The sequence below is a fragment of the Oncorhynchus kisutch genome, linkage group LG6 (assembly GCF_002021735.2).
Source record: "Oncorhynchus kisutch isolate 150728-3 linkage group LG6, Okis_V2, whole genome shotgun sequence".
In the NCBI taxonomy this organism is placed as follows: Eukaryota; Metazoa; Chordata; class Actinopteri; order Salmoniformes; family Salmonidae; genus Oncorhynchus; species Oncorhynchus kisutch.
Genome location: NC_034179.2, coordinates 69,638,577 through 69,710,665, shown reverse-complemented (window position 1 = coordinate 69,710,665; position 72,089 = coordinate 69,638,577). Strand labels below are relative to the sequence as shown.

At 45.2% G+C, this 72,089-nt stretch overlaps 2 protein-coding genes across 2 annotated transcripts in view; one reads left to right on the top strand and one right to left on the bottom strand.

The window, feature by feature from the left end:
• The window catches only part of 42sp43 (P43 5S RNA-binding protein), a 3,647-nt gene extending 2,770 nt beyond the window's left edge, over window positions 1–877 (top strand). Inside the window, exon 9 of the mRNA XM_020484674.2 lies at window positions 365–877. Coding sequence (XP_020340263.1) covers window positions 365–664 — 300 coding nt within the window. The 3' untranslated portion in view covers window positions 665–877. The remainder of the gene's footprint in view (window positions 1–364) is intronic.
• Window positions 878–19,585: 18,708 nt separating this feature from the next.
• On the bottom strand, window positions 19,586–44,128 carry LOC109891916 (SH3 and cysteine-rich domain-containing protein 2). Its single transcript, XM_031827293.1, has 10 exons — window positions 43,775–44,128; window positions 32,412–32,506; window positions 31,003–31,093; window positions 29,993–30,111; window positions 29,542–29,611; window positions 29,309–29,397; window positions 29,098–29,186; window positions 25,955–26,006; window positions 25,244–25,381; window positions 19,586–24,786 (listed from the first exon to the last, which is right to left on the bottom strand). Exons 1-10 carry the CDS (start codon window positions 44,091–44,093, stop codon window positions 24,688–24,690), a joined length of 1,161 nt encoding a protein of 386 aa, XP_031683153.1. The 5' UTR covers window positions 44,094–44,128; the 3' UTR covers window positions 19,586–24,687.
• Window positions 44,129–72,089: the final 27,961 nt, after the last annotated feature.

Genomic DNA, 72,089 nt, shown 5'->3' with positions numbered 1-72,089 from the left:
CTATCCCCTGTGGGCTTGAGCCAACAGTGGGTCTACTGTGTGGTGGCTTTGGCCAGGTGACCATTGATCTGTATGTGGCCCTGAACCATGTCTTTGAACCATTTGAAAGCAGCATCCTTTAGATGTCTGGCAGAATCTATAGCAGCTTTGGGCATAGTGGGGCTCGGGAGGGGGGGGTTACTCACACAATGTCGCTCTTGTTCAGCTCTGAAGCCCCTACAGGAACTGAAGTCCTAATATAGGCTTCCTGTCTACTGGGCAGTTGGGAGTTAATGACCCTTCTGAACAGTTGTAGTGGTGAATTGTTCCCCTAGACATTTTATACCTCAAATCAATTTCTGTCCCATCGTGTTTTTCTCTCTAGAAGAAGCGCAAGCGGCCTAAGAAGGCCTGGCAGAAGCGTCTGGAAGGTCACCAGCTGCCCCTGGTGGAGGACGACCTGCGGCGCCTCTTTGCCTTGCGCATGAGGGTGTCACGACGGGCCAAGGTTGAGGTTAACCTCTCAGGCCTCTTCAACGAGCGCAAGATCCCCCACTTTGTCGACTCGGAGGTCAACCTGCGTGACCTTTTCAGCATCAAGCCCCCTCACCCCTCCTGCCCTGCAGAGCGAGTCCCTGTGAAGGTCACCCACCCAGAGGTCACTGATCAAAGGTTGAACTTGTAGCCTGAAAGTGTCATAGTACCATTATGTTGTAAATGCTAGTAAAGTACCATTGCTCTTTTAGTTGATCTAAACTGAGGTTTTGAATGATTGAAAATATAATTTTTTATAGTGCATATAAAGCAACTGGTCTTTGTTTTCCTGTATAAAAGCACTTGTGTTTTGTTTGTCCTATGCATGATCATAGCTGACCCAATAAAATGTTTTTGCGGCCAAGTCATTGTTTGTCTAAATGTTTAGGTCTGGGGAAGATGGGACTGCCACCTAGTTTCTCTCACACTAAATCAGTAATGACATATCAGGGTGGTCAATTACCCTGCATCAGTCCTTAGTGTAAACCACAAGTTGGGTCGTGTATCTCAGGGAGGTAATGACTGTTGCGGTTCAATGATGCAAAATAATGCAACCTGAACCCGTCAAGCAAAGTTTTGGAACAGAAGGCGTCTCGTGCGATGTCAGTTTACTAGTGCCATAACAGGTGTGCAGGTAGACTTGCATTGACGTGAACTTTCCCTTCCAACACCCAATAATTATGAACAAAAAATCGGACCTATGAGTAACGAGTCCCCCACCATTGATTCATCAAAGCGCAGGGCTCTGCTCGGGCACCAGGTCCAATTCACTAGGTAACTCTTTATTCCGAACACCCGCTAGAGGGGGAGAGCTGAACGACGGCAGTATAAAATCGTCAGCTTTACAATTGTGCCTATTGAAAGACTGCAGAATAATTGAACTGCGAAGTCTGACCAGTGACATTGATTGAAGGAAGAGATGGTATCAGACATTTCTCTGCCACTTAAACTGAATTGCTGTGTAATATGGCTAGCTTTCTAGTGTTCGTTCCATCAGAACCTCATCACTTCAGCTGACTGGTAATGGCATGTCTGCTCGATTGCTTCCTACAGAGCGCTCTCCCTGTCATGATTAAAGCACAGCACATTTCCAGCTGAACTTGTCCAATAAAGCTATTCTGAACAAATATAAATACAACAATTTCAAAGATTTTACTGGGTTAAAGTTCTATGGAAATCAGTCATGTAATAACTTCATTGGGCCGTTGTCTATGGATTTCCCAGAACCCCATCGCCACCATAAACTAAACTGTACCTTATTTATATCGCGGAATCTGTAACTCTTCAGCTTCACCTCAACAGTTTGAACCACTTCTTACCCTGTCAACTCACCAGTTGTTTAAAATGGACTGAGTGCAGGAAGACAAAGTTGTAATCATTCACATTAGGTAATGTGTACTCTATACAGAATGAATGGCTTGTACGGAGATCCTCTTTCACACACTGGTGTACCATCATATTCCAAGGTGTGTAATTGTCCAAGTCCTGTGTTGTGGCTGTAATATGGCTGGGTCCAGTTTGACATTTCAAAGCCTTTGCTAAGCCCCTTTCCAGCCTACTGTTGGAGCTCTATTGAAGTCATTACTTTTGTGTTTTTCTGCTGTTGTGCTCATTCTCCAGGGCTCCTCCTGCTGCCTCAGGCCATGTCAGCTCGTAATCCTTCACATAAACCTGGCCTATATGTCTGCTGCTCTGCTGGCTAACGACCCACGCTCTCTCTCCACTGTGTTTGTGGTGGTAGTGTACAAGCGTTTATAATTACTTTGCTTTTGGTGCTTTGTGTGAAATGTGTTTTTACAACAGATTAGTCCATGTCTTTGTTGCCCTGGTGTCCAAAGCGTAATTGAAATATAAATGATTCGCCAGTGTTCAGGGTGATACAGGGTTAATTATAAATTGTGTGAGTGTTTGAGGTCTTTCAAAACAATGTGTTGCTTTGATGATTGATGATTTATTTTAATGAGACATCAGGGGGTCTCAAGAATTTACCGTTGAAATTCAGCAGACTAGCTGTTTGGAAGATGGGCCCTGGCTGACTCCATGGTAATAAAACATTTAAAATTCAGCATATATGCACAGACCACAGAACAGTTATTCATCTATCTTTTCATATAGAATGCTGAATATATTTAAGCAATAAGGCCCGGGGGGGTATGATATATGGCCAAAATACCACGTCTAAGGGCTGTTCATAGGCACGATGCAACGCAGAGCCGTGGTATATTGGCCATATATCACAAACCCAGAGGTGCCTTATTGCTACTACAAACTTGTTACCAACATAATTAGAGAAGTAAAAAATAAATGTTTTGTCATACCGGCGGTATACAGTCTGATACACCATGGATGTCAGCCAATCAGCAGTCAAGGCTCAAACCACCCAGTTTATAAATATATATATATATATATAGTACCAGTCAAAACTTTAGATAAACCCTTGAATGAGGTAGGCGTTTATTTTATTACTATTATCTACATTATAGAATAATAGTGAAGACATCAAAACTATGAAATAACCCATATGGAATCATGTAGTTACCAAAAAAGTGTAGAACAAATCAAAATATATTTTATATTTGAGATTCTTCAAAGTAGCCACCATTTGCCTTGATGACAGCTTTGCACACTCCTGGCATTCTCTCAACCAGATTCACCTGGAATGCTTTCAAACAATCTTGAAGGAGTCCCCACATATGCTGAGCACTTGTTGGCTGCTTTTTCAACTTGTTTGCCATAATAAGGACTTGGTCTTTCACCAAATAGGGCTATCATCTGTATACCCCCCTACATTGTCAAAACACAACTGATTGGCTCAAACGCATTAGAAGTAAAGAAATCCCACAAATGTACTTTTAACAAGGCATGAAGCCGGTTGAGAGAATGCCAAGAGTGTGTAGAGCTGTCATTAAGGCAAAAGGGTGACTACTTTGAAGAATCTCAAATTTAATTTGAGACTGGCCAATAAAAATAAAAGATGAAGATGTGCAAAAGAACACAGACACTGGACAGAGGAACTCTGCCTAGAAGGCCAGCATCGCGGAGTCACCTCTTCACTGTTGACGTTGAGACTGTTGTTTTGCGAGTACTATTTAATGAAGCTGCCAGTTGAGGACTTGTGAGGCGTCTGTTTCTCAAACTAGATACTCTAATGTACTTGTCCTCTTTCTCAGTTGTGCACCAGGGCCTCCCACTCCTCTTTCTATTATGGTTAGGGCCAGTTTGCGCTGTTCTGTGAAGGGAGTAGCACACAGCATTGTACGAGATCTTCAGTTTCTTGGCAATTTCTCGCATGGAATAGCCTTAATTTCTCAGAACAAGAATAGACTGACAACTTTCAGAAGGAAGTTCTTTGTTTCTGGCCATTTTGAGCATGTAATAGAACCCACAAATGCTGTGCATTTAGTCTAAAGAAGGCCAGTTTTATTGCCAGCTGTGCTAACATAATTACAAAAGTGTTTTCTAATGATCAATTAGCTATTTAAAATGATTAACTTGGAATAGCTAACACAACGTGCCATTCGAACACAGGAGTGATGGTTGCTGATAATGGGCCTCTGTATGCCTACAGAGAGGGAAAAAGCTATTTGATCCCCTGCTGATTTTGTACGTTTGCCCACTGACAAAGAAATGATCAGTCTATAATTTTAATGGTAGGTTTATTTGAACAGTGAGAGACAGAATAACAACAAAAACATCCAGAAAAACGCATGTCAAAAATGTTATAAATTGATTAGCATTTTAATGAGGGAAATAAGTATTTGACCCCCTCTCAATCAGAAAGATTGTCTGGCTCCGAGGTGTCTTTTATACAGGTAACGAGCTGAGATTAGGAGCACACTCTTAAAGGGAGTGCTCCTAATCTCAGTTTGTTACCTGTATAAAAGACACCCTTCCACAGAAGCAATCAATCAATCAGATTCCAAACTCTCCACCCTGGCCAAGACCAAAGAGCTCTCCAAGGATGTCAGGGACAAGATTGTAGACCTACACAAGGCTGGAATGGGCTACAAGACCATCGCCAAGCAGCTTGGTGAGAAGGTGACAACAGTTGGTGTGATTATTCGCAAATAGAAGAGACACAAAAGAACTGTCAATCTCCCTCGGCCTGGGGCTCCATGCAAGATCTCACCTCGTGGAGTTGCAATGATCATGAGAACGGTGAGGAATCAGCCCAGAACTACACGGGAGGATCTTGTCAATGATCTCAAGGCAGCTGGAACCATAGTCACCAAGAAAACAATTGGTAACACACTACGCCGTGAAGGACTGAAATCCTGCAGCGCCCGCAAGGTCCCCCTGCTCAAGAAAGCACATATACAGTGGGGCAAAAAAGTATTTTGTCAGCCACCAATTGTGCAAGTTCTCCTACTTAAAAAGAGTGGAGAGGCCTGTACTTTTCATCATAGGTACACTTCAACTATGACAGACAAAATGAGAAAAAAAATCCAGAAAATCACATTGTAGGATTTTTAATTAATTTATTTGCAAATTATGGTGGAAAATAAGTATTTGGTCAATAACAAAAGTTTATCTCAATACTTTGTTATATACCCTTTGTTGGCAATGACAGAGGTCAAACGTTTTCTGTAACTCTTCACAAGGTTTTCACACACTGTTGCTGGTATTTTGGCCCATTCCTCCATGCAGATCTCCTCTAGAGCAGTGATGTTTTGGGGCTGTTGCTGGGCAACACGGACTTTCAACTCCCTCCAAAGATTCTCTATGGGGTTGAGATCTGGAGACTGGCTAGGCCAAAACCTTGTGAAGAGTTACAGAAAACGTTTGACCTCTGTCATTGCCAACAAAGGGTATATGACAAAGTATTGAGATAAACTTTTGTTATTGACCAAATACTTATTTTCCACCATAATTTGCAAATAAATTAATTAAAAATCCTACAATGTGATTTTCTGGATTTTTTTTCTCATTTTGTCTGTCATAGTTGAAGTGTACCTATGATGAAAAGTACAGGCCTCTCCACTCTTTTTAAGTGGGAGAACTTGCACCCACTCTAAAATGTGCATTTTTGTCACACAACACAATGCCGACAGATGTCTCAAGGTTTGAGGGAGCATGCAATTGGCATGCTGACTACAGGAATGTCCATTTGAGCTATTGCCAGAGAATTGAATGTTCATTACTCTACCATAAACCTCCTCCAATGTCGTTTTGGAGAATTTGCCAGTATATCCAACAGGCCTCACAACCACAGACCACCTGTAACCACGCCAGGCCAGGACCTCGACATCCGGCTTCTTCACCTATGGGATTGTCTGAGACCAGCCACCCGGACAGCTGATGAAACTGTGAGTTTGCACAACCTAATCATTTTTTGCACAAACTGTCAGAAACCGTCTCAGGGAAGCTCATCTGCGTACTCATCGTCATCACCAGGGTCTTGACCTGACTACAATTCAGCGTCATAACCAACTTCAGTGGGAAAATGTTCACTTTTAGTGGCCTCTGGCACAAAGGAATGAATCCCCGTTTAAACAGTACCAGGCAGATGGTAGACAGCGTGTATGGCGTTGTATGGGAAAGCGGTTTGCTGATGTCAACGTTGTGGACAGAGTGCCACATGGTGGCAGTGGGGTTATGATATGGGCAGGCATAAGCTACGGACCATGAACGCAATTGTATTTTATCAATGGCAATTAGAATGCACAGAGCTATCGTAACAAGATCCTGAGGCCCATTGTCGTGTCATTCATCCGCCACCATCACCTCTTGTTTCAGCATGATATTACATGGCCCCATGTCGCAAGGATCTGTACACAATTCCTGGAAGCTGACATTTTCCCAGTTCTTCCATGGTCTGCATACTCACCATACATGTCACCCATTGGATGCTCTTGATTGACATGTACGACAGCGTGTTCCAATTCCCACCAATATCTAGCAACTTTGCACAGCCATTGAAGAGGAGTGGGACAACAGTCCACAGGCCACAATCAACAGCTGCAAGAGGCAAATGGTGGTCACACCAGATACTGACTGGTTTTCTGATCCTGATTTTTTTAAGGTATCTGTGACCAACAGATGCAATCTGTATTCCCAGTCATGTGAATCCATAGATTAGGGCCTAATTTATTTATATCAATTGACTGATTTCTTCATATGAACTGTAATTCAGTCAAATCTATAAAATTGTTGCTGTTGCGTGTATATTTTTGTTCCTGTGTATTTTTGGTCAGTATATTTTAAACAGCAAGATTTTCTCTGTTGCCCCAGGCTGTGGCACATGCTGTTTCCACTAGCGTCATCGTATTGGCACAGCAGCATCATCTCCCACGAGAATTAGAATTGTTTCAAGCACAGGACACGGCTGGCTGGTTTGACCTGCACGTTTGGGTTTGTAGCGCTGACAAGAGCAACAGCGCAGATCCGAATCACACACGCTGTTAGTCGCAGCCAGCCCTTCTCCCATCAGACCAGGCTAAAATGCCACACTAATTATTCCAGCCAGTCATGACCTTTGAAATAACATGCTGGACTTCACTACTTCCCTATTTACCTCAAACAGTGCAGTGAAGGCACAGAGCTCTATACTCTACTCTGGATCCATCTCAGCAGGGAAGAATAGGATGGTGGGATCCAATTCATTATCGATTTTTTGATTGTCTCCCTGCCAATTGCAGTTTTGCCGATATATGGATTGAAATGAATTTAATTGAATAGATAAGTGGTGAAGTGGTGATTGGAGCAATTTGTCATGGTGACTTCACACATGGCAATGCATAAGCAGTGTTGTTTCTGTATATGAGATGTAGAGAGAGATACAGACAGGCGCAGTAGATGGAAGGAGCTGATTCCTGATTTGTGGTCAGCTCAATAAACTGAATGAATTTGCTGCTGTCTTGTCATCATGGTTCCATCCCTCACTCACACTAGCTTCTTTATAGAGATGTCCAGCAGGCAGGACAGCTGTCGTTGCACTAGATGAGTAGCTAGCTTGGCTTACAGAATGGCTGAGTGACTGGGCTGAAGTCGTAGTCGGTTTAATGTCATGGTTGGATGTAAGGATCGCTGAATTAATAGATTGTACATTGACTAATTGGTGAATTGATTGATTGGGTAATCTGGTACCACTAGGACTGACCTGAGAGCTGTAACAGAGGTGAGGAGGAGAGAGTGGGTTAGTGGGTAGCCTATAGTCAAATCCTCAATCCTCTTTGCTCAACTACACCAAACAGGTCATCTACATTATGTAACAAGACTCTACTGAACCAGCTATCCACTGCAGTGGTGGAGCAGCACTATGACATGATATGAAGGTTTAAATAACTTTGTCCCACATCCTTCTGTCTCAGTTGGAGGTTGATTAAGGAGAAATAGGACAATCAGAGGAGGGTAGTGGCTACGGTAGAGCCGAGCATTACTTTCGAGAACCCTGTGAAACGGACAAGGACTTAAATTTAAGTAGGTTAGCTTCACCCTTATATAGCTCTACTACCTCAAGAATAGATGACCCACAACTGTGAGAGACCTCTTGTCCCTCCATCCCTGGCCCAGTTTGAGAATATAGTAGCTGTCGTGAGTAATAACATAGCTTCCTAACTAGAACCCAGAACAAATTCTTACCCCTTGTTCAGGGGCAGAACGATAGATTTGTACCATGTCAGCTCGGGGATTTGATCTTGCAACCTTTCGGTTACTAGTCCAACGCTCTAACCACCAGGCTACGCTGCTGCCCCAATTACAAACAACATTTTAAAAAAGTATCCTACTTAGTTCTCCCTGAATGAAGATGCATTCCTGGAAATGTACAGTATAGATTTATATTATTATTTATAATATTATTATATATGATGTATTTACACACACACACACACACACACACACACACACACACACACACACACACACACACACACACACACACACACACACACACACACACACACACACACACACACACACACACACACACTGTTGCCAGTGTCTTCTGTCTGTGTTGTCCGTTTTTTTGGTTCTTTTATTTTTTTATCCCCGCCGCCGTCATGCCGTCATGCCGTTATTGTAAATAACAATTTGTTCTTAATTGACTTGCCTGGTTAACCCTTGTGTTGTCTTAAGGGTTAAAAATGACCCGCCACTATGTTTAACAGCAGAGAAAACACTAAATGATATTTTTCAACTTGACATTTTATGACTTTTCATAGAGTGACCCCAACATTAGAAAAAGTTAAACATCGCCTTTGTTCATATTTCCATGAAAGCTGTATACCAGGGTACAAAGATTGTCTTAGGGCCATTTTTGACCCAGCAGTTATAAAACCACAAAGGCAAACACACACACACACACACACACACACACACACACACACACACACACACACACACACACACACACACACACACACACACACAATGAGAAATTCAGATTATGATGTCCAACAATGTATGAAGCAACTGCAGATTTCTCCTTTAAATAAAGTGTTGAATTTTCAGGAAGTGCTTTTAACGATCCATATGTTCAATCCATATGTTTAAGATGCCAAAGTTCATACTTCTGTCACATGCCATAATGCTCAGTTAGGAAACCAAACTGTTCAGAATAATCCCTCATATCAACAAACTATAAAAGACAGTGATGCAAACCAATGGAGAGGCAGAGTAGCAGACGCTTCATGTTGGCATTCAGAATCAATATAAACCCTACTTCCTTCCTGTTTGTGAAATTGGCTTCGATGATTGGATATCTGGGCAGGGGGGCTGGGTTCCTAGGAAACAGGAGCCAGCATCACAGCAGGGATCAGGACACTGAAAGCCACCAAAAAGGGGGCAGAGGTTCAGGGTGATGGTTTACTGGGGAACAGCCAATCACTTCCCTTGGAGGGGTAAATAGTGAATTTGAAAAAACATCATGTCCCAATAGAATATTGTCGATCAAGTTGTTTTTGTCTTGTCTGTGCTCACTCACCACTCACTTCCATTTTCCTACATCACTTTTCTGTTTTGGTGCGTTTGTTTTTCTGTGGTTATCTAGTGGCTCTGGATCCTGGATGGTGTTCACATTGTTCAGCTGTATTCCTGTTATAACAAACCAACAAACTCTCCTTTCTCTCTCTCTCTCTCTCTCTCTCTGTGTGTCTCTCTCTCTCTGTGTCTCTGTCTGTCTCTCTCTCTCTCTCTGTCTCTCTCTCTCTGTGTCTCTCTCTCTCCCTCTCTCTCTCTCTCTCGCTCTCTTTTAATTTCAATTTAAAGGGCTTTATTGGCATGGGAAACATATGTTGACATTGTCAAAGCAAGTGATATAGATAATAAACAAAAGTGAAATAGTGCTATCTGCTGGGGTGTCTGTGGTTATGCTATCTGCTGGGGTGTCTGTGGTAGTGCTATCTGCTGGGGTGTCTGTGGCAGTGTTATCTGCTGAGGTTTCTGTGGTAGTGCTATCTGCTGGGGTGTCTGTGGTAGTGCTATCTGCTGGGGTGTCTGTGGTAGTGCTATCTGCTGGGGTGTCTGTGGTAGTGCTATCCGCTGTGGTGTCTGTGGTAGTGCTATCCGCTGTGGTGTCTGTGGTAGTGCTATCTGCTGGGGTGTCTGTGGTAGAGCTATCTGCTGGGGTGTCTGTGGTAGTGCTCTCTGCTGGGGTGTCTGTGGTAGTGCTATCTGCTGGGGTGTCTGTGGTAGTGCTCTCTGCTGGGGTGTCTGTGGTGGTGCTCTCTGCTGGGGTGTCTGTGGTAGTGCTCTCTGCTGGGGTGTCTGTGGTAGTGCTATCTGCTGGGGTGTCTGAGGTAGTGCTATCTGCTGGGGTGTCTGTGGTAGTGCTCTCTGCTGGGGTGTCTGTGGTAGTGCTCTCTGCTGGGGTGTCTGTGGTAGTGCTCTCTGCTGGGGTGTCTGAGGTAGTGCTATCTGCTGGGGTGTCTGTGGTGGTGCTATCTGCTGTGGTGTCTGTGGTGGTGCTATCTGCTGTGGTAGTGCTATCTGCTGGGGTGTCTGTGGTAGTGCTATCTGCTGGAGTGTCTGTCTGCTGGGGTGTCTGTGGTAGTGCTATATGCTGGGGTGTCTGTGGTAGTGCTCTCTGCTGGGGTGTCTGTGGTGGTGCTATCTGCTGGGGTGTCTGTGGTAACTAGAGGCATGTCTCGTTTTCTCCCAGTGGCCAGTGTGTAGAGGGGAACCCTAGAGGTGTGTGTTTGACACAACCACCAAGGTGAGAGAGAGGAGAGGATACAGCTATACAGGAGGCAAGTAAACTGGATCCGGAAATAACATTGTAAGAAATGTAGTAAGGATGAGAAAAATGCCAGATAGCAAACAAGCTCACATTACAGCCTGCATGTCCTCCTCCGAGAAATGATTGTATTTATTTTTGCAGTTGCATTAAATCTCTCTGGTATTCTGTCACTATGTCAGTGAGGTGGTCAGCAGAAAGAAAACATTTGGAGAGGAGAGAGACAAATGTTTGTTGAGGTGTATCATTAATCAGAAACGAGGTGAGGAGGAGAGAGCAATGGAGATGGATAGAAATGGTCTTTGTAAACAGAAGAAAAGAAGAGTGAAAGTAATGGATAGAAGGAGAGGCAGAGAGATAGTCTGGAGTATTTGAAGAGTAGACTGATAAATTAGGACAGAGAGGGACTTTGTGAGAAAAAGGTCATTGACAGCAAGACAGAAACAGGGCTTGATGTGTATTGTTCACAGATTTCAAACAGTATTTGACACCCTGGGTTGACTCCTCCTGTCAAATGTTGAAATGACCCTAAATGTAAAATTGAGAAGGTTAAGGTTTGGGATAGGGCTAAAACATAAAGTTTAAGCACGGATCTTCTCTGGGCCCCGACGGACAGGACGGAAATTGATTCGGAAGAGCAGGAGGAGGCGAGTTTGATAAGGACTCTTTCAGAAAACAAAGGACCGAAGACACTTTTAACAAAGTGACGTTTTAACATGTTTTTCACGTCTTAAAATGTTTTACTTTTGTTTATACACATTTTAAATGGCTTTTACAGAATTGGATGTTTTACATAAAAAAGTACTCTTACTGTATTTATTGGTTTTAACAACATATACTTTTGAACAAACTTATTTTTAATATTCAAATTCTGTGTTTTATTCTTTCACGCTGTTATTATGTGTATAAAATTATGTGCAAAAATATATGAGCTGTTTTAAAGGAAATGAAAAAAATTATAAAATAAATAATAATAATAATAATAATTCCAATAAGGTTTGGGTTCTGGTTAAAAAAAAACATTTTTAAAACAAGTGTTCACCACTGGGATTAAACACACAACCATGTGATCCAGAGTGATAGGATCACACCATCCGCCACCGCTATCCACAACTGCCATAACAAAAACCCAAGCCTACCTGATGGTAATAGTGCTCACTGTTGTCCCTAGGGGCCGGGTTTTTAAAGGCATTTCCTGACGACCTCAGGATGTCCAATTTCGAAGTCACTCTTGAGCAATCTGCATGGTACGCTACAGCCCCACGAGGAGGCTGAGGCTGAACTTCATGTTTCATTAATACAGCGCAGCACGCAGGGAGAGAGGAGGCCGGGTCACCTCAGTTAAATTAGAGGAAATGTATTGAACAAATTACACGCAGGGTAATAATGACAGACCTGAGACCTCCAACACTGCCCCTGGACACCACCACTACTGATCCTGACCCAGTCTGTATCAGACCTACAACAACTAACCCTGCCCCTGGACACCACCACTACTGATCCTGAACCAGTCTGTATCAGACCTACAACACCTAACACTGTCCCTGGACACCACCAGTACTGATCCTGGACCAGTCTGTATCAGACCTACAACACCTAACACTGTCCCGGACACCACCACTACTGATCCTGGACCAGTCTGTATCAGACCTACAACACCTAACACCAGCACTACTAATCCTGGTCCAGGGACAAACCTCAACAAACTAGGGTTAGGGTTAAGGGCTTAGGGCTATGGCTATGGTTAGGGTCGAGCTCGGGTGTGGACCAAAAAAAACTGACTGAGCTGATCTGCATCCTTACACTGAAAACAATTGACATAGATTACACTTAATTCTTGTCTTTTGTTATCTGATTGTCACTGGATCAATTCAGTAGGTAGGTTGATCTTGAACTTAACACAGGTCGTGACAGACCAAAAAAACAGTCACCAAACTGAAACCACAACACACAGAGCCCAGTCACATCCAGGCAGGATGTCTGATATAACCTGTGACTTGTGTCCATCTAAGGTACGACTTCTCCCCTGGCGTGACTCCTGCTGTTCACAGCCACAGTGGGAGTCAAAGTCAAAGGGACAGTCTGCCATGAGACATGTCTGTCTGTCTGGGAGTGATTGGTTATGCTATTTACATGTACTCACTCTCCCACCAGCTGTCACACAATACTACCACCACCAGATACTCTAACATAACATTGTTAGACTGACAAATATATATATATACTGTCTACAGAGTATAGAGGGTCTGTGTGGCTGGTACAGAAATAGACTAAATAACGTACATATTATAATCTGATCTGTTTGTTATACAGTTTCAGTGTCGCTGTTTAGCTGAGCTGTGCTGTGCCTCTTCCTGTGCGACACTGAAACTGGTCCCTGCGGTGTGTGCTTGGAAGTCCGGTGTCACAGCCATTTCATTCCCCTACGGCTTGTCTCTCCTCCATAAAGTTAATATATCCTGCTGATATTTGTCTTTGGTCAGAAATAGACGCGCGACAGGACCAGGGGAGAGGGGAGGCAGAGCCACGATCAAAAGATACAACTATCCATTTCTTCCACTGACTGAGATGAGATCTGATTACTTTCACTGACAGATTCACTTATCGGAGAATTAAATTATGGTTGCATGTATTCGTGCATGTGTGTGTGTGTGTGTGTATGTGTGAGAGAGAGAGCAAAAGAGAGAGATACAGGATTGTGAGAAATATATATACTGCATTGCATGTGTTACTGTGTGGGTGAAATATGGGGATAGCCTAATGGTATGTTGTACAGGAAGAACTAATTATGCTTCTGTCAGCAGGTGTCAGCCATACAGGCCTGTGCGTGTATGTGTGTATGTGTGTGTATGCCAGTGTTTGTGTGTGTACGTGTGTGTGTTTTTATGCCTGGATGTGCCTGTGTGTGTAACCTCTGATTACCTGCTATATTTAGAATAGAAACTAATTTAACTAGCGTTTCATTGTTGCGTTTGCTTTGAATCTCTGACAAGTTGTTGTTTCCATTGTCTATTTATTGTGCTTCCTCCTTTTCTGAGAATGGAAAAAGAGAAAATTGCATCAAGGACTATTAGCTGCACCATGGAGGGCTGTAGTTGGTAATTGCCCATTTTAAAAGGACCCATGAGCACCAACATGTAAAATTCATAGGAGCATGTCAAATATGTTGTCAAATGAAAGCTAAGAGTCCATATTTTTGAGAAATTAAGGCAAATCCAATTAGCAAAATACAAAAATCCCCATAAAAATCCATCCGTTTAAGCTAGACATCTGTTTTTTTCATTGGTTATGTCTCAATCCACTGCATCTGCCTATGTCGCACTTTCGCATCTGTGTTGAAAGGTAACAGAGATAGAGCGGTGTTGGTCAGACCATGAGGCATCCCGAAAACCGGTCTTCTCACAAAGCGTCCGAATGGTGGCCTACAAACAACTATGACCCCTCTGTGCAAAGGTGAGACTCTCGCGGACATGCACATGTCGGTTATTTTGCTATAGGACCCCCACAGGCCTCACAAGACTCCCCCGGTACCAGTTGAAAAAATGAATGGATTTTTGAATATGGAGATTACATGGCTGGGGGGTGGGGGGGGGGGGGGGGGATACGTCAAGGGGTCTTAAAATTCAAAATCAAATAGCAAAATTATCCTTGGTATGACCTTCTTAAAACAATTCCACATAGCTTAGTAGAACCTCCCCTCACCCCCCTCAAAAAAAGTCAGTCATGGAATTTCAGCAGTTGAATTGCCTACAATGGGCAATCATAGAAGTCACAAACCACAATTGGGTTCACAAGTTTGGACAACACAGTACAGTAGAGTAGTGTAAAGTAGAGTTTAGTTCAGTACAGTACTGAACTATCACAATTACGTTATTGTGGAATTTCCCAGTTGTATTGAGTTGAATGACTGTGTGTTTGACACTCAATTCCATTTAAGAGACAGCAGAGAGAGAGAGAGAGAGAGACGGGGCACTGCTTTTTTGTCTCTAATCACTCACTATAATAAACTAGAGATAAGGAGAGAGGAAATGTACTATACTGTATAAGCACAAGATAATAACGATGACACAACACTACTGAAGTCCCAGTGAGGTGGACACTTTGACTTTAACCTTGTAGGTCTAATGAGTGTGTTGTGTGTCTGTGTACATGTGTTTGCAGTTACGTGTCTCCGTATGTGTATTGGAGAAAGTCGTATCAGTTAATACCTTCTCCTCCCATTTAGCTTTGTCCTCTCACTCCTCTCATGCCTTCTTGTCCTCTGGCGTTTGATCTGCTCTCCCTCCTCCTCTGTTCCATTTTCACGCCCCCTTTCTTTGGTGATGAAAAGTTTCTTCTGCTGAATGCAGAGCCCTGTGATCAAGTCAGTGTCCTCAAGTCCTCCATTTTGTCAGTGTCCTCAAGTCCTCCATTTTGTCAGTGTCCTCAAGTCCTCCATTTTGTCAGTGTCCTCAAGTCCTCCATTTTGTCTGTGTCTTCAAGTCCTCCATTCTGTCAGTGTCCTCAAGTCCTCCATTTTGCCTGTGTCCTCAAGTCCTCAGGTGATACAGTTCATACTCACACGCCTAACTAAGGCACGCACGCACGCACACACGACACACACACACTAAAGCAACAGTGTGAAGGCTGAGAGAATAGGAGCAAATGGGAAAGTACAAAAAAGGTGAAAAGAGAGTGTAGAAGACAAACAACATGCCACACCAGATGATGCGCCATCCGCCAGTATGTCCAGGCTCTCCAGCATCTAGGACAGAACAGAGACAAGCACACAAACAAGCTATTCGTCTGTCCAGCCAGTCAGTGCCAAAAGGTTGTCAGACAGTGATGGTAACAACTGCATGAGGCTTTTAGAATAACGATTTCAGACGTTTATTCAGGGGCCACAAACAATGTGTGCCACCCTGAGGACCAGTCTGTCTGTGTGGGACTGGCCAGTACTAACACCACCGTGCAATGTCTCAGACACAACCAGATTCATAAAGCCTGATAATTGCCACTCGCTGTCTGTTTAGTACCTTTAGAGTCACACATTAGTCGAGTTGAGCCTGAACAGCATCAGGAGATGAGCTATTATTAATGAATAATTTCATATTCAGTGCCCTCTCTCCTCTCACACCTTCCTCTCCTCTTGCTCCCCCTACCCCTCCCCCTCTTCTCATCACCTAATGTGTCGGGGTGAATATAGATGAAGGCTTAACGGAGAACTCCTTTCAATAACTCCGATCACAAGTCTGATCAAGAGAAGGACCATATTAACTATGAACAAGAGGGAGTGAGTCAGTCGTTCACAGTCAACAGTGATGAATCAGAGAAAGAGAGGGAGAAGGGAAGAGAGAGAGAGAGAGAGAGAGAGGAACGGAGAAAGAAGGAGGCTGATGTGAAGGAGAGAAACAGACATTGAGAGAGAAAAGAGAGAGACTGAATGAGATAAAGTGAGGGATGATATGAGAGAGAGTGTGTCTGTTTGTACGAGACCAAGGGCGCAACTTTCACTGGGGACAGGGGTGGGGACACATTACGAAATTGCATTTTTGTCCCCCAACCCCACAGTTTTATCATTGGAATGTGATACAACACAGGTCAATTGTGTGCTTTAGGACCATGCGGACGCCGCCTCCAAGTGGTCAGGTTGGCTGTTTGGAGTGTTTATTCGACTGGACAAAAAATATATATGTCCCCCCACTTCTAAAACCAAAGTTGCGCCCCTGTACGAGACAGTGTGGGAGGGATTGAATAACATCAGTGTGAGAGACAGGCAGACAGAGACGGAAAACAGAGGAGAGGTGGAATTGTTTAACTACAGGTTTCTGTCCAGTCATCCCCCACAGCAGAGTAGCACAGTTCATCAGTTGGAGGAGGACACAGAGGGCCTTGACTCACAACAGATGGGAAGCAGGCGTCACAGTAAAGTGCTTATAGAAGCTGGTGAGCCAATGATGATGAATTACTACTGTAGTGGTGGCTCTTCTGGGTCAGGACAGAAACTTACACTGAGTGTACAAGACATTAAAGGAAAACTCCACCCAAAAACTATCTTTTGGTATTTGTTTCATTAGTCCATTGTTGACATTGTCCCAAAATGTTTTGCTTATCAGCAATCAAGTTTTCAAGTAATCTAACTTTCAAAATACAGAAGTCAACCCTATATGATGCATTTTGGGGATGATTTCTGTATTTATAATGGTTTTTGTATTTTCTCCCCTTTTTCTCCCAAATTTCGTGATATCCAATTAGAATCTTGTCTCATCGCTGCAACTCCTCAAAAGAGTTGCGAAGATCGAGTCATGCGTTCTCCGAAATATGACCCTCCAAACCAAGTTTCTTAACACCTGCTGGCTTAACTCAATGTGTCAGAGGAAACAACGTTCAACTGACGACCGAAGTCAGCCTGCAGTTTCCCGGCCCGCCAAAAGGAGGTGCTAGAGTGCGATGAGCCAAGTAAAGCCCTCCCCTAACCCGGACAACCCTGGGCCAATTGTGCGCCGCCCTATGGGACTCCCGGTCACAGCCGGATTTGACACAGCCTGGGATCAAACCCGGGTCTGTAGTGACACCTCAAGCAGTTACATATCTTGAAAACTTGATTGCTCACAAGCCAAACAGTTTGGACTAATGAAACAAATAACAAAATATTGTTTTGGGGTGGAAATGTTTGTTTAAGACCAACTGCTCTTTCCATGACATACACTGACCAGGTGAATCCAGGTGAAAGCTATGGTCTCTCCCTCTCCATCCCCTCCCGGAGGACCTGAGCCCTGGGGCCATGTCTTAGGACTACCTGGCCTAATGACTCCTTGCTGTTCCCAGTCCACCTGGTTGTGCTGCTGCTCCAGTTTCAGCTGATCTGCCTGCGGCTATGGAACCCTGACCTGTTCACCGGACGTGCTACCCTGTCCCGGAACTGACAGTTTTCAACTCTCTGTCACTACTGCACCTGCTTCTCGAACTCTGAATGCTCGGCTATGAAAAGCCAACTGACATTTTCTCCTGAGGTGCTGATCTGTTGCACCCTCTACAACCACTGTGATTATTATTATTTGACCCTGCTGGTCATCTATGAACGTTTGAACATCTTGGCCATGTACTGTTATAATCTCCACAAGGCACAGCCAGAAAAGGACTGGCCACCCTTCAGAGCCTGGTTCCTCTCTAGGTTTCTTCTTAGGTTCCTACCTTTCTAAGGAGTTTTTCCTAGGCAACATGCTTCTACATCTGCATTGCTTGCTGTTTGGGGTTTTAGGCTGGGTTTCTGTACAGCACTTAAAAATAGACATGTTTTATTAGTGTAACATACTCAGTGTATGTTTTCACCTTAGGTGTAGCAAACTATCTTGGCCTTAAGATCAGGTTTTGCACAGGCCAGCGAACGTTCTTCAGATAGCCTTCCATGCAGCCTTCTATCTACCTTAGTAGGGTTCCCAGGCTAGCTTTGCCCTATCACGCTCACAGAAATCCGAAGATCAATTGGTACAGTGGACAGCCTGTTTATTCCCCTCGGGAGACGTGTCCTGCATACATGCCATTCATTCATTCTGGTTTGTAAGTTATGAACAAACATGAACCCATTAGGACTCCCAAAACCGGAGGATGTTTGACAGTCAGTGACATAACATAGAGCTTGTGATTAATTTCTTTTGAGGTGAGAATTTCACTCGTTCACACTTTATTTGGATTGTCTGGATGCTCCATCTGTAGATACTCTACAGATGGCCATACTATCAACAAACTATCTGTTGATAAGCAACTGCTTGCTAAGGTTACGTTTAGCGTTAGGTTTAGAATAAGGGTTAGGGTTAGTAGATAGTTAGTTGAAATGTTCCTGATAGTTTGTAGAGCATCTACAGATGGACTATCCAAATAAAGTGTTACCTTTCACTCTGATATGAAGCTTCCTCTGGCACCTCTCTCCCTCCCTCCGTCTCTTTCCACCCCCCCCCCTCTCTCTTTACCTCTGCTTCTCTCCCTCTCTGGCCTGTCAGATCTCTTCCTTTCAGCAGGCTCATTGTAAACTAGGAAATGACATCACAACCCCTTACTATTTGTGTTCCTTGTATAAGCATCAAAATATTTAGCCCGTATATTTGCGTTTGTGTGTGTGTGGGTGGGTGCCACTAAGTACTGTTTCACTCAGCATGCCTCCCTCCATGCTCTGCTCCTTATACACTAATTAGGCAGATGATGGCTACTACAGGCAGACAAGAGGACACCAAAAGACCCCTGCTGCTGTCACACACCTCTGCCAACGAGGCTGCCCACACCACACATTCACACACACTTATACACACAGGCATGCACACACACATACAAGCACACACACACACACGTGCACACACACAATAGAGAAAGGCCAGATTGCAGTCATTGGCAGTCATAGAAGTAGGCCCCATTTCAGTAAAGCTTTTGTTATCCCTATACTTAAACAAGGAGTCTGGAATACCATTGACTTTTCCAAACCTACTGGATTTCTGCACACAATCCTACCCTGCAAAATGAAGTGTAGAGGTTCTTTCACAAAAGAAAGAGATGTGTTGGAGGAGAACACAGTGCAGGTATTGTTGTACTTGTCGTCTATTTGAGGTTTAAAAAGGCTTCTGAAGTTTGGAATTTCCACAAATAGAAGTCAGACTTGATTTTCCCTTGTGAAAAACATACCAACAACCCATTTAACAACAACTATTTATTATAATCCAAATAATAAATCACATTTCCTGTTGCGGCAGGATTATTTTCCTGCTGTAGCAAACTGGCTCAAATTAAGATCCGACATCTGTAGAGTGGAAGTGAGTGACAATGATGGAGTGAGAGCAAAGAGGACATGATGCTGGTATTACAGAGTAAAGTGGCTAGACGAGGGAGAATGAGAGCAGAGGCAGTTACTCACACAACACCAGAGTTTCATTTGAGGATAAAGATTTTTTTTTATTGAGGCATGTGTTCTTCCAGTGATATTAACTAAGGCTATATCCCGCACACACACACTAAAACATACACTTACTGTGCAGAGCCTTGTCTCCCAGAGCCTTCATCTTGATAGATCATCGTTAGAACTTTCTTACGTTGTGTCTTCAGTAGCCGAGTTGTTTTCCCAGAGCCTTCGTTAGTAACGTGGCTTTTAAAAACCTTTCGCAGGCCACTCGTGCCCTTTTGCATCACTTTATTCACAGCTCTCTGCTTAACACAGCCTAAACATCTTGATTCTATCTGTCTGACTGTGACAACTTCAAAACGAAGTTAACTACGAATACAAAGTTACCAAAGTATTTGTTAAAGACGGGTCAAGGATACAATTATGCTTCAAATGAAAAGCCAGATGACTGCTTTAAAAGACACATAGCCTATATAGGCCATGTAGCCTATTTCAATCATACTGAAATTAATGTAATGTTCAATCAATAGAGTTCTATTTTTCCACAAGGCTACTATCTGTAATTTTTGCCTCAATGTGTTTCATGATGTGTGACAACACTTGCGCAATTAAGTGCCCACTCTGTGATTTAGTGCATTAATATTGAGGAAGCATAATAAGCCTGCATCAGTAGCCTATTTGCAGCCATACTGTAGGTGGCAATATCTCATAGGAGGTGATCCATTGTCAGGATTGTGGGATAATTATAATTATAATGTAAAGGTAAGATTTGAATGGAGAAAGCTGATTTGAGAGTGCTGCTTTTATTTTGATCCAATCAGTATTGACACATGGTCTAACGACCCAAACGTTATGCCTCGCTACATTCTTGTTTGGGAAACACTCTTAAAGGGCGACTGCACTTCCTAATTTGTCCTGGTTTTCGATTTGGTCCGTTAATAAATGCTAGCGGCCATGGCTGAATTCAAACGTGAGTTGGTTTCGGGGTGTGGTGGTTTAATGTGGGTGAGTTCACAGGTGGGAATAGTTATTTAGCCAATTAGCTTCAGCTGGCTGGTGTGCGATCGGGGCGAAGATTGGTTTGGCTTTGGATAGCCTATCTCTGGGGATAGTTAGGGATGTCATTGGATTACACAATGTAAATGGAACAATAATTTCACGTGCATATTTTTTTGGTTGTCTCAGTAGCTCTTTCATGCAGCCAAATGACCTAGTGGCTTCACGAGTGGAATGTTATTCATATTTTTTATAATAATTTCATAATTAATTAATTAATCAACATTATACTTTTTTTTTTAAACTGCCGAAAATCTGGTGTTTTTATGTCAAACAGTTTTTGTTATATTTCAGTATTCTGTGATGTAAATAAAGTGTAATATTGGGATGCAAACTCAAAATTGAATACATTTCAACTATATCTGACATGGTCAAGGTGTCTTCCTATTTTAAAGCCCATAACCATGTGTGTGAGGTGTATACTTTGTTTCAAAGTAGATTTTTGAAGACTACCAAGAAACACTCAGTGTGACCCTGATTTAGCTCACTGCAGTAAAAGGTTAAATGCTTTCAATACTTGTATATACATTTTTACAATTGGTTTGAGGTTTTTAAGTCTTTCAAATTTGGAGCTATTCACGTTTTAATGTCCCAATATTGTGAAATTTACTGATGGTGCCCAACTTGCCCCACTATGTGAGGAACAAAACACTTTATGACCAAAATTACAGAGGCAGTAGCTCTTTAAAAAATAGGTTTGTGAATAACGATGCATCTGGTAAAATCATCGTAATGCTCAAGTTACATCGCAACTGGGAAACGAGGCCAGGGCCTGTACACAGAAATGCTACACGAAGAGCGAATCAAACAGGGTCCAAGGGTGACAGACTCTCAGTCTACACGAACCCTACCGGAAATGTACATCTTGTGTGAAAATTCGGCAAGGAATAAGCTAACAAACAATTCCTCCAGCTGTATACCCAGTGACTGGGTATAGCTCCTGGTCTGGGACTGTGAGGACCAGAGAAGTCCTTGCTACACATAGGAACACATGGCCCCAGCGGAAGGAAAAAACAATATTCATCACAGTCTGTGACACATCATCCATCCACAGACACAGAGGATATAGACTCAAAGATGATCATATTACCATGCACTATGTGAGGAACAAAACATGAAACAATGGGTGCGTTCGTAAATTCACTCTGCCTGTCTACTCCGATTTCAGAGCACTCTCGTCTGAGTGTGCCAGAGCGCAGAATAACTGATGAATTTACGAACGCTCAACACCCGTTGAATATGGCCCGTGTGAGTAAACGTCGCCAAAGAAAGCATACTTAAATTGTTGCCAGCAGCACAGTTACAGTCACCAACGCTCTGGATAACATGAAAACAGCCTAACCAGCTCTGCTAGATCGAGTAAACTGGTCCAAGTGAGGTGCTCTCTCATTTGTTTCTGGAAGTAGCTAGCAAGCTAGCCAACGTTAGCCAGTTAGCTTGGGTACTGGACTGCCTTTATGAGGTCTGAACGCTTGAATCAAGCATCCTCCTCGGCCAGCTCGTCCAGTGTGAGCGCTGAACGCTCCGAGAGCGAAATGCTCTGAATTTACGATCAGACAATCTGACCAACAATCTGAATTTACGAACGCCCAGAGCGCACTCTGGCACTCCAGATTGAATTTACTAACGTACCCAATATGTTCATCATCATCATCATCATACTTCTTTAACTCTCCAGATGGCTTACTGTATATACTGTATTCTTACATTACAGGAAGCGGGAGGGGACATGTTATTAATGCCACCAGTGTGACAGCTACGTGCTGCAACTTAGCAAGTAGATAGATATCTGTCTAAATCAATAAATATTCAATACATTGTGGAAACATTGAAATCCAACCCATTATCCTATCATTAAACATGCTTACATCTACATGTACAATACATCAGTCCAGCCACCCTTCCCACTAGCAGCAAAAATGCCCAATAGTGTCAGAGACGGAGGGAAAGAGAGAGGGGAATGGAGAGAGAGAGCGAGAGACTGACATTTGATCAATGTTGAATTGGTCATCCATAGACAAAGAAACCTGCATACAGACACATTGATTTATGATGGTTCTACACCTGGGTCAACCCCTTTTGTCTACTTCTCTCCCTGTCCCTCCATATCCCTCGCTCCCTGTCCCTCCATATCCCTGTCCCTCAGACCAGCGGGACCATGTCCGGTTGTCACACTTACAAAGTCTGTTCATGTGGTTTTCCAGCCGACTGGCTCTTGGCTGTTGTTTGTTTACCAGTGGTGGACCAAACAGACGAGCCAAAAGACACGAACACACTTCCCAAGTCTTCCACGGCTCTCCAGTGCCCGTCTGCTAAATTGGCCAGAAAATTGAAACTAATTTAGAGCAGTTAAAAAAATGGTGTTGTTGCTCCATTTGTTTCTTTTTTTAGCAATGGCTCTATTCATAGATGTTTTTACCGTCCAGGCTATTCAGAACAAAAAAACATTGAATTATTTATGTAAGTATTCACCGCCCAAATCTAATTGAATCTCTTGTATTTTTCATAAATAGGACATAGAAAAACAGATTTTCTGAAGTGTTTGATTAATTCGCCAGCTGTACAATAGAATGACGGGGCTTACATCCATGACCTTCTGGAACCTGTCAAGTGCGAGGTCGAACGTTAGTGAGTCAGCCGGTGAGTCAGGATCTGAGAGAGAGTGTGTCGAAATAAACCCAGTTTGTCCTCTGCTGGCTGTCTGGTCTGACCAGGGTGTACTCTGCCCAGTGTCGCCCGCCTATCCGTCCTTGCAGAGCAGTTAACTTTTGTGCCAGTCTAAATCAAGATGATGTCAAATCCCAGCCAAGGGACCAATGTATAGCTGAGAAAGATGGAAGGAGAGAGAGACGAGAGAAAGAGAGATAGTGAAAGAGAGAAAGAAAGAGAGAGAGAGAGAGAGAGAGAGAAGGTGGATCAAACGAAAGGATGAGAGAAAATGCAAGCACCTACACCTACAACCATCACCAGTCTCCTGAACATCTCACTGACACCGGGCATTCAAACAAGTACATCCTTCAGCATGCAATTATCTCCTTCACGGTCACCGCGTAAATGAATTACTATGATCATAGTAGGCGTCCACTTGTGATGATGTCATCAGGAGTGTGACGCTTGTTCTAGTTCATCAGAGAAAGAACAAATGTTTTCTTCCATGCAGTGTCCAGGAACAGGAACAGGAACTCCCACACACAACACAAGTACCTGACTAAGGTAACGTATACTAATACTAGGTTCTGTTTGCGCCTAGCAGAACTAGGCTAGGTGTGCGCGCACGACTGTGCTCTCATACGCCCTTAAATACCTTCATTTGAAAACACTACATTTGACCAATGACAGGCGAAAGGGCGTAGACGTCGGCTACCGAACTTCAAAATACAAAATGTTGTTTGAGCCGAACAGGCAAAAAAAAAAAACTGCCAAACACCAAAACCGACAAAAACAGCACACTTTTAGTCATTATATATGCGCGAAACGGAGCGCCACTTTTCGACTGGATATTATGCGACGGCCTTAATCCTGCATTATTCAGCCTCATGATATCCAGCCACAGAGGACAGTGAAAAAGAACTGGTCAAATCACACACAGAGAGACCAGACTCACCAGACAGAAAATAGTCTCAAAGTTCCTTCCATCCTGAGGGAAGTTACTGGAGTCCACAGCAGCCAGTCCTTCAACCCCTGTGGTGTGGACTACAGACAACCCAGTTCACTAATACACAAAGGTACATTACAGCAGGAAAACATGGGGTATTGGGGGCTTAGATAGTCCTCCACAACACCTAGGCCAACCCACTGTGGAAGAGAAACCAACCCTTTCATGTCCGGGTTGTCAGCTACATTGGGGTGGAGGAGACAAGGTCAGCAAGGACAAGGCTGGGGCATCCTCCACATCACCAGGAATTCACAAGCTGAACTGTCAACGCTCCCCACTCAGTTTAGTAGGGAGGTGGGCCTCATGATGGTGGTGTTGGAGGACCTCCAGACTGGCTGGTCCTCCCCAGGCCTTAAAGGGGTGTGTGGGGAGGTTACAGGGTGCTGGACAGAGAGAGACTGGGGGCTGGTGTTGAGACAGAGGTTAGATCTCCTCAATGGATTCAGCAGGGACCAGTCCTCTCTTCTTCCCACTGCTCAGCTTCAGGAAACCCTCATTGTCCTCACTCTTCCCCACACAGATCTGACAGAGAGAGAGGGAGAGACAGAGAGGGAGAGACAGAGAGGGAGAGACAGAGAGAGAGACAGAGAGGTTGAGACAGAGAGGGAGAGACAGAGAGGGAGACACAGAGAGGGAGAGACAGAGAGCGGAGAGAGAGAGACAGAGAAAGAGAGGGGAGAGAGAGACAGACAGAGGGAGAGAGAGAGAGAGAGAGAGACAGAGAGACAGACAGAGGGAGAGACAGAGAGAGAGAGACAGAGAGAGAGAGGGGAGAGAAAGACAGCGAGAGAGCAAGAGAGAGAAAGAGAGAGAGAAAGAGACAACGAGAGATTGAGAGAGAGAGAGGTAGGAAGGCAAAAAGAAACAAGGGTGTGTTAGGAAGGTTCAAATAGAAAGGCAGTGGAAGCAGACAAGAAATATATGGTTTGGCACAACTACAGGGCAAAGGAAGAAAGACGAGACAAAATGAGTGTCTCACCTGATCCTCCTTCACTGGCATGTGTCCCATCCCTCGGCTGGCAGGGACAGGCTGGGTGACCCTCCACACCCTCTCCCCTGGGCGCACCCTCTGAACGAAGTTAGCAGGGAAGAAGCCCACCTTGTCTCCACTCTTTCCCTGTCACACAGATGACACATAGAGTAAATAGTAAATATGACACATTCAAATACATTCAGTTCTGTATCCACGGAGTTGGGTGTTCACAATTATGTTCTCATTTAATTTGTCTGGATGTGTATGATTTTCAGTGTTTTGTAAACAATCCCATAAAATAGAGACCTGTGCATGAGTTTCTGTACCGGTGCTCTATGCTGAGTGACAGGCACGGAAGGGTTAATACGGAGCCTCGCTCCTCTCTGCCAGAGACTGAACGCAACCATATCCAGAACATTGAGAGTGACTGAAGCTCATTACCGACTCAGTAAAAAGCTCTTTCAGGTCGCAACGCTAGTTAAATTCATTATGTTTCCCTCTTAAAGCGATTTTCGGAGGAAATTATGTTTCTATTTCTGACTGTCTGGATGTTTAGGAGAGGCCAACATTATGGCAGGTGATACAGTTCACTCACACACACACACACACACACACACACACACACACACACACACACACACACACACACACACACACACACACACACACACACACACACACACACATTTACAGCTGTGTAGATCATTAATTGCCCACCTTCCACCACTCTTCATTAGAATCATCAGTGACCAGCACCCGATCACCAGGCCTGGGAGAGAGAAAGAAAGACAGAGAGGAAGATAAGGGATGGGGGCGGGGGGGAGGAGGGGAGAGAAAAAGCAGGGGGGAGAGAGTACATTAAAGCCAGCATTGAAAAAAGAGAAGAGACTCACACAGGGAGAGTGTGTTCATGATTTCAAACTCTGTGTGGTGTTTCTTTGTACACAGAATGCTACTCTTCACTTGGGATGAACTCCCCTCCCATGACTCAGAGGTGGCGGCTGGTATCCTAGCAGTTAAGAGTGTCGGTCCATAAACCGAAAGGTTTAATTCCCCGAGCCGACTAGGTGAAAAATCAGTTGATGTGCCCTTGATCAAGGCACGTCTGCTAAATGAATAACATGTAGGTAAGGAACAGGTGACTACACACAATAATGATGTTTAAAATAGCAACAATCATTGCATGTTTAACTGACGTAATAGCACCAATCAGTGGCAAGCATGGCGTCGGACAAACAGTGACTCTGTCTTGCTTTTTCTCCCTCTCAAACGTTCTCGCACGCACACACACAATTTACTCATACAGAATAACTCACAGCCCCCCCCCCCCCCCCCCCCCCCCCCCCCCTCCCCCCACAAAAAAAAAAAAACACACGCAGACATGCATGCACGACATAGAGCTGGCACAACAACCATATAACCGTTGGGGGTCTATGAGTTATTCTGTATGTGTAAATTGTGTGTGTGTGTGTGTGTGTGCGCGTCCGGTCCGGACGTTTGAGAGGGGGAAAGAGCAAGACAGAGTCACTGTGCTATGCCACTGATTGGTTCTATTACGTCAGTGGATGAAGACCGATATGAAAATAAAATAACAGTCTTAACCGTTTAAAGAAAAAAACATTATCGTGATGAGCCGAGCACTCGTACGGCTGACAGAAGGACGGGACGGCCGAGCACTCGTACGGCTGACAGAAGGACGGGACGGCCGAGCACTCGTACGGCTGACAGAAGGACGGGACGGCCGAGCACTCGTACGGCTGACAGAAGGACGGGACGGCCGAGCACTCGTACGGCTGACAGAAGGACGGGACGGCCGAGCACTCGTACGGCTGACAGAAGGACGGGACGGCCGAGCACTCGTACGGCTGACAGAAGGTCGGGACGGCCGAGCACTCGTACGGCTGACAGAAGGACGGGACGGCCGAGCACTCGTACGGCTGACAGAAGGACGGGACGGCCGAGCACTCGTACGGCTGACAGAAGGACGGGACGGCCGAGCACTCGTACGGCTGACAGAAGGACGGGACGGCCGAGCACTCGTACGGCTGACAGAAGGACGGGACGGCCGAGCACTCGTACGGCTGACAGAAGGACGGGACGGCCGAGCACTCGTACGGCTGACAGAAGGACGGGACGGCCGAGCACTCGTACGGCTGACAGAAGGACGGGACGGCCGAGCACTCGTACGGCTGACAGAAGGTCGGGACGGCCGAGCACTCGTACGGCTGACAGAAGGACGGGACGGCCGAGCACTCGTACGGCTGACAGAAGGACGGGACGGCCGAGCAGTCGTACGGCTGAGTCCATATCTGCGGTAACACAGATTCTAAACAACGCAATTAAACTTTGCTGAAACAAGCAAGGTGTTGTAGCAAACGAGCCTTCAGTAGCCTAGGCAACGCCCCCTTCCCTTGCAATGGCTGTTTGATATTGTGATGCAATAATTCCAATGGAAATGTAGAATGTTCATTCAAATGGTGTTGACTGATGTGGCTCATGCGATGTAATGTATTTTTTTGTATTGTCAGTTGACTTGAATCAACTAATCACAGCACATGTTGAAGCACTTCCTGCTTTTACTTCCACCCATTACGCCACCATGGACTTGAATGAGGATGCCCATTCTATTAATGATATTTCTATGGCAGCACATGCAGTCAGGAGCAGAGGAAAGGAGAAAATGTGGACATATTTTTTTCCCCAGGCTATTTGAACATTTCTTGCGTTGACCGCGGTCATTTGGCTGGCCAATTACCATCATCCAAAATACCATGGCCATCACAGCCCTATGCACAAGCACACACCCCTCACAAACACATAAACATGAATCAGACTCATGTACACAGACTACGCAGTATCCACTGTCCTATATACAGAGCTAGTGTACTGTACTGTCCTGTATACACACTGCTACTGTACTGTCCTGTATACACAGAGCTACTGTACTGTCCTGTATACACAGAGCTACTGTACTGTCCTGTATACACAGAGCTACTGTACTGTCCTGTATACACAGAGCTACTATACTGTCCTGTATACACAGAGCTACAGTACTGTATACACAGAGCTACTGTACTGTCCCCATTACACAAGTTCTCTCTATGAAGTCCCTTGGGTGTCTGCTCTGCTCTCCCTGCTGCCCTATTTGATCGTCCTGGCCTGTCACACTCTCTCTCTCTCTCTCTCTAGCTCACTCTCACTCACACACACACACACACACACACACACACACACACACACACACACACACACACACACACACACACACACACACACACACACACACACACACACACACAGACCCGTGAGACACCAGATGGCTGTGAACCATCCCCATGGCGATGTACCTCTTTATTACCTGCACCCACAGCTCTCTTCTCTCCCTAACACACATCCTGACCTTTATACTCTTCTATCTTTCCTCCCTCATCCCTGTCCTTCCTTCCTCCTCCTCTTCCTCCCTTCTACCCTCTCCCTGTTCTGCTGGCATTCTTTGCATCTGTTTTGTCTCTCCCTTCCCCCTTCCCCCTGTTTTTTCCTCCCTCTCTGTGCTCATGTCTGTTTCAAGCTGTTCTCTCCATCTAGACCCTCCATATTTCTCCTCATCCTTTCATCTCTAATTCATTTTCAGTGTCTTTATCATTCAGCCCCCACCCCACCCCAAAGCGGACAGTGTGTATGTGTGGGCGGTAATGGTCGCTGTGTTTTATCATTAGCCGTCTGCACCTCCTTAATGGTTCCTTCACATTGTCCCTTCTACAGATGGCAAGGATGTTTTAATCTTGAAGAAATGACAGATGCTGTAGAATACCGGGACGGACACACAAACCCACACAAACAGACCCCATTCAATCACTCACTCTAGTCCGAGGTCGTTGTGCTCCTGAGGCAGGAACTTGAAGAGCGCTACATACGTGTGGATGGAGTGAACCTCAATACGCCTGGGAACCTGGATGGACACAGACAGGGAGAAGGAATACAGACGGAAAAACCTTTTAGTTAAATATAGTGTCTCTGAACATAAGGTCAGTTAGCAGGAAGAGGACTGTGTGTGTGTGTGTGTGTGTGTACCTTCACACTGGTTTCCTCTACAGGCTCCTGGAGCTGCTCGCTGTCCCCACCCTCAGGTTCCGCCTTCTCGTTTTCACACGGAGGCAGATCTGACAGACAAGGAGATGCGTCACTCAGCCTGAACGATCAGGTCAGACAGAAAGCAAGGATGTACATACTCAAGACACACACACATACACACATAAATACACGAGGACACACACACGCGAACAGACACACACACGTGTTCTTACCCCCTGTCTCCTGTGGCATCTCCTCCTCCATGCTGTACTGCCTCTGCTCCCCCTCCTCTCCTCCTTCACCCTGAGAAACAGAGAAAAGAAATGGAAAAAGAGGGATTTAAGACAAAAAAAGATGGAACAGAGTGAGAGAGGACAAACTCGGGACACATCGAGACACTAAATGTGTTTCTGTAGTTTTCTACGTCAAACCCTTATTTTAGCAGGTAAGTTGACCGAGAACAGACTCTCAGGCTCTGAGTCATCTAGTTGAAGTGAGGGAGAATTGCTGGTTTTGCTAGAAACACAACAGGACATAGAGAAATAGGCTCACATGCAGGTGATGGAGCATGTGGAGATTGGGTCACATGATTGGGTACAGGGTCAAATGAAGGTGAAGGCCCCCTCTATAGAGTCACTAATTAACAGGCTGCGTGTCCCCGTGGTACAGGTGGTGACGTCATACCTGGCTGTGCGTGGGCGACTCGGACACGCTCCCAAAACTGGAGCGGCTCATCTGTGCCAGGGACGTCCCATAGCGCAGGGCTGCGTAAATAGGGTCCACCCCACGCCCCCGGCCTGCCCCTGAAAACACACACAGATATTTAAACCTTTACAGCAACACACGCACAGACAAGCAGCATCAGAGATGGGGAACTGCCGTCATAACTGACGTTAAGGGAGGCCCAGCCCAGAGCTCTAAATATAGGTGTAATGACCCAGTCCCAGACAGACAGTGACCTACTGAAGATCTGACAGAGGGCACCAGTGAAGTCCAAGTCTCTTTACAAGTTTGCACATTGTATTTTCAGGAAGTACATTGTCGTTTCAGTGCTCTGTGAGATGAAAGTCAAGCATTAGTGGTAGAGGCTGTATTGAGTTGATGTTTTTTCAATTTCGGTCAGAGTGAGAATCAGTTGGGACTGGTTCTCTATTCCAGGTAGAGCTCCATCAATTTAAACCAGTCATTTCCCTGCTCAACAGTCACTGTAATGGCAGTGAGGTGGGCTGTTCTGTACTACCTGATGTGTGTAATGATAGGTGATAATCCCAGCCTGCCCTGGCTCAGACCCAAGGTGAGTCCCAAACAGAACCCTATTCCCTTTATAGTGCCAAGGGGACAGGGTCCCATTTTGGAACACAAGCCCCGACGTCAAAGTGACAGACCTGGGGTTATGGTGGTGGGAGGGAGGGGGCAGGTTAACGGAACACTGATGGACGGAAGGAGGAAGGAAACAGGGAAGAAGGAAAGGACAGCAGGTGGAATGAGAGCTTGCCCTTATTCATAAGGATCTATTCTATAGGGTGAAGGACTTTAATCACATCCACTTCCTCTCAGGGCTAGGATACGACACACACATGCAGATAGACACGTGCAGAATACACACGTCTTCATGCACGACACCCCACACATGGATGCAGATATACAAATCCACACACACACACACAAACATTTTCTTTACTGGGCATGCTCACCTTGGGTGGGCAGCACCTCCTTGACGACAGCCAGCTGTTCGTTAACCAGCATGGGAGAGCTGAAGTTCCGCTTGAAGGCCCCGACCCCAGACTAACACACACAGAGGAGGGAGAATAATATGGATTTTCTGTTTACATTCATTCATTTTTATAGCCTGTAGTTCTGGGTTTTTATTTAGCTAATTTATAGAATTACATTACAGTAATTGAAGTAGAGAGAGAGGACGAGATAGGGCGGACTTAGCAGCAACAGTCTGACCAACAGTTGCCAAAAGTCAATACATGAGTATCCTGCGAGAAGTAATATTGCTAACATCACTGTGTTTTCTCTGGCTTAATTGTAAATCAATTAAACCTGCTGCCGGGGTCTCGACACGCGCAACCTTGCGCGGGCACACGCACGCACACTCACACACACATATTGAAGCACTCACACAAGCACGCAGCCTACTTACACGTTCCCAACTGCACACAGAACACACAAACAATTTCACACTGAATTAGGCATGGGGACTGTTTCAATGGAGATGTTGATTTCCCTGTGTGCTGACATTGAGATGAGCTATCAGCACTGTTATAAGGCAGGGGCAGAGTAACAGGGATGAATGGTGTTCCTTTGTTCCTTCCAAAGATATTCTGGCTTATCTATCTATCTATCTATCTATCTATCTATCTATCTATCTATCTATCTATCTATCTATCTATCTATCTATCTATCTATCTATCTATCTATCTATCTATCTATCTATATCTCTCTTTCTCTTTCTCTCTCTCTTTCTCTTTCTCTTTCTCTCTCTCTCTCCATCACACACTCCCTCTCAACTACTCAGTACAGTATTTTCTTCTACATCCAACAGCTCCTGAGTTCCTCAGTGAATTTCAAACAACGTTGTTCAGGGACCTGACTTCCCCTGCATACTAATGACTTATATCTGGCATCCTTGAAGGGATCAAGAAGGATCATGTGTGGTTTGAAACAGATAGGGAATATTTAGACAGGGAGAATTCAGACAGGGGAGCTTCTGCCTTCTACTAGAGGGACCACTCTGACCACTGATTAACAGACCGGTTTCAACAGCATCAGCAGTATCTATGCACACACAGCTGTACACAAATGCATACACACGCACACACACCTACAAACACTGCTGCATAGTCACTGCCCATTCCATATGTGTGCCCATACTGTTAGCAGCTTTTACTGCATACATGGACAGGACCTTGAGAAGCACTGATTCAGCCTTGGGGCCAGTACTGCAGGGGTTGCAGGGGGAGTGTGTGTGTGTGTGTGTGTGTGTGTGTGTGTGTGTGTGTGTGTGTGTGTGTGTGTGTGTGTGTGTGTGTGTGTGTGTGTGTGTGTGTGTGTGTGTGTGTGTGTCCAGATCTGTAGACCAGGGCAGGGAACATACCTTTCCATTGCAGGGCTGCTGGGACAACTCTGAGGTGCACCACAGGTGAGCACCCATCTTACAGGTTTTACACCGAAGACCCTGTTTAGAGTTACCTACAGACAGAGAGAGAGACAGAGAGAGAGAGAGAGAGAGAGAGAGAGAGAGAGAGAAGAGGTCATGAGCAGATGAGCTCCTGCATTTTTCAGCATGTTCTTAAAAAAATATAGATAAACATTTTTTTGTCAGGAACATATACAGGATGCTACCCTCTACAACATAACCTTCACTCCAAATTAAAACTCAAAACCTACAATCTGATTTTGGAATCACCTGGGATCTTACAACTACCAAAGATTATTATTCCAAAGCAGGACAGCAAATTCTCTGGAAAACAACCGAAACCTGAAAACACCATCTAACCTGGAACTGAGTGACTAATGTTTAGTCTGAAGCTATATTTTATTTCCAAAAGCCAAGAAGAAAAATACATTACTTTATGAGGACTGAATGCTAAATTAAGGCTGCCAAGCTTGATACAACTTCAATTAGCACTGATGTGTCAATTGAGAGGTGTCAAAGCCCTTTAGCCCAACAATGGCAGGAGAGTCACACAGTCGACTCCAACCAAATGGAGAGGCCTTAGAAGCTGCCTCCCGCTGTTCAGAGGTAATTAAAATACACTACCCTGTGTATGTAAAGAATGTTAAGACACGAAAATAGCACAAAATTTAGCTACTTATGGAAAATCAAGAGACACTTTTTGCTGACTATTATAAAAATGGGAACATCAGCAACCTCATCTTCCACACAGACCATCCCCTGGCATGGCACAGTGCTATATTAGCACACTACCCCTCTGTAGGGGGGGGGGGGGGGGGGGGGGGGGGGGGGGTGTTACCGAGGGGTGGAAACTCAGGATACTAGACAACGAGGACTCTGAGTCAGCTAATATAAATCTCTATAAGTATGCAACAGTATTGGTACAGGGCAACCCCAAACAGTTTCAGCTGGACTTTCACCTAATCAAAGAATTAGCTCAGCAGGAGAAGCTCTCCCTTGAGAAAGAAACTTCCACCCCGAGTGGGTCAGACCAGACCTCTTCATTATATATGAGCCACCCCCAGCGGAAAGTCAACCTCCCAGCACAGAGTAAGTACTACTCCCTCATTGAAATGAAGGATAAATTCACCCAGCTGGAGGTAAGGCAGGTGGAGCTGGAACAGCAGGTGATTACACTCCAATCAGCACAGACCCAGACAACAGTCCAGCACAACAACACCCCCTTAACCAGACCCGGAGAGCTGGAGGTGGAGAGAGACATATCTGCACTCTGGACTGTGGTGAGACAACTTCAACAGGAGAAAGAGCAGGAGCAGAACAGAGCACTCGAGGAGAGGATCAGACTGCTGGAGGAGAGGGTGAGGGGGGTGGCGTGTGACAGAGAACAACCTACTAGAGCGATGGCCACCCCCGCAGAGAAGCCAGCAGAACAGCCCACCTCAGTTCCCGACAAAAGTCTCAACACCACAGCAGAACAGTCCACCCCAGACCGACCCTGACCACGTCGACACCACAGCAGAACAGTCCACCCCAGACCGACCCTGACAACGTCGACACCACAGCAGAACAGTCCACCCCAGACCGACCCTGACCACGTTGACACCACAGCAGAACAGTCCACCCCAGACCGACCCTGACCACGTCGACATCACAGGAGAACAGTCCACCCCAGACCGACCCTGACCACGTCGACACCACAGCAGAACAGTCCACCCCAGACCGACCCTGACCACGTCGACATCACAGCGGGACAGACAAATGAAGAACCCCAAGCCCAGGGGATCTCACCCCCTCTGAGCACCCCCCCTGTCAGCCACCCTGATAGCGCTCCTGATAACCCCCCCACACCCACTGAGGACATACACAAGACGCAGGTTGTACTCCTTATGGACTCAAATGGGAAATATATACAAGGGAAAAAAAACGTTTTCCCAAACAGTGTGTCTAAACTCTGGTGTCCAAACACCCAGCGCGCCCTAGACCTTCTGTCTGAGGGCCAACTATGTTCACATAGTTACATAATAATACACACAGGCACAAACAACCTGAGAGCACAGCAGGAAAGGGTGGCCACAGCACTCAAAGGAGTGATTGAAAAAGCTTCTTCTACTTTCCCCAATGCACAAGTGGTTACATCCACCCTGCTACCATGAAAAGATTTCCACCCTGATACCATACAGCGGGAAAACGCTATAAGTATTTCCCGTGACTGTGCCTCAAAACCAAATGTTTACCTGGCCCACCACTCCACCCTGGACTTGAACAGCCTTTACGACCAGGTCCACCTATACAAGGCAGCAGTGCCCACCTTCGCCCGGACCCTAAAGGACATCGCTCTCAAACGCAGCCCCAACACTTCACACAGGAGCAACAGATCAATAGACACCCCGCCCAGACCAGCGAGACACTCTCCCAGACCTGCGGGACCCCCCCCCCCACGCTGAGAGGACCTACATCCAGACCTCATCCACACCCCCAACCCAACCAATCAACACCCCCCCCCAACCCAACCAGTCAACCATGCCCACACCCCATTTAGGCCCCGTCAGATCAGACTTATGCCCCTCCTGCCCACCCCATCCCCACAAAGAGGGCCCCAGATGCTCAACAGGCTCTGCTCACACTTACTGGCCTGAGGCCAAACCGCATGACCAACATCATTGGACACTTTATGGAACACAAAGCCTTCACTATCTCATCCTGGAATATCCAAGGCCTCATCCTGGAATATCCAAGGCCTGAGGCATTTGGCCTAAAGAGCAAATCAAATCAAATCAAATCAAATTTTATTTGTCACATACACATGGTTAGCAGATGTTAATGCGAGTGTAGCGAAATGCTTGTGCTTCTAGTTCCGACAATGCAGTAATAACGAACAAGTAATCTAACTAACAATTCCAAAAAACTACTGTCTTATAACAGTGTAAGGGCATAAAGAATATGTACATAAGGATATATGAATGAGTGATGGCACAGAGGAGCATAGGCAAGATACAGTAGATGGTATCGAGTACAGTATATACATATGAGATGAGTATGTAAACAAAGTGGCATAGTTAAAGTGGCTAGTGATACATGTATTACATAAGGATGCAGTCGATGATATAGAGTACAGTATCTACGTATGCATATGAGATGAATAATGTAGGGTAAGTAACATTATATAAGGTAGCATTGTTTAAAGTGGCTAGTGATATATTTACATCATTTCCCATCAATTCCCATTATTAAAGTGGCTGGAGTAGAGTCAGTGTCGTTGACAGTGTGTTGGCAGTAGCCACTCAATGTTAGTGGTGGCTGTTTAACAGTCTGATGGCCTTGAGATAGAAGCTGTTTTTCAGTCTCTCGGTCCCAGCTTTGATGCACCTGTACTGACCTCGCCTTCTGGATGACAGCGGGGTGAACAGGCAGTGGCTCGGGTGGTTGATGTCCTTGAAGATCTTTATGGCCTTCCTGTAGCATCGGGTGGTGTAGGTGTCCTGGAGGGCAGGTAGTTTGCCCCCGGTGATGCGTTGTGCAGACCTCACTACCCTCTGGAGAGCCTTACGGTTGAGGGCGGTGCAGTTGCCATACCAGGCGGTGATACAGCCCGCCAGGATGCTCTCGATTGTGCATCTGTAGAAGTTTGTGAGTGCTTTTGGTGACAAGCCGAATTTCTTCAGCCTCCTGAGGTTGAAGAGGCACTGCTGCGCCTTCCTCACGATGCTGTCTGTGTGAGTGGACCAATTCAGTTTGTCTGTGATGTGTATGCCGAGGAACTTAAAACTTGCTACCCTCTCCACTACTGTTCCATCGATGTGGATGGGGGGGTGTTCCCTCTGCTGTTTCCTGAAGTCCACAATCATCTCCTTAGTTTTGTTGACGTTGAGTGTGAGGTTATTTTCCTGACACCACACTCCGAGGGCCCTCACCTCCTCCCTGTAGGCCGTCTCGTCGTTGTTGGTAATCAAGCCTACCACTGTTGTGTCGTCCGCAAACTTGATGATTGAGTTGGAGGCGTGCGTGGCCACGCAGTCGTGGGTGAACAGGGAGTACAGGAGAGGGCTCAGAACACACGCCTTGTGGGGCCCCAGTGTTGAGGATCAGCGGGGAGGAGATGTTGTTGCCTACCCTCACCACATGGGGGCGGCCCGTCAGGAAGTCCAGTACCCAGTTGCACAGGGCGGGGTCGAGACCCAGGGTCTCGAGCTTGATGACGAGCTTGGAGGGTACTATGGTGTTGAATGCCGAGCTGTAGTCGATGAACAGCATTCTCACATAGGTATTCCTCTTGTCCAGATGGGTTAGGGCAGTGTGCAGTGTGGTTGAGATTGCATCGTCTGTGGACCTATTTGGGCGGTAAGCAAATTGGAGTGGGTCTAGGGTGTCAGGTAGGGTGGAGGTGATATGGTCCTTGACTAGTCTCTCAAAGCACTTTATGATGACGGATGTGAGTGCTACGGGGCGGTAGTCGTTTAGCTCAGTTACCTTAGCTTTCTTGGGAACAGGAACAATGGTGGCCCTCTTGAAGCATGTGGGAACAGCAGACTGGTATAGGGATTGATTGAATATGTCCGTAAACACACCGGCCAGCTGGTCTGCGCATGCTCTGAGGGCGCGGCTGGGGATGCCGTCTGGGCCTGCAGCCTTGCGAGGGTTAACACGTTTAAATGTCTTACTCACTTCGGCTGCAGTGAAGGAGAGACTGCATGTTTTCGTTGCAGGCCGTGTCAGTGGCACTGTATTGTCCTCAAAGCGGGCAAAAAAGTTATTTAGTCTGCCTGGGAGAAAGACATCCTGGTCCGTGACTGGGCTGGGTTTCTTCCTGTAGTCCGTGATTGACTGTAGACCCTGCCACATGCCTCTTGTGTCTGAGCCGTTGAATTGAGATTCTACTTTGTCTCTGTACTGGCGCTTAGCTTGTTTGATAGCCTTGCGGAGGGAATAGCTGCACTGTTTGTATTCAGTCATGTTACCAGACACCTTGCCCTGATTAAAAGCAGTGGTTCGCGCCTTCAGTTTCACACGAATGCTGCCATCAATCCACGGTTTCTGGTTAGGGAATGTTTTAATCGTTGCTATGGGAACGACATCTTCAACGCACGTTCTAATGAACTCGCACACCGAATCAGCGTATTTGTCAATGTTGTTGTCTGACGCAATACGAAACATCTCCCAGTCCACGTGATGGAAGCAGTCTTGGAGTGTGGAGTCAGCTTGGTCAGACCAGCGTTGGACAGACCTCAGCGTGGGAGCTTCTTGTTTTAGTTTCTGTCTGTAGGCAGGGATCAACAAAATGGAGTCGTGGTCAGCTTTACCGAAAGGGGGGCGGGGCAGGGCCTTATATGCATCGCGGAAGTTAGAGTAACAATGATCCAGGGTCTTTCCACCCCTGGTTGCGCAATCGATATGCTGATAAAATTTAGGGAGTCTTGTTTTCAGATTAGCCTTGTTAAAATCCCCAGCTACAATGAATGCAGCCTCCGGATAAATCGTCTCCAGTTTGCAGAGAGTTAAATAAAGTTCGTTCAGAGCCATCGATGTGTCTGCTTGGGGGGGGATATATACGGCTGTGATTATAATCGAAGAGAATTCTCTTGGTAGATAATGCGGTCTACATTTGATTGTGAGGAATTCTAAATCAGGTGAACAGAAGGATTGGAGTTCCTGTATGTTTCTTTCATCACACCATGTCACGTTAGTCATAAGGCATACGCCCCCGCCCCTCTTCTTACCAGAGAGATGTTTGTTTCTGTCGGCGCGATGCATGGAGAAACCCGCTGGCTGCACCGCTTCGGATAGAGTCTCTCCAGTTAGCCATGTTTCCGTGAAGCAGAGAACGTTACAGTCTCTGATGTCCCTCTGGAATGCTACCCTTGCTCGGATTTCATCAACCTTGTTGTCAAGAGACTGGACATTGGCAAGAAGAATGCTAGGGAGTGGTGCACGGTGTGCCCGTCTCCGGAGTCTGACCAGAAGACCGCCTCGTTTCCCTCTTTTTCTGAGTCGTTTTTTTGGGTCGCTGCATGTAATCCACTCCGTTGCACTGGTTGTAAGGCAGAACACAGGATCCGCATCGCGAAAAACATATTCTTGGTCGTACTGATGGTGAGTTGACGCTGATCTTATATTCAGTAGTTCTTCTCGGCTGTATGTAATGAAACCTAAGATGACCTGGGGTACTAGTGTAAGAAAAAAAAAGAAAAAAAAACTGCATAGTTTCCTAGGAACGCGAAGCGAGGCGGCCATCTCTGTCGGCGCCCTTTGCCAGCAGGAACCTGGACTTCATCAAAGAAATCAGAAATACAGACATTGTCATCCTACAAGAAACATGGTATAGAGGAGACGGACCCACTGGTTGCCCTCAAGGTTACAGAGAGCTGGTAGTCCCATCCACCAAACTACCAGGTGTGAAACAGAGAAGGGACTCTGGGGGTATGCTAATTTGGTATAGAGCAGACCTAACTCAGTCCATTAAATTAATCAAAACAGGAACATTTTACAATTGGCTAGAAATTCAAAAGGAAATTATCTTAATGGAGAAGAATGTCCTCCTGTGTGCTACCTATATCCCCCCACTAGATTCCCCATGCTTTAATGAAGACAGCTTCTCCATCCTGGAGGGGGAAATCAATCATTTCCAGGCCCAGGGACATGTATTAGTCTGTGGCGACCTAAATGCCAGAACCGGACAAGAACCTGACATCCTCAGAGGTGGAGGTGACAGCATTCCCTCCCACATATGAGCCCCTAGGCACAACTATGACAACATAACTAACAAAAACGGGTCACAACTCCTGCAGCTCTGTCACACGCTGTGTATGTACATAGTCAATGGTAGGCTTCGAGGGGACTCCTATGGTAGGTACAGCTATAGCTCATCTCTTGGCAGTAGTACTGTAGACTACTTTATCACTGACCTCAACCCAGAGTCTCTCAGAGCGTTCACAGTCAGCCCACTGACTCCCCTATCAGATCACAGCAAAAGCACAGTCTACTTGAAAAGAGCAATACTCAATCATGAGGCATCAAAGCCAAAGGAACTCAGTAATATTAAGAAATGCTATAGATGGAAGGAATGTAGTGTGAAAACCTACCAAAAAAAACAATTAGGCAACAACAAATTCAATCCCTTTTAGACAATTTCCTGGACAAAATGTTCCACTGTAATAGTGAAGGTGTAAACTTGCCAGTAGAAAATCTAAACAGTAAATTTGACCCCCCCAGCTTCCCTATCAAATCTAAAAATGTCAAACAGAAAACCGAATAAAATTAACAACAATGACAAATGGTTTGATGAAGAATGATAAAACCTAAGAAAGAAATTGAGAAACCTGTCCAACCAAAAACATAGAGAGACGGAAAACCTGAGTCTACGCCTTCACTATGGTGAATCACTAAAACAATACAGAAATACACTATGAAAAAAGAAGGAACAGCACATCAGAAATCAGCTCAGTGTAATTGAATAATCCATAGACTCTAACCACTTCTGGGAAAATTGGAAAACATTAAACAAACAGCAACACGAAGAACTATCTATCCAAAATGGAGATGTCTGGGTAAACCACTTCTCCAATCTTTTTGGCTCTATAACAAAGAACAAAGAGCAAAAACATATACATGATCAAATACAAATCTTAGAATGAACTATTAAAGACTACCAGAACCCACTTTATTCTCCAATTACCTTTAATTCACTACAGGACAAAATAAAAACCCTCCAACCCAAAAAAGCCTGTGGTGTTGATGATAACCTCAATGAAATGATCAAATATACAGAGAACAAATTCCAATTGGCCATACTAAAACTCTTTAACATCATCCTTAGCTCTGGCATTTCCCCCAATATTTGGAACCAAGGACTGATCACCTCAATCCAAAAGTGGAGACAAGTTTGACCCCAATAACTACCGTGAGATATGCGTCAACAGCAACCTTGGTAAAATCCTCTGCATTATAATTAACAACAGACTCGTACATTTCCTCAGTGAAAACAATGTACTGAGCAAATGTCAAATGGGCTTTTTACCAAATGATCGTACGACAGACCACGTATTCACCCTGCACACCCTAACAGACTCAGTGAGCATAGTTTTCCTATTGAGAAAGGCTGCCGTAGGCAGACCTGGCTCTCAAGAGAAGACAGGCTATGTGCACACTGACCCACAAAATGAGGTGGAAATTGAGCTGCACTTCCTAACCTCCTGCCAAATAGATGACCATATTAGAGACACATATTTCCCTCAGATTACACAGACCCACAAAGAATTCGAAAAAATACCAGATTTTGATGGACTCCCATATCTACTGCGTGAAATACCACAGTGTGCCATCACGGCAGCAAGATGTGTGACCTGTTGCCACAAGAAAATGGCAACCAGTGAAGAACAAACACCTTTGTAAATACAACCCATATTTATGTTTATTTATTTTCCCTTTTGTACTTTAACCATTTGTACATTGTTACAACACTGTGTATATATACATAATATGACATTTGTAATGTCTTTATTCTTTTGGAACGTCTGTGGGTGTAATGTTTACTGTTCATTTTGATTGTTTATTTCAATTTAGCATATTATCTACTTCACTTGCTTTGGCAATGTTAACAGATGTTTCCCATGCCAATAAAGCCCCTTGAATTGAATTGAATTGAGAGAGAAAGGGAGAGGGGGAGAGTGAGGAGTGGTTAGAGAGAGAGAGAAAAGAGAGAGGGGGGAGGTTGAGAGAGGGGGTAAGAGAGAGGGGGGATTGAGAGAGAGGAAGAGAGAGACAGAATGTAGTAATAAATAAGGTTGGCATGTGATCAAAGCAGGTTCCTGTTTGATGTAAATCTCATCTCAGTCGTCCAGAGAGGGTTGATCAAGCACTGCCCTACTTCTATTGTGCTGCACTGCCTGCTGAACTAAGCAGTGCATTATCAACGGTCCCTCTCAAAACATAGAGAGACTGACAACCAGCTGGAGGCATTTGGGTTCTATTTGGTTTTTAGTCACACCAATTCTCATCAAGCATTGTCTTAGGAACAAGCCTAGTTAGAGTGGAAAAATGTTCTTTGTCCTTTTTCTAAGATCTAATTCGTTTTGCGTTTGTTCTTTTCTATGTTGGAGAGTAAGAAGACAATCCCTATGTCATTCAGCTGCATTGTTTTGAGTCATCCAAACAATTTATTTCCAGTTCAAGGTTTACTTATTCACTGGTGCCAAAAATAATGTTTAGAAGGATTTAGTCTAGAGCCCTATGATTACCAATCCATAACAAAGATGTGGAAACACTAACCAAACAATACATGAACTGAACTGAATGAGGAGAGACTGGGAGAGACTGGGAGAGAGGGGAGAAACAGGGAGAGAAGAGAGACATAGAGAGGAGAGACAGAGAGACAGAGGAGAGACTGGGCGAGAGAGAGGAGACACAGAGAGAGGAGACACAGAGAAAGGAGAGACAGTGAGAGGAGAGACAGAGAGATGAGAGACAGAGAGCGGAGAGACAGAGAGAGGAGAGACAGAGAGACAGAGGAGAGACTGGGAGAGAGAGAGGAGACACAGAGAGAGGAGACACAGAGAAAGGAGAGACAGAGAGAGGAGAGACAGAGAGATGAGAGACAGAGAGCGGAGAGACAGAGAGAGAGGAGACAGAGAGAGGAGAGACAGAGAGAGAGAGAGAGAGAGGAGAGACTGGGAGAGAGAGAGGAGGGACAGAGAGAGGAGAGAGAGAGGAGAGACAGAGAGAGAGAGAGGAGAGACTGATAAGAGACACAGAGAGAGTAGAGACAGAGAGAGGAGAGACTGGGAGAGAGAGAGGAGAGACAGAGAGACTGGGAGAGAGAGAGGAGAGACTATGAGAGAGGAGAGACAGAGAGACTGGGAGAGAGAGGAGAGACTAGGGGAGAAAGAGGAGAGACTATGACAGAGGAGAGACAGAGAGACTGGGAGAGAGAGGAGAGACTAGGGGAGAAAGAGGAGAGACTATGAGAGAGGAGAGACAGAGAGACTGGGAGAGAGAGGAGAGACTAGGGGAGAAAGAGGAGAGACTATGAGAGAGGAGAGACAGAGAGACTGGGAGAGAGAGGAGAGACTATGACAGAGGAGAGACTATGAGATAGGAGAGACAGAGAGACTGGGAGAGAGAGGAGAGACTAGGGGAGAAAGAGGAGAGACTATGAGAGAGGAGAGACAGAGAGACTGGGAGAGAGAGGAGAGACTAGGGGAGAAAGAGGAGAGACTATGAGAGAGGAGAGACTGGGAGAGAGAGGAGAGACTAGGGGAGAAAGAGGAGAGACTATGACAGAGGAGAGACAGAGAGACTGGGAGAGAGAGGAGAGACTAGGGGAGAAAGAGGAGAGACTATGAGAGAGGAGAGACAGAGAGACTGGGAGAGAGAGGAGAGACTAGGGGAGAAAGAGGAGAGACTATGACAGAGGAGAGACAGAGAGACTGGGAGAGAGAGGAGAGACTAGGGGAGAAAGAGGAGAGACTATGAGAGAGGAGAGACAGAGAGACTGGGAGAGAGAGGAGAGACTAGGGGAGAAAGAGGAGAGACTATGAGAGAGGAGAGACAGAGAGACTGGGAGAGAGAGGAGAGACTATGACAGAGGAGAGACTATGAGAGAGGAGAGACAGAGAGACTGGGAGAGAAAGAGAAAGAGACTGGGAGCAATGAGACAGGCTACAGGACAGCTGGATCAGCTGGTGTGTTGAAGAAACAATGATGACGTAAGCAAACACAAGCAAAAACAAAGAGGAATAAAATAGCTTCTGCAATCAATCATGGTGACAGGAAGTAGATTTAGCAAAGAGGAAAAGAGTATGAGAATGTTAAACCTATACACACGCAGCAGCATATCAAATCAAGGGCACGGGAACACGCAAACTAGACTTGCCCTCAGCTTCTCATTCCAATCATACTGTATGCTTTATGTCTGAAAACCCAGAATACACACAAGAGTGGAGTGTAATACCATTCCTGTGGTACCTCTGCTATTCTCCTGCATAAATTCCAATTATAATCCACCTAATGTTTGCTTCACTGTTATCAATATTACATTGTTATTGCTATTGAATAGGAATTAAATTACGTGAGTAATTTCAACTAATTATTCCAGTCATTAGCTACCTAGTCAGGTGCTGCCTTTGAAGTCTGTTCACTTAATAGTCAAGTGGATTCTAGTATAATGGATAGTGGCAGTGACCTAATAAAGTAATAACACTGACCAGCTAGAAATACAAGATCAAGTAACCAGGAGAAATGGCTGAATGAAGCAACTAATCCTACATAGACACTGAGGCCTAAGCAGGCTGGTAGTGTCGAGAGGCCTGGGAGTAAAGTAGGCACCTTACCCACGATCAGGTGCTTGCAGAGCTGGCAGTGGGTGGGCTTGCGGAAAATGTGCTCCTGGAAGCAGTGGTTCACCTGCGTCAGTGGGCGGGTTGGGGGCGGGGCCTTGGAAGACAGCGAGGGGGAGGGGCTTAGAGACGGGGAGTGGGAGCAGAGGGAGGGGTTGGGGCTGAGTGACGGAGAGCGGGAGGGTGAGCATTCACTGGCGAGGGGAGAGCCAGGGGGCGGGGAGGGGGGTGGCGGGTCGGTGATGAAGTCTGGGGGGAGACGGGCGTCACTGTAGGACCTCTGGAAGAAGTTCTCCACACTCTTACTGCGCATCAGGGTCTTAAAGGAGAGGGAGCGCTTCAGACGCTGGAGCTGCAGGGAGGGAGAGAGGAGAGAGGGGAGCATGAGGAGAACATTCACAACAGATATCAACACGTGAGGGATTTCACAGGTACAATAACAGGTGTACGTACCAGTTGTTCCCCCGAGAGAATGAACAAGCAATTTTCCATTGCCAATTCGTTTCCATAGAACATGTAGTTCCATAAACAAGTGATGTTGACTCACCATTTCATGAAAAACCAACAGCACAAAAGGACATTAGCACTCGCATGGAAAATAATCATTTGTGAAATGCCATTTAGTTGGGTTTCATGTAAGGTTGCTAGCCCGTAACCCACTGGGCACAGACGCCAATTCAAAGTCATGTCAAAGTCATTTTGTTGAAATGACATGGAAACAACATTGACTCAACCAGATTGTGCCGAGTGGGAAGGCTTTACGTTGAGGTTTGAATGTGTGTAAATAAAATGTCCCTGGTTCGGCAGGAGAGAGGCTGATGAAAAGGACTGTTCCAGTTTACCCAGCAGCCTTATCACCAGCTATCAGCAGCCAATCTCATGGCCCCTTATCTGATTCAGTACCTTTACAGGGCCAATTGATGATGTAATCACACCAGCCTACCTCTGGCCCATTGTCAGTGTGAGTGCGGGTGCTTGGCTTAAATGGTAAACATACACACATATCACACACACCTATACATGCAGTGCACATTTACACACACATACTTTCCCACATACTGGGGCCAAGCTTCCTGTCATCCAGTACTTCTATACCAGGCGGTGTCAGAGGAAGGCCCTAAAATTGTCAGCCACCCTAGTCATAGACTGTTCTTTCTGCTACCGCACGGCAAGCGGTACCGGAGCACCAAGTCTAGGTCCAAGAGGCTTCTAAACGGCTTCTACCCCCGAGGCATAAGACTCCTGAACATCCAATCAAATCTTTTACACAGCTGCTACTCTCTGTTATTATCTATGCATAGTCACTTTAATAACTCTACATACATGTACATATTACCTCATTTATCTCGACTAACCGGTGCCCCCTCCCATTGACTCTGTACTGGTACAACCTGTATATAGCCTCGCTATTGTTATTTCACTGCTGCTCTTGAATTATTTGTTACTTTTATTTCTTTAAAAAAAATATATTTTTCTTAAAACTGCATTGCTGGTTAATTAAGGGCTTGTAAGTAAGCGTTTCGCTGTAAGGCGCATGTGACAAATAACATTTGATTTGACACACACACACACACACACACACACACACACACACACACACACACACACACACACACACACACACACACACACACACACACACACACACACACACAGGATTATTCACACAGCATCCTTACCCCACGTACTGTACATGACGTGACTATCATTCATTCCTTATCAGCTCTACTGACCGAGCTGTTCCTGCATGACTGATAAATGAACACATGTCAAAGCCATCACTCCTGTATCCTGTCTCGCTGTCTCTCCAACTTGCATTGATTACCTAAACAAATACATGTCCCTCAACTGACTGATGATCTCCCCAGGCGCAGGTTGACGTTTATTGTTATGAATCTATGCCCTGGAGGCAGAACTGAACCTTTTCTACTAGCAGGGCCAGCTGCAGTCAAAATGGGCTATTATCGTAAAAATGTATGGAAAACAAAAATGTGTTTTTTAAAAACTTTTAATTTAAGGTTAGGGTAAGGCATTAAGATTAGCAGTGTGGTTAAGTTTAAAACCCGATTTTATGACTTTGACTGTGCTAGCTAGTGACCACTGCAGAGCTGCCTCCAGGGCAAGATTTATGACAATAAATGCCAACCTGCTCCTCAGGCCAGAGATACTGATTGATGATCATACATCATGAAGAGTTAGGTGTTATGGATGGTGCTGTGGTGAAGTGTCTGTCACAGAGACACCATGGAGGTGACAGGAGGAAGAATAGCTAGCAGAGAGAGAAGGGCGTTGTCCTCTCCTCTGTCTGAAATAAAAGAACGGACCAGGGTAGGCAGACACACCATTGATCCACCACAGACACAGCTCCCTGCACTGTGCGTGCGAATGCACATACGCACACACACACACACACCGGCACACACACTCTCTCTCTCTCTCTCTCTCTGCCCGTCGGTCTGCTGCTAGCAGAGGCTTACGCCTCTGTTTCTCAGGGAATAGGAGATGAAAACAGTTTGTCCAAGAGAGCGTGTGAGTCAGAAAGACAGATAGCTACCCAGTGTCCCTGTGTACGTGTTAATGAGCGTAGAAGTGTGTGTGAGTGTACCGGTTTGTGTCGAGTGTGTGTTTCTCCCCGTGTCAAATCATTTGATTACAGCTGCTCATCTGAGTCGATGACGATTGAAGTGGAGTGGCGGTTTGGTTTGACACACCTGTCAGCGCAGCGCCCCCTACGTAGCTACCATAAGGCGCGGTGCAGTGTGTCATGCGTTTGTCCAGAGCATGTTAAGTCAGAGGAAAGAAGCGTTGGCGTCATAGTAACATAATCTAGATTCTATTTCTATGGTCGGATGTAGCAAACACGTCTCAATTAGAGCGTATCTAATCAAGCCTCTGTACTGTTCTTCCCAAATAGCACTCTATTCCCTTTCTAGCGCATATGGGCCGTGGTCAAAAGCAGTTCACCATTAGATAGAATAGGGTGCCATTTGGGACTCGGCCAGAGAGAAACCCTCGTTAAACTCTATTTTAGTTGAGACGGCCGCAGCTTATCATCTGAAGTAACGCCAACATTAACCTACAGTACTGCCAGTTGGCTTCATGCATAGTAATCCACAAGGCTCCAGTTCATAATGACTGTTTGTTGTCATTTACATGTGGATTAAGTCCTTTGCATACAATACCTTATGTGACCTAGCTGCTGTACAAATCCAACCCTGGCATACATATGTGTGAACTAGTCCCTGAACTGCTTTATTCAATGCCTTTCCTTTGCAATTTCATGACAATAATCGCAGGAAGTCGAGGGATCGTTTTGCACCAGCCTCTCCACGTCCTGTGTAGTCACGTGGGTCGTGCGTCAGCCAGGCTAAGAGGAGGACTGCCTCAGAGGAAAAGCTTTCTCTATCTCTCTGTCTTTTCATTTCTCTCTCTTTCTCTCTCTCTCCGCCCCCCCCCTCTCTGCCATATATCATGGGCATCCAGCCCCCACCCTCAAGAAGAATCCCTCTCTCTAGTGTCTGTTTGTCTAACTGTTAAACTCCCAGGTCAAAGCTGTGCTGAGCAACAAACACTGTTGCAGCCCTGGGAGAGACAGAGGGATGTTTATGGACAGCTCTCAAAATGAAAAACAAGGGAACAAACAGAACACGCGCACACGCACACGCACACGCACACCCCTTGGGTTTTGCTCTGTCTGGAGATGCAAGAGAAACGATTGGCAGACGATACAGTATAAATAACCTGCTGGGAAACTTCCCTAAGTCTAAATGAATAATGTCGAAAGAGACACGCATGCACACTGCACATACACACACACACACACAAAACATACATTTTCTATTTTTTCTTGTTGCTGTTCACGTGCTAATCGGATGCAAGCAGCACCGGGGGAGGGGGCATTGGGAAATGTTGTGCTGTCTGTCTTTTAGAACATTATTCCAGTGAAGCAACGGTCTCTGTGAGAAGTTTGATCCAAAGCAGCCCTTCCTTACCTCTCTGACTCATGGGTGTGTTACGTAAAGATATGACACTCACTCACTTTTCCCCATTGCCCCGGCTGGCGCATAGGGCAAAGAAGATATGACACACAAAGGTAAAGATATGACACAGCTCATTTCTACTCCAGTATTGTTTTTTTGTGTACCTAGTTATCTATTATAACTTGTTTTAACTGTCTGGTATTAGTTGGTAAGGAACTATTGTATCGGAAGGCAAATTTCAGTGCAAGCAAACAATCAAGTATAATCTTATTTTACCATCACCCAGCAATCCCCTCCCTGACCGGACCAGATTATTGTTCAGACTGCAGCAGGTTGACTGCAGCAGGTTGACTGCAGCAAGTTGACTGCAGCAGGTTGACTGCAGCAGGTTAACTGAAGCAGGTTGACTGCAGCAGGTTGACTGCATCAGGTTGACTGCAGCAGGTTGACTGCAGCAGGTTAACTGAAGCAGGTTGACTGCAGCAGGTTGACTGCAGCAGGTTGACTGCAGCAGGTTGACTGCAGCAGGTTGACTGAAGCAGGTTGACTGCAGCAGGTTGACTGCAGCAGGTTAACTGAAGCAGGTTGACTGCAGCAGGTTGACTGCAGCAAGTTGACTGCAGCAGGTTAACTGAAGCAGGTTGACTGCAGCAGGTTGACTGCAGCAGGTTGACTGCAGCAGGTTAACTGAAGCAGGTTGACTGCAGCAGGTTAACTGAAGCAGGTTGACTGCAGCAGGTTGACTGCAGCAGGTTGACTGCAGCAGGTTGACTGCAGCAGGTTGACTAGCTGGCCCTGGGGACACACAGGTGTCTTCATATTCTTCACTCCCCCCCACCACCCTCTGTAGACATCGTCTGACCCAATATCTCCACTGCTGCCTTCACTCTGGGTTACTTCCATAGCTATTGGTTTAGAGTGCACACATTATGTCAATTCAATAGAAAAATCAACCAGGTTTAAGTGCTACACTAGGTGATCATTCTGCTGCAGTGATCCTGCTAGAAGCACCACGAGCAGAGTGGCTCCATCCCTCACGGCTAGATCAGGTCAGGACACTGGTAGAGTTAGATAGATTAGATAGAGTGATAGGTAGGTAGGTAGGAACAGTAAGGTATGTACTGTAGGTAGGTAGGTAGGAACAGTAAGGTATGTACTGTCGGTAGGTAGGTAGGTGGAATGTAGGTAGAAGGTAGTTAGGAACAATAAGGTATGTGCTGTACGTAGGTAGGTAGGAACAGTAAGGTATGTACTGTAGGTAGGTAGGTAAAAGGTAGGTAGAAGGTAGGTAGGAAGGAACAATAAGGTATGTACTGTAGGTAGGTAGGTAGGAACAGTAAGGTAGGTAGGTAGGTAGGTAGGTAGGAACAGTAAGGTATGTACTGTAGGTAGATAGGTAGGTAGGTAGATAGGTAGGCAGATAGGAAGGTAGATAGATAGATAGATAGATAGATAGATAGATAGATAGATAGATAGATAGATAGATAGATAGATAGATAGATAGATAGATAGATAGATAGATAGATAGATAGATAGATAGATAGGTAGATAGGTAGGTGGGTAGGAACAGTAAGGTAGGTAGGTAGGAACAGCAAAGGAATGTACTGTAGGTAGGTAGGTAGGTAGGTAGGTAGGTAGGTAGGTAGGTAGGTAGGTAGGTAGGTAGGTAGGTAGGTAGATAGATAGATAGATAGAGAGAGAGATAGGTAGGTACGTAGAAGGTAGGTAGGAATCGTAAGGTGTGTACTGTAGGCAGGTAGGTAGAAGAAAGGTAGGAACAGTAAGGTGTGTACTGTAGGTAGGGAGAAGGTAGGTAGGAACAGTAAGGTATGTACTGTAGGTAGTTAGGAACAGTAAGGTATGTACTGTCGGTAGGTGGGTAGGTAGGTGGAATGTAGGTAGGTAGGTAGAAGGTAGTTAGGAACAATAAGGTATGTGCTGTACGTAGGTAGGTACGAACAGTAAGGTATGTACTGTAGGTAGGTAGGTAAAAGGTAGGTAGAAGGTATGTACTGTAGGTAGGAACAGTAAGGTATGTACTGTAGGTAGGTTGGAACAGTAAGGTATGGTATGTAGGTAGATAGGTAGGAACAGTAAGGTATAGATAGATAGATATGTAGGTAGGTAGGTAGGAACAGTCAGTTAGGTAGGTAGGTAGGTAGGAACAGTAAGTTAGGTAGGTAGGTAGGTAGGAACAGTAAGGTATGTACTGTAGGTAGATAGGTAGGTAGGTAGGTAGGTAGACAGATAGGAAGGTAGATATATAGATAGATAGATAGGTAGGTAGGTAGGTAGGTAGGAACAGTAAGGTAGGTAGGTGGGCAGGAACAGTAAGGTATGTACTGTAGGTAGGTAGGTAGGTAGGAACAGTAAGGTAGGTAGGTAGGAACAGCAAAGGAATGTACTGTAGGTAGGTAGGTAGGTAGGTAGGTAGGTAGGTAGATAGATAGAGAGAGATAGGTAGGTATGTAGAAGGTAGGTAGGAACAGTAAGGTGTGTACTGTAGGTAGGTAGGTAGAATAAAGGTAGGAACAGTAAGGTGTGTACTGTAGGTAGGGAGAAGGTAGGTAGGAACAGTAAGGTATGTACTGTCGGTAGGAAGGTAGGTAGGTAGGTAGAAGGTAGGTAGGAACAATAAGGTATGTGCTGTAGGTAGTTAGGTAGGTATAAGGTAGGTCGGTACAATAAGGTATGTACTGTAGGTAGGTAGGTAGGTAGGAACAGTAAGGTATGTACTGTAGGTAGGTAGGTAGGTAAACGGTAGGTAGAAGGTAGGTAGGTACAATAAGGTATGTACTGTAGGTAGGTAGGTAGGAACAGTAAGGTATGTACTGTAGGGAGGTAGGTAGGTAGGTCAGGTAGGAACAGTAAGGAATGTACTTTAGGTAGGAACAGTACGGTATGTACTGTATGTAGGAAGGTAGGTAGGTAGGAACAGTAAGGTATGTCATGTAGGTAGGTAGGCAGGAAAAGTAAGGTATGTACTGTAGGTAGGAACAGTATTGTATGTACTGTAGGTAGGAAGGTATGTACTGTAGGTAGGTAGGCACAGTAAGGAATGTAGGTAGGTAGGTAGGACCAGTAAGGTATGTACTGTAGGTAGGTAGGAACAGTAAGCTATGTACTGTAGGTAGGTAAGAACAGTAAGATATGTACTGTAGGTAGGTAGGAAAAGTATGGTATGTACTGAAGGTAGGTAGGTTGGAACAGTAAGGTATGTACTGTATGTAGGTAGGTGGGTGTGTACTGTAGGTAGGTAGGTAGGAACAGTAAGGTATGTGATGTAGGTAGGTAGGCAGGAACAGTAAGGTATGTACTATAGGTAGGAACAGTAAGGTATATACTGTAGGTAGGTAGGGAGGAACAGTAATGTATGTACTGTAGGTAGGTAGGAACAGTAAGGTATGTACTGTAGGTAGGTAGGTAGGCTGGAACAGTAAAGTATGTACTGTAGGTAGGTAGGTAGGTAGGTACTGTAGGTAGGTAGGTAGGAGCAGTAAGGTATGTACTGTATGTAGGTAGGTAGATGGTAACAGTAAGGTATGTACTGTAGGTAGGTAGGTTGGAACAGTAAGGTATGTATTGTAGGTAGGTAGGTATGTACTGTAGGTAGGTAGGTAGGAACAGTAAGGTATGTAGGCAGGAACAGTAAGGTATGTACTGTAGGTAGGTAGGTTGGAACAGTAAGGTATGTACTGTAGGTAGGTAAGTAGATTGGAACAGTAAGGTATGTATTGTAGGTAGGTAGGTATGTACTGTAGGTAGGGAGGTAGGTAGGAACAGTAAGGTATGTACTGTATGTAGGTAGGTAGGAACAGTAAGGTATGTACTGTAGGTAGGCAAGTAGATTGGAACAGTAAGGTATGTATTGTAGGTAGGTAGGTATGTACTGTAGGTAGGGAGGTAGGAACAGTAAGGTATGTACTGTATGTAGGTAGGTAGGCAGGAACAGTAAGGTATGTACTGTAGGTAGGTAGGTAGGTTGGAACCGTAAGGTATGTATTGTAGGTAGGTAGGTATGTACTGTAGGTAGTAGGTAGATACAGTGTGGTATGTACTGTAGGTAGTTAGGAACAGTAAGGTATGTACTGTCGGTAGGTGGGTAGGTAGGTGGAATGTAGGTAGGTAGGTAGAAGGTAGTTAGGAACAATAAGGTATGTGCTGTACGTAGGTAGGTACGAACAGTAAGGTATGTACTGTAGGTAGGTAGGTAAAAGGTAGGTAGAAGGTATGTACTGTAGGTAGGTAGGTAGGAACAGTAAGGTATGTACTGTAGGTAGGTTGGAACAGTAAGGTATGGTATGTAGGTAGATAGGTAGGAACAGTAAGGTATAGATAGATAGATATGTAGGTAGGTAGGTAGGAACAGTAAGTTAGGTAGGTAGGTAGGAACAGTAAGTTAGGTAGGTAGGTAGGTAGGAACAGTAAGGTATGTACTGTAGGTAGATAGGTAGGTAGGTAGGTAGGTAGACAGATAGGAAGGTAGATATATAGATAGATAGATAGGTAGGTAGGTAGGTAGGTAGGAACAGTAAGGTAGGTAGGTGGGCAGGAACAGTAAGGTATGTACTGTAGGTAGGTAGGTAGGTAGGAACAGTAAGGTAGGTAGGTAGGAACAGCAAAGGAATGTACTGTAGGTAGGTAGGTAGGTAGGTAGATAGATAGAGAGAGATAGGTAGGTATGTAGAAGGTAGGTAGGAACAGTAAGGTGTGTACTGTAGGTAGGTAGGTAGAATAAAGGTAGGAACAGTAAGGTGTGTACTGTAGGTAGGGAGAAGGTAGGTAGGAACAGTAAGGTATGTACTGTCGGTAGGAAGGTAGGTAGGTAGGTAGAAGGTAGGTAGGAACAATAAGGTATGTGCTGTAGGTAGTTAGGTAGGTATAAGGTAGGTCGGTACAATAAGGTATGTACTGTAGGTAGGTAGGTAGGTAGGAACAGTAAGGTATGTACTGTAGGTAGGTAGGTAGGTAAACGGTAGGTAGAAGGTAGGTAGGTACAATAAGGTATGTACTGTAGGTAGGTAGGTAGGAACAGTAAGGTATGTACTGTAGGGAGGTAGGTAGGTAGGTCAGGTAGGAACAGTAAGGAATGTACTTTAGGTAGGAACAGTACGGTATGTACTGTATGTAGGAAGGTAGGTAGGTAGGAACAGTAAGGTATGTCATGTAGGTAGGTAGGCAGGAAAAGTAAGGTATGTACTGTAGGTAGGAACAGTATTGTATGTACTGTAGGTAGGAAGGTATGTACTGTAGGTAGGTAGGCACAGTAAGGAATGTAGGTAGGTAGGTAGGACCAGTAAGGTATGTACTGTAGGTAGGTAGGAACAGTAAGCTATGTACTGTAGGTAGGTAAGAACAGTAAGATATGTACTGTAGGTAGGTAGGAAAAGTATGGTATGTACTGAAGGTAGGTAGGTTGGAACAGTAAGGTATGTACTGTATGTAGGTAGGTGGGTGTGTACTGTAGGTAGGTAGGTAGGAACAGTAAGGTATGTGATGTAGGTAGGTAGGCAGGAACAGTAAGGTATGTACTATAGGTAGGAACAGTAAGGTATATACTGTAGGTAGGTAGGGAGGAACAGTAATGTATGTACTGTAGGTAGGTAGGAACAGTAAGGTATGTACTGTAGGTAGGTAGGTAGGCTGGAACAGTAAAGTATGTACTGTAGGTAGGTAGGTAGGTACTGTAGGTAGGTAGGTAGGAGCAGTAAGGTATGTACTGTATGTAGGTAGGTAGATGGTAACAGTAAGGTATGTACTGTAGGTAGGTAGGTTGGAACAGTAAGGTATGTATTGTAGGTAGGTAGGTATGTACTGTAGGTAGGTAGGTAGGAACAGTAAGGTATGTAGGCAGGAACAGTAAGGTATGTACTGTAGGTAGGTAGGTTGGAACAGTAAGGTATGTACTGTAGGTAGGTAAGTAGATTGGAACAGTAAGGTATGTATTGTAGGTAGGTAGGTATGTACTGTAGGTAGGGAGGTAGGTAGGAACAGTAAGGTATGTACTGTATGTAGGTAGGTAGGAACAGTAAGGTATGTACTGTAGGTAGGCAAGTAGATTGGAACAGTAAGGTATGTATTGTAGGTAGGTAGGTATGTACTGTAGGTAGGGAGGTAGGAACAGTAAGGTATGTACTGTATGTAGGTAGGTAGGCTGGAACAGTAAGGTATGTACTGTAGGTAGGTAGGTAGGTTGGAACCGTAAGGTATGTATTGTAGGTAGGTAGGTATGTACTGTAGGTAGTAGGTAGATACAGTGTGGTATGTACTGTAGGTAGGTAGGTAGGAACAGGTAGGTAGGTAGGGAGGAACAGTAAGGTATGTACTGTAGGTAGGTAGGTTGGAACAGTAAGGTATGTATTGTAGGTAGGTAGGTATGTACTGTAGGTAGGTAGGAACAGTAAGGTATGTACTGTAGGTAGGTAGGTAGGTAGGAACAGTAAGGTATGTACTGTAGGTAGGTAGGTTGGAGCAGTAAGGTATGTACTGTAGGTAGGTAGGTCGGTAGATAGGTTGGAACAGTAAGGTATGTACTGTAGGTAGGTAGGTAGGTTGGAACAGTAAGGTATGTACTGTAGGTAGGTAGGTAGGTTCTAACAGTAAGGTATGTACTGTAGGTAGGTAGGTAGGTTGGAGCAGTAAGGTATGTACTGTAGGTAGGTAGTTACAGTAAGGTATGTACTGTAGGTAGGTAGTTGGTTGGAGCAGTAAGGTGTGTACTGTAGGTAGGTAGGTAGGAACAGTAAGGTATGTACTGTAGGTAGGTAGGTAGGTAGGTTGGAGCAGTAAGGTGTGTACTGTAGGTAGGTAGGTAGGTAGGAACAGTAAGGTATGTACTGTAGTTAGGTAGGTAGGTTGGAGCAGTAAGGTATGTACTGTAGGTAGGTAGGAACAGTAAGGTATGTACTGTAGGTTGGTAGGAACAGTAAGGTATGTACTGTAGGTAGGTAGGTTGGTAGGTTGGTAGGTAGGAACAGTAAGGTATGTACTGTAGGTAGGTAGGTAGGAAGGAACAGTGCGGTATGTACTGTAGGTAGGTAGCTTGGAACAGTAAGGTATGTACTGTAGGTAGGTAGGTAGGAACAGTAAGGTGTGTACTGTAGGTAGGTAGGTAGAAGAAAGGTAGGAACAGTAAGGTGTGTACTGTAGGTAGGTAGGGAGAAGGTAGGTAGGAACAGTAAGGTATGTACTGTCGGTAGGAAGGTAGGTAGGTAGGTAGAAGGTAGGTAGGAACAATAAGGTATGTGCTGTAGGTAGTTAGGTAGGTATAAGGTAGGTCGGTACAATAAGGTATGTACTGTAGGTAGGTAGGTAGGTAGGAACAGTAAGGTATGTACTGTAGGTAGGTAGGTAGGTAAACGGTAGGTAGAAGGTAGGTAGGTACAATAAGGTATGTACTGTAGGTAGGTAGGTAGGAACAGTAAGGTATGTACTGTAGGGAGGTAGGTAGGTAGGTCAGGTAGGAACAGTAAGGAATGTTATGTAGGTAGGTAGGCAGGAAGAATAAGGTATGGACTGTAGGTAGGAACAGTGAGGTATGTACTGTAGGTAGGTAGGTAGGAACAGTAAGGTATGTACTTTAGGTAGGAACAGTAAGGTATGTACTGTAGGTAGGTAGGAACAGTACGGTATGTACTGTATGTAGGAAGGTAGGTAGGTAGGAACAGTAAGGTATGTCATGTAGGTAGGTAGGCAGGAAAAGTAAGGTATGTACTGTAGGTAGGAACAGTATTGTATGTACTGTAGGTAGGAAGGTATGTACTGTAGGTAGGTAGGCACAGTAAGGAATGTAGGTAGGTAGGTAGGACCAGTAAGGTATGTACTGTAGGTAGGTAGGAACAGTAAGCTATGTACTGTAGGTAGGTAGGAAAAGTATGGTATGTACTGAAGGTAGGTAGGTTGGAACAGTAAGGTATGTACTGTATGTAGGTAGGTGGGTGTGTACTGTAGGTAGGTAGGTAGGAACAGTAAGGTATGTGATGTAGGTAGGTAGGCAGGAACAGTAAGGTATGTACTATAGGTAGGAACAGTAAGGTATATACTGTAGGTAGGTAGGGAGGAACAGTAATGTATGTACTGTAGGTAGGTAGGAACAGTAAGGTATGTACTGTAGGTAGGTAGGTAGGCTGGAACAGTAAAGTATGTACTGTAGGTAGGTAGGTAGGTACTGTAGGTAGGTAGGTAGGTAGGTAGGAGCAGTAAGGTATGTACTGTATGTAGGTAGGTAGATGGTAACAGTAAGGTATGTACTGTAGGTAGGTAGGTTGGAACAGTAAGGTATGTATTGTAGGTAGGTAGGTATGTACTGTAGGTAGGTAGGAACAGTAAGGTATGTAGGCAGGAACAGTAAGGTATGTACTGTAGGTAGGTAGGTTGGAACAGTAAGGTATGTACTGTAGGTAGGTAAGTAGATTGGAACAGTAAGGTATGTATTGTAGGTAGGTAGGTATGTACTGTAGGTAGGGAGGTAGGTAGGAACAGTAAGGTATGTACTGTATGTAGGTAGGTAGGAACAGTAAGGTATGTACTGTAGGTAGGTAAGTAGATTGGAACAGTAAGGTATGTATTGTAGGTAGGTAGGTATGTACTGTAGGTAGGGAGGTAGGAACAGTAAGGTATGTACTGTATGTAGGTAGGTAGGCAGGAACAGTAAGGTATGTACTGTAGGTAGGTAGGTAGGTTGGAACCGTAAGGTATGTATTGTAGGTAGGTAGGTATGTACTTTAGGTAGTAGGTAGGTAGGTAGATACAGTGTGGTATGTACTGTAGGTAGGTAGGTAGGAACAGGTAGGTAGGTAGGGAGGAACAGTAAGGTAAGTACTGTAGGTAGGTAGGTTGGAACAGTAAGGTATGTATTGTAGGTAGGTAGGTATGTACTGTAGGTAGGTAGGTAGGTAGGTAGGAACAGTAAGGTATGTACTGTAGGTAGGTAGGTAGGTAGGTAGGAACAGTAAGGTATGTACTGTAGGTAGGTAGGTAGGTTGGAGCAGTAAGGTATGTACTGTAGGTAGGTAGGTCGGTAGATAGGTTGGAACAGTAAGGTATGTACTGTAGGTAGGTAGGTAGGTTGGAACAGTAAGGTATGTACTGTAGGTAGGTAGGTAGGTTCTAACAGTAAGGTATGTACTGTAGGTAGGTAGGTAGGTTGGAGCAGTAAGGTATGTACTGTAGGTAGGTAGTTACAGTAAGGTATGTACTGTAGGTAGGTAGTTGGTTGGAGCAGTAAGGTGTGTACTGTAGGTAGGTAGGTAGGAACAGTAAGGTATGTACTGTAGGTAGGTAGGTAGGTAGGTTGGAGCAGTAAGGTGTGTACTGTAGGTAGGTAGGTAGGTAGGAACAGTAAGGTATGTACTGTAGTTAGGTAGGTAGGTTGGAGCAGTAAGGTATGTACTGTAGGTAGGTAGGAACAGTAAGGTATGTACTGTAGGTTGGTAGAAACAGTAAGGTATGTACTGTAGGTAGGTAGGTTGGTAGGTAGGAACAGTAAGGTATGTACTGTAGGTAGGTAGGTAGGTAGGTAGGAAGGAACAGTGCGGTATGTACTGTAGGTAGGTAGCTTGGAACAGTAAGGTATGTACTGTAGGTAGGTAGGTAGGAACAGTAAGGTATTTACTGTAGGTAGGTAGGTAGTTAGGTAGGAACAGTAAGGTATGTACTGTATGTTGGAGCAGTAAGTTATGTACTGTAGGTAGGTAGGTAGGTAGGTTGGTTGGAACAGTAAGGTATGTACTGTAGGTAGGTAGATAGGTCGGTAGGAACAGTAATGTATGTACTGTAGGTACGTAGGTAGGTAGGTAGGAACAGTAAGGTATGTACTGTAGGTAGGTAGGTAGGTTGGAGCAGTAAGGTATGTACTGTAGGTAGGTAGGTCGGTAGGTAGGGTGGATCAGTAAGGTATGTACTGTAGGTAGGTAGGTAGGTTGGAACAGTAAGGTATGTACTGTAGGTAGGTAGGTAGGTTCTACCAGTAAGGTATGTACTGTAGGTAGGTAGGTAGGTTGGAGCAGTAAGGTAGGTACTGTAGGTAGGTAGTTACAGTAAGGTAGGTACTGTAGGTAGGTAGTTAGTTGGAGCAGTAAGGTGTGTACTGTAGGTAGGTAGGTAGGTAGGAACAGTAAGGTATGTACTGTAGGTAGGTAGGTAGGTTGGAGCAGTAAGGTATGTACTGTAGGTAGGTAGGTAGGTAGGAACAGTAAGGTATGTACTGTAGTTAGGTAGGTAGGTTGGAGCAGTAAGGTATGTACTGTAGGTAGGTAGGTAGGAACAGTAAGGCATGTACTGTAGGTAGGTAGGTAGGTAGGAACAGTAAGGTATGTACTGTATGTAGGTAGGTAGGAACAGTAAGGGATGTACTGTAGGTAGGTAGGTAGGTTGGAACATTAAGGTATGTATTGTAGGTAGGTAGGTATGTACTGTAGGTAGGGAGGTAGGAACAGTAAGGTATGTACTGTATGTAGATAGGTAGGCAGGAACAGTAAGGTATGTACTGTAGGTAGGTAGGTAGGTTGGAACAGTAAGGTATGTATTGTAGGTAGGTAGGTATGTACTGTAGGTAGGTAGGTAGGTAGATAGGAACAGTGTGGTATGTACTGTAGGTAGGTAGGTAGGAACAGGTAGGTAGGTAGGGAGGAACAGTAAGGTATGTACTGTAGGTAGGTAGGTAGGTAGGAACAGTAAGGTATGTACTGTAGGTAGGTAGGAACAGTAAGGTATGTACTGTAGGTAGGTAGGTAGGTAGGTAGGTAGGTAGGTAGGTAGGAACAGTAAGGTATGTACTATAGGTAGGTAATGGGTAGGTAGGTAGGTAGGTAGGTAGGTAGGTAGGTAGGTAGGTAGGTAGGTTGGAACAGTAAGGTATGTACTGTAGGTAGGTAGGAACAGTAAGGTATGTACTGTAGGTTGGTAGCTAGGAACAGTAAGGTATGTATTGTAGGTAGGTAGGTAGGAACAGTAAGGTATGTACTGTAGGTAGGCAGGTAGGTAGGCAGGAACAGTAAGGTATGTACTGTAGATAGGTAATAGGTAGGAACAGTAAGGTATGTACTGTAGGTTGGTAGGAACAGTAAGGTATGTACTGTAGGTAGGTAGGTTGGTAGGTAGAAACAGTAAGGTATTTACTGTAGGTAGGTAGGTAGGAACAGTGCGGTATGTACTGTAGGTAGGTAGGTAGGTAGTTAGGTAGGAACAGTAAGGTATGTACTGTAGGTTGGAGCAGTAAGTTATGTACTGTAGGTAGGTAGGTAGGTAGGTTGGAACAGTAAGGTATGTACTGTAGGTAGGTAGATAGGTCGGTAGGAACAGTAAGGTATGTACTGTAGGTAGGTAGGTAGGTAGGAACAGTAAGGTATGTACTGTAGGTAGGTAGGTAGGTTGGAGCAGTAAGGTATGTACTGTAGGTAGGTAGGTAGGTAGGTAGGTAGGTTGGAACAGTAAGGTATGTACTGTAGGTAGGTAGGTAGGAACGGTAAGGTATGTACTGTAGGTAGGTAGGTAGGGAGGTTGGAGCAGTAAGGTATGTACTGTAGGTAGGTAGGTCGGTAGGTAGGTTGGAACAGTAAGGTATGTACTGTAGGTAGGTAGGTAGGTTGGAACAGTAAGGTATGTACTATAGGTAGGTAGATAGGTCGGTAGGAACAGTAAGGTATGTACTGTAGGTAGGTAGGTAGGAACAGTAAGGTATGTACTGTAGGTAGGTAGGTAGGTTGGAGCAGTAAGGTATGTACTGTAGGTAGGTAGGTCGGTAGGTAGGTTGGAACAGTAAGGTATGTACTGTAGGTAGGTAGGTAGGTTGGAGCAGTAAGGTATGTACTGTAGGTAGGTAGGTAGGTTGGAGCAGTAAGGTATGTACTGTAGGTAGTTACAGTACGATATGTACTGTAGGTAGGTAGTTGGTTGGAGCAGTAAGGTGTGTACTGTAGGTAGGTAGGTAGGTAGGTAGGTAGGTAGGTAGGTAGGAACAGTAAGGTATGTACTGTAGGTAGGTAGGTTGGTTGGAGCAGTAAGGTATGTACTGTAGGTAGGTAGCTAGGAACAGTAAGGTATGTACTGTAGTTAGGTAGGTAGGTTGGAGCAGTAAGGTATGTACTGTAGGTAGGTAGGTTGGTTGGAGCAGTAAGGTATGTACTGTAGGTAGGTAGGTAGGAACAGTAAGGCATGTACTGTAGGTAGGTAGGTAGGTAGGTAGGTTGGAGCAGTAAGGTATGTACTGTAGGTAGGTAGGTAGGTAGGTAGGTAGGGAGGTAGGTTGGAACAGTAAGGTATGTACTGTAGGTAGGTAGGTAGGTTGGAACAGTAAGGTATGTACTGTAGGTAGGTAGGTAGGAACAGTGAGGTATGTACTGTAGGTAGGTAGCTAGGAACAGTAAGGTATGTACTGTAGGTAGGTAGGTTGGTAGGAACAGTAAGGTATGTACTGTAGGTAGGTAGGAACAGTAAGGTATGTACTGTAGGTAGGTAATAGGTAGGTAGGTAGGTAGGTAGGTAGGTAGGTAGGTAGGTAGGTAGGTAGGTAGGTTGGAACAGTAAGGTATGTACTGTAGGTAGGTAGGTAGGAACAGTAAGGTATGTACTGTAGGTACAGTGAGGTATGTACTGTAGGTAGGTAGCCAGGAACAGTAAGGTATGTACTGTAGGTAGGTAGGTAGGAACAGTAAGGTATGTACTGTAGGTAGGCAGGTAGGTAGGTAGGAACAGTAAGGTATGTACTGTAGGTAGGTAATAGGTAGGAACAGTAAGGTATGTACTGTAGGTAGGTAGGTACGAACAGTAATGTATGTATTGTAGGTAGGTAGGTCAGTTGGTCAATTGCTTGATAGATATAAGCAACTGCCAAAATAAAGGAAACACCAACATAAAGTGTATTAATATGACATTGGTCCACCACGAGCCAGAACAGCTTCAATGCACCTTGACATAGAGTCTATAAGTCTCTGGAACTCTACTGGAGGAATGCGACACCATTCTTCCGCAAGAAATTCCATCATTTGGTATTTTGTTGATGGTGGTGGAAAACGATGTCTCAAGCACCGCTACAGAATCTCCCATAAGTGTTCAATTGGGTTGAGATGTGTTGACTGAGACAGCCAAGGCTGTTTACATCATGCTCATTAAACCATTCAGTGGCCACAATAAACCTTTCAGTGACGCGAAGCATGATGGGATGTTAATTGCTTAATTAACTCAGGAACCACACCAATGTGGAATCACCTACTTTTAATAATAATATAGATAGATAAGATAGATAGATGATATAGATAAGATAGATAGATAGATAGATAGATAGATAGATAGATAGATAGATAGATAGATAGATAGATAGATAGATAGATAGATAGATAGATAGATAGATAGATAGATAGATAGATGATAGGAGTATTATTTACTGCTAGGTTCAGTCTGTGTTATATTGAGTACTCTTCTCTATCCTGCCAGAGGGAATTGGAGAGAAAATGTGAACAGAGGAATCATTTAAAATCCTGACAAGAGACCTAACATTATTCTAATGAAGATACAAATATCTGCAGAGTCTGTGTGGATGTAAGAAGTGCTGGGGATGCAGATGCTGTGTTGGTGCTGCTGCTGATGTTGATAGAAACAAGAGCATAAACAGGTGGCCAGAGAGGAAGAGAGAACTAGTGGACTAGTGGGGAAAGACACAAATGATCACGCTATGCAACAGTGTTTCTAAGGTTCAATTAAATGCAAGGGAATCCTATTGTGAGACGATTCAAGTAGCCAATCAGGTATTAAGGGTCATCTAAATCCTTTTGTTCTTTATCGTGTATGCAAGAAAAACAGAGGAGATATGAAACTGTTGAATGTCTGTAGATTTCACTGCCAGACTAAAGCTGCTCATTATGTATGGCAACGGCAGAGTCCCACTTTGAATGAGAGATGCACGAGCAGTCTCTCTCTAGCTCTCTCTGCACGCACACACACACTCATACACACTCATACACGAACCCAGATGATCAAACAATGGGCACACACAGAGCACACTCACAAACATGTTTTCTCCCTCTCTTGTCTCTCTCTCTTTCTCTCTCTCTGTGTATTTATTCCAGACGTACTGTGCTAGGTTGTGTGAAACCAAGCTCCATATAAAAGGATAGCTGCTCTACCTGGCTGGCACCTCCACCCCCGTCCCCCTCACATCAGCAGTACCCGCTCCTCTCCTCCCCTCCTCACCCAGGCACCCACCATCACCTTCACCCTGACAGCTCATCACCCGCCCGTTGTACTCTCCCAGTCACTGTCCACACGTTAGACCCCGTGACACAGCCTGTCAATCACAGAGTGGGAGGGAGACAGAGAGAAGGGGGAGAGAGAGAGAAAGAAAGAAGGGGAGAGACAGAGAGAGAGATAAGGGGGAGAGAGAGAGAGAGAGAGAGAGAAGGGGGAGAGACAGAGAGAGACAGAGAGAGAGTGAAGGGGGAGAGAAAGAGAGAGAGACAGAGAGAGAGATAAGGGGAGAGAAAGAGAGAGAGATAAGGGGGAGAGAGAGAGATAAGGGAGAGAGAGAGAGAGAGAGAAGGGGGAGAGACAGAGAGAGAAGGGGAGAGAAAGAGAGAGAGAGAGATAAGGGGGAGAGAGAGAGAGAGAGAGAGAGAGAGAGAGAGAGAGAGAGAGAGAGTGAGGGGGGAGAGAAAGAGAGAGAGAGAGAGAGAGAGAGAGAGAGAGAGTGTGAAGGGGGAGAGACAGAGAGAGACAGAGAGAGAGAGTGAAGGGGGAGAGAAAGAGAGAGAGAGAGAGAGAGAGAGAGAGAGAGAGAGAGAGAGAGAGAGAGAGTGAAGGGGGAGAGACAGAGAGAGAGAGAAGGGGGAGAGACAGAGAGACCCAATTGCCAAAGCACATGCTACCTGCAGCATATCTGGAGCTTTTCCAGTGAACACATAATCACATGAAATATGGATGTTTCCTTATCTTTGCACTGCTCCCTCCCTGCAGTGCACCACAGTCCTAATCAGTGCATCCCTGTCAGTGGCAGGCAAGGCGTCGCATTAATAAACATCCAAGCAGTGAAGGTGTTACACCAACCACAGCAGTGGTTTTCTAAGGAGAGAGGATGGTGGTAAGTCAATCCTCTAATGGATGTGCTAGGTAGAGAGGAACCAGGCTCTGATGGGTGGCCAGTCCTCTAATGGCTGTGCTAGGTAGAGAGGAACCAGGCTCTGATGGGTGGCCAGTCCTCTAATGGCTGTGCTAGGTAGAGAGGAACCAGGCTCTGATGGGTGGCCAGTCCTCTAATGGATGTGCTAGGTAGAGAGGAACCAGGCTCTGATGGGTGGCCAGTCCTCTAATGGCTGTGCTAGGTAGAGAGGAACCAGGCTCTGATGGGTGGCCAGTCCTCTAATGGCTGTGCTAGGTAGAGAGGAACCAGGCTCTGATGGGTGGCCAGTCCTCTAATGGCTGTGCTAGGTAGAGAGGAACCAGGCTCTGATGGGTGGCCAGTCCTCTAATGGATGTGCTAGGTAGAGAGGAACCAGGCTCTGATGGGTGGCCAGTCCTCTAATGGATGTGCTAGGTAGAGAGGAACCAGGCTCTGATGGGTGGCCAGTCCTCTAATGGATGTGCTGGGTGGAGATTAGAAGAGTGCATGTCCATTAAGGCCAGATTGTTCTTCAAGATGCTGATAGTGATGACAGTCTGCAGCTACTAGAAGGGTGCTATTTTCCTGGCTGCTGTCCACTCCCCCAGAATCTCATCTGCTCCTCGACACACACAGACAGACGCACAAACACACACACCTCAGCCCGTCTGTACAAGGCACGCCACTGTGAGCCAGCCCAGCGGCGACACTCTAGAGTCCTCCTCTCCTTCTCCCTCTTTGGCTCTCTTCCTTCCTCTCAATTTCTGACATCCTTCATCTAAGTTGGGACTAGTGGGAACACGCTGCAGGCCGCTTCAGGGAGCATCTGTTATCTGGTGGGAGTCATTCTTCTCCATCTCCCTCTCATCAGAATGGCCTTGTGCTTGTGTGATATCTGGTCACGTCAAATAACTCAGGAGGCCTTCTTTTTTGGAGTGGCTCTGATTGTGTGTGTGAAGGAGAAACAGATGGATAGAAAGATAAGATAGAAGGATAGACAGGGAGACCCTGTCTATAGGGTCCATACACCTCCCCCTGATCCAATTATTTGGAGAGAAAGGTTTTGACCACAGTGCTCAACTAATGGATTCTTAATAGACTACAACTGACAAAGTGTCTATGGGCACAAAGCTATTGAATTTCAAGCAATTCATGGGAGCTCCATAGGCAATTAACCTACTACTTTAACACTGCAGGAGTCAACCTCAATCAGAACCATGGGGTTTAAAGGTGAACAAGATAAATAATTGTGGCACTGACCCTTGATGCCTTTATTCTACAACCTAAGCTCCCAATAACGAAGGGAGAGATTATAGTAGTAGCTGACATTGAGGAATGAAGCGGGATGTTCAAATCCCTGATGAGTCGGGTGGTTTTTGAATGGTGGGCTGATATTTTGGGTGCTGGTGGGAGAGTGAGTACATGTAAATAGCATAACCAATCACTCCCACGCATGCACGCACGCACACAGACAGACAGACAGACAGACAGACAGACAGAGGTCCCTCCCTGCATGTCTGATGAGGAACATGCTCACTGAGCTCAAAACAAAGACAGGAGACAGGAGAGCAATCATGCTACGTGAGTAAATGTGTTTTCACATTCATGATAGGAACATGTTTTGATTGCAATGTCAGAGTGATGTAGTAAGTTGTATGCTATAAAAAAAAATTTAATAAAGAGAGTCGCAGACTGTACATACAAGCTCCCAGTAATGTTTTGGGGTAAACAACCAGGGTTTCGGCATCACTGTGCCTTCAGCGTGACGTAGTAAACCATAGTAATCTGGAATACAATAGAAACGTGAAGCATGTGTGAGCTGATTCAGTGTCTGTGTAAGACAGTGTGTGGTGTGCATGTGTGCGAGAGAGCGAGCGAGCGAGAGAAAGAGGGAGAGAGTGTGTGTGTGTGTGCGTGTGTGTGTGCAGGCAACCGCAGGGTGCATGTGACGCGTCTAGTGCAGTAGTGCCTAGGTAGATGTTAATTGCATGCCCGCTTCCAACGTGCTTGCATACTCTCGCTTACACCTCGCTGCTGCCGGCCCTTGTGGGGAATTGGGGAGCAGCTTCATGCACAAGTCTCCCCTTGCCGGTACAAAGCCTCTCCATGACATGTATCCACTTCTGACCCGGAAACCGGACTAAAGTCTGGCAGCGCTGGGGTGTCTGGTGACGGGGGCAGGAGTGAATGCACCGGGAGCGCTTAATCAGACCCCAGCACGCCAGCGGCACAGGGCTATTATGGTCGCCAGCAGCTGGGACTTGAGTGGCAGCTGCTCTCGGCAGACCCCTGTGTGACTGAGCAGCCCTATTTAGTAGCCATACTGCTCACCCCAGCTGGGGAGAGGCCTAGAAAAGGTGGCCTAAAAATTGCTTCAAAATCACTCCATCCTGGATAGGCTACCGCACCTATTGGGAGATCCACTTAGTGGTCGAAAATTGCTGAAGAAAATAATTCCCCTGAAACTGGCGACATGGAACTTCAGAACTCTTGGACACTGACGACAATAGCGAAAGACCCCATCAGAGAACAACTTTAATTGCTGCAGAACTAAGGCGCTACAACATTGACATTGATGCCCTGAGTGAAGACCAGGTTCCTGGATGAAGGGTCCCTGAAAGAGGAGGGAGAAGGTTAAACCTTCTTCTGGAAAGGTTACCCTCTGAGTGGACAACATCAGCACGGTGTGGGACTGGCAATTAAGAACAGCCTTCTACCCAGCCTCACCGAAACACCTGTTGGCATAAGTGAAAGACTCATGTCTCTCCGTATCCCCCAAGCCAAGATGCGTTGTGCTACTCATCTCAGTGCATACGCACCAACGTTACCATCTGAAAATGAGGCAAAGGACACCTTCTACCAGTCACTAGATGAAGCCCTTCACCGCATCACCGGGAATGACAAGATCTTTCTGCTGGGTGACTTCAACACTAGGGTGGGACAGAACAACAGGATATGAAGCGGAGTGCTGGCTAGGCATGGTGTCGGCCAGGTCAATGAGAATGGCATGAGACTGTTAACTCTATATGCCGAGCACGATCTCATTGTCACAAACACCTTGTTGCAGCAGAAGAACAAATATAAAACATCAGGGATGCCCCCACGCTCCAAACACTGGCACCGGATTGACTATGTCATAGTGAGACGTTCTGACACTAACATCAGGACTGGTTCGATGAGAACTCTTCCATCATCACAGCCTTGCTGGACCATATGCACAAAGCACACAGGGCTACTCTCAACAGCCCCACATCTGCCACCCTTCACAGGGTTTGGCGTGCATCACGCAAGGAAGTGCAAACTACCTTGTGTGCTCTGCAGAACTAACGTGGACGACTAAGGCATAAGAAATCCAAATTTATGCCGACAAAAACGACATGCACAATTTCTACAACTCAACTAAAGCTATCTATGGCCCAAGAAGTCGCTCCATCACCCCCATGAAAACGGCTGATGGTCTGACTCTCTTGAAGGACCAAAACCAGATCCTATGAGGTGGGCTGACCACATTGAAGCACTACTCAATCAGCATTCTCCTACAGACCACTCCATCCTGGAAGAACTGCCTGTCGGTCCACCCATTCAAGACCTCAACCATTCGCCAACCTTCAGCTATCCGTTCCCTCAAGAACAACAAGACTCCTGGCGGTGACAGCATCCCGGCAGAGCTACTTAAGAAGGGAGGTTACTTGTGCACCAGAACGATCCACCAGTACATCCCTGAGGTTTGGGACATGGAGATTGTCCCCCAACAGTGGCGGGATGCAAACATTGTCACCATCTATAAGAACAAGGGTGACAAGTCCATCTGCTGCAACAGCCAGGGGATATCCCTTCTGGCTGTTGCCGGCAAGGTCCTGGCCAAGGTGATGCTACACAGGCTGGTGAACAACATCACAGAGGAACTGCTGCCAGAGTCACAATGTCACCCAAATTCTCCACAAGGAGCTTGAGGACAGCAGCGGTGTTGCGGTGGATTTCAGGCTGGAAGGAAACCTGTTCAACATCAGGAGGCTCCAAGCAACCACAAAGGTCTATATGGAGTGAGTTCTTGAGCTGCAGTATGCTGATGACTGTGCTCTTGTGGCCCACACTCCGCCCTTGTAGCGGCTGTGAGGGTCTATAGCAGGATAGGACTGTCTATCAACACCACCAAGACAGAGGTGGTCAGCCAATGGAGATCCAGTCCTCCACCCACCATGGCAGTCTTCACCATTGAACACAAGTCACTGGCAATAGTTCCGTCCTTCAACTGAGCAGCATTCTCTCGGAGGACTGCAGCATCGGCCTTGAAATTCTAAATAGGATCAAGCATCAGCTGCATTCGGGAAACTCAGACGCAGGGTCTTCCAAAACAGGGATCTCCACCTCCAAGACGCGTCTATCAAGCCGTCTGCATCACCAGACTTCTTTACAGCTGTGAAGCCTGGGTCACTTACAGTCGCCACAACAAGCAGCTTGAGCGATTCCACATTAGATGCCTGCAGTGCATCCTGGGAATCACCTGGTGCCCCATACAGAAATACTATGTGCCCCATACAGAAATACTTGCTAAGACCAACTGCAAGAGTATGGAGGCCATGGTCACCCAACACCAACTGCACTGGCTTGGGCATGTCACTAGAATATCTCAGGAGCGCTTGCCGCGGAAAATCCTGTATGGCCAGCTACATCTTGGCCGGCGGTCTGCAGGGGGCAGACGAAACGCAACAAGGACCAGCTGAAAACGTAGATGAAGAAGAGTAACATCAAACCCACAGACCTGGAGGACGCTGCTGCCAACCGTTCCACCTGGTGGCAGCTCTGCCAGAGCGGTGTACAGAGGTGGGAAGAGGAGAGGAGCACAAAGACACAGCAAAAACAGCCCCTACCAATACAGACTGCAGATGCCTCACCTGCAATAACGTTAGTGGATCTCGGATTGGACTCTACAGTCCCCAAAGAATTCAACTCAGAAGTAAAAGTCATCATTGAATACGATGGACTACCATAAAGCAAATGGTTGTGGCAAGTAGTTGATGTCTGTCTGTGTGTGTGTGTGTGTGTGTGTGTGTGTGTGTGTGTGTGTGTGTGTGTGTGTGTGTGTGTGTGTGTGTGTTTAAAAAGGTGCTTAAATTAAACAACAAACTTTAATCCCTGACACGCTTTACAGTGCATTCTATAATCTACTACTTCAAGGACATTTTTTTAAGTACCTTTCAAAATGGTGTCTCACAATCAGGTAGCATTCTATCTAATCACAAAACTCATTTGAACAACTGAGGCTGAGCGTAGGTAGGCTACATCAGTGGCTGTTGTGTGCGCTTATCTAATGCTGCATGCAAAACCCTTCATACCAGCTGACATAATAGGACAAGAAAGCAAGAAAGAGAAGCAAGAAAGAGAGTGATAGCAAAAGCAAGCCAGCACGAGTGTATGCGTTGCTATGGTGATTTCAGTAAACAGTGCAAATCAACATCCGGTAGAAAACAACGCTATGGCAGAAGGAAAGAGTTGAAATAGTTTAACTCTGGCGGCAAGACCCGTCTACAGTGGCGGCTGCCTGCATTCACCGCTTGCCTCAAGGCATTTACCGTCGTTCTCTCATTGAAAACGATGACACCCAGTTTGCCGTCTACCTCGTGCCATCTAAACCCAGCATTAGCCTCAATCTCAGCAAATATGTAGAAAAGTTCTGCCAACACATTCAATGACACATGATAGACAATGATAGAAACATGCACAGCAAGACAGTCACATGACCAGAACATCAAGGGACAACATGTAATAGCTTTGTTTCTATCATTTTTGACCCCAGGGGCCTTGAATTCTGGACAGTAAATTAGTTTGCATAATTTGAGAAATTGCTTGGCCCTCTGTAATCTCTTCCATGAAAATAAATGTTGTGAGTGGAGTTATGCTGTGAGTGTCTGCAGTGTTCAAATAATTTACATTCAAAACTAAACAAACTTTCCTAATGGGCCTGATGGAAAGATAACCTGGACAGGACATTTATTCTAAAACATTCTGGAACCTGCGTGTCCCTTTGTAAAGCCTTGTTCATTTTGAGCATGTGCACGTAAGCGCAGACACACGCACAGTAAGAGAACGTTCCAATCATCTTGTCCCCCTTACGTCACCCGATGTGAGTTATTTTAGTTCCCCATAGTGACGCAACTTACTGATGATGCGGTTGGAAATGCACCCCTCCTGTCTCAGGCTCCAGTAATTATGCTGCAGTAGTTTATGTGTCGGGGGGCTAGGGTCAGTCTGTTATATCTGGTGTCCTGTGGGAATTTAAGTATGCTCCCACTAATTCTCTCTCTCTCTCTTCACTCTGAGGACCTGAGCCCTGGGACCATGCCTCAGGACTACCTGGCCTGAGGACTCCTTGCTGTCCCCAGTCCACCTCGTCGTGCTGCTGCTCCAGTTTCAACTGTTCTGCCTGCGGCTATGGAACCCTGACCTGTTCACCGGACGTTCTACCTTGTCCCAGACCTGCTGTTTTGGACTCTCTCTCTCTACCGCACCTGCTGTCTCTAACTCTGAATGATCGGCTATGAAAAGCCAACTGACATTTACTCCTGAGGTGCTGACCTGTTACACCCTCTACAACCACTGTGATTATTATTATTTGACCCTGCTGGTCATCTATGAACGTTTGAACATCTTGGCCATGTTCTGTTATAATCTCCGCCAGGCACAGCCAGAAAAGGACTGGCCACCCTTCAGAGCCTGGTTCCTCTCTAGGCAATCTACTGTGTTCAAGACAGTTGGGTTTATTACATTCAAATTCTGAAAATAAAACTCTATATGTTATACAATAAAAATAAAAAACTCCAATACTGTAATAAAGAAGTAATTAACTATAATTTTCTTCTGATATGAAGTCAAAAGTAACTCCATCTCAGCATCGTAAAACAAAATAAATATATCAATATGATAGTGAGAGCAACAAGCACTTTCAACTTTCTTAAACCAAGTCATACAGGCTACTGGTATGTGGTTGTGTCATGGCTTTCTGGCCAAATATTATACGTGTTAACACAAATCAAACATATTCACCATGTGAAAACAACTGGAACAACCATTCAAACAACGTATTTCAAAATCTCCACTATCTAGTCAAAAGAACAGACTGCGTAAAACCGTAAACCACTGTAGACTGAGGATCAAATTTATCCCGCTGGTTATCTTGCAAGGATAGTTGTTGTTTCACCGAGGTCCGAAACAGCTGTCAGCCAGTGAGACATGTGAGTGTAAGTATATCACTTGCCTTGGACACCGGTGTGATGGACATGTTGCTTGGCGAGCGTTGGAGCTGCGTCTCGGTCTCCATCTCGCTGTTCTCCGTCATCATCAGTCTCTTCACGGGATGAAATGAGACAGTCGGCTGTATGTGGTCTGGGTTCCAGAATAACCCGACTGTTACTGCTGAATTCATTCAAATGTGAGTTAGTCAAAAGTACTGCCCAGTGTAGCCGTTGAGATTGGCTAAATAAAGCGTACCACCTCACCACGTTTTAACGATTCACGCGCGCGGGGAATAGGCAGGCTGTAGAGGATCATGCGCCACGAGATGCACAGGGTTACATCCAATTAATATACATCACAGGTCTAAAGGAATTTCAGTTCAGAGCTGCAGAAAGGGTGTAGTCTGTGGCGGTATTCGAAAGATTGGACCTTAGTTACGCATCAGAAAAGAACGGTCCTATTCCGCCCTGCGAGGCAAGTAACCTACCAACTGCTATTCTCTCTGATAGTACTATAGTAGTCAACTAAACTCTGATCCAAATACCTCATGTTGGATCAAGCATGTGCGACTCTCCTGAAGAAGAACAACTATTGATGTTTTCGAATCTGAGGGTTCATAGTCCATTAGATTTCCAAAAAACAAGTCGTTGAGACGTTCCAGGAAGGTTTCTCGCACATGCCAGAACTCCTGTAGTAGTATGGTAATAGCATTTTTCCTTTCGTCGAACCTTTTATTGGACGTGTGCTGCCAACATAAATTCGACTAAACCTCAAACCCAGTCCCGCCTCCATCTGCATCCGTGGCGCATGATTGGCGCACTCTTTACAACTATGTAAATATTAATTTACTCAAATTTCAGGATTGGTGGTTGTCCGAATTTCGTAAAGGGGGTAGTGTCTTGATGTAAGTGTAGGTTAAGGATAGAAAATACTGGGCTTCAAATAAAGCTCCCATAACCGTATTGGGAACAGGGAAATCTCTGTAAATGAATGCCATGGTCATAGAACACTTGTATTGTCAACATTTCCATTGATGGGCTATCATAAAGTGTTCTCACATGCCTAAGACGATATGGTTAAATGAAAGATACCTTTTGCATAATGATTTACATTAGAGATTGTTATTTTAGAATAAATGGTCAGTGTAAAAATGTATAAAACATTTTTTTTTAAATAATCTCCGCTACTTTTGTTTCCACGGTCACCACCTTGTTTTGTTTCTCTGTTAGTCATCAATATAGGTAGCCAGACTATACGTGCCCTTCTGTATGTGTCATCGAGCACAAGTCAAACAAGATCCGACTCTCTCTCTCTCCCTCTTTGTCTCCCCCTCCCTCCACTGGACAGCTCATGAATCAGCATGATGGATCACTTCCAAATAATATACTGTACCTTATTACACCTTAGAGCACACACCACAGGGTGCATGTAGGTGTCATGCCTGTCTATTATGAAATGATTGGTTAGGGGGCCAGGTTTTCCACACTGATGTGATGACATCTTGCCTGAAGTGTAATAGATGATTCGAAAACAGTTTCAATCATCGCACGTTGACTAGTGCACTTGTCTTGGAATGAATACAGAGAATGAAGCTGTCTCACCGGGTATCCTACTGACAATGCGGTCTGTTTACACTTAGGCTAAATATGAAAAACACTGATCTGAATGACCCAGAGGAGGGAAGGAGATTCTGAGCAGTCAGTGTAATGCTCTAACAGGACACTGAGGAATCTAATCTGAGAAGAGCTTAAACTCTTATTAATAGTTTTCAAGTGATTTTCCCCAGAAAGACAACCCTTGTGGGACGGGTTGGCCCATTTTCCACTGTCTATGTGAAAGTATCTACATGAGCGTATCTAAAAGAGAGGTAGGAAGTAGGATAGAGTCAGAGAAAGGAAATAAACAGAGAAAGAGCAAGAGCGAGAGGACGAGTGAGATAAAGAGAGACACCACATCTTCTTTTAATGATCTTCTCTGTTCTCTTCCTGGTTTCTGTCCTCTCCTTTCT

Excerpts from the sequence above, each read along its gene's own strand:
- LOC109891916 (XM_031827293.1), bottom strand. The coding sequence starts at position 44,093 with ATGCGCAGTAAGAGTGTGGAGAACTTCTTCCAGAGGTCCTACAGTGAC. Across the intron at positions 30,112-31,002 it reads GGAGGTGCTGCCCACCCAAG|GGGCAGGCCGGGGGCGTGGG; the intron begins GTGAGCATGCCC and ends GTGTGTTTTCAG. Across the intron at positions 29,398-29,541 it reads GATGCCACAGGAGACAGGGG|ATCTGCCTCCGTGTGAAAAC; the intron begins GTAAGAACACGT and ends CTTGTCTGTCAG.